Source organism: Pseudophryne corroboree, chromosome 8 (genome assembly GCF_028390025.1).
Source record: "Pseudophryne corroboree isolate aPseCor3 chromosome 8, aPseCor3.hap2, whole genome shotgun sequence".
Lineage (NCBI taxonomy): Eukaryota > Metazoa > Chordata > Amphibia > Anura > Myobatrachidae > Pseudophryne > Pseudophryne corroboree.
In genome coordinates, this window is record NC_086451.1 from 186,946,089 (window position 1) to 187,018,177 (window position 72,089).

A 72,089-nucleotide genomic window follows, 5' to 3' on the forward strand; every position below is an offset into this window, starting at 1 on the left:
AAATAAAGCTATCTATTGGGTTTCACTAAAAAGTCCATTGGAAGACTTGACTATTGTTGTTAAAAGACATAGGCATTCATATTATAGAGCCACAAACCACACTAGTAAAATAGAAACATTTATCATGTGATTCGAACTAATGACAGCCTTAATTTGATAGTGCAAACCCAACACCTTACTAACTGTGCTAACCAGACTGTGCATACCAGACACACAATTTATCAGAGATTTAAGTGAATAAGCTACAGTGTTCAAGGTACTAAACATAATATATTCTATGGGGTGTCATAAGCAAGTCATTAGAATAATTTCCTACTAAATTTATAAGGCATAAGCATTCAATATTTGAGTAAACAAAGTGAAAATAAAGCTATCTATTGGGTTTCACTAAAAAGTCCATTGGAAGACTTGACTATTGTTGTTAAAAGACATAGGCATTCATATTATAGAGCCACAAACCACACTAGTAAAATAAAAACATGATAACATGGGATTCGAACCAATGACAGTATTAATTTGGTAGTGCAAACCCAACACCTTACTTACTGTACTAACCAGACCCTGCATACCAGAAACACAATTTATCAGAGATTTAAGTGAATAAGCTACAGTGTCCAAGGTACTAAACATAATATATTCTATGGGGTGTCATAAGCAAGTCATTAGAATACTTTCCTACTAAATTTATAAGACATAAGCATTCAATATTTGAGTAAACAAAGAGAAAATAAAGCTATCTATTGGGTTTCACTAAAAAGTCAATTGGAAGACTTGACTTTTGTTGTTAAAAGACATAGGCATTCATATTATAGAGCCACAAACCACACCAGTAAAATAAAAACATGATAACATGGGATTTGAACCAATGACAGTCTTAATTTGATAGTGCAAACCCAACACCTTACTAACTGTGCTAACCAGACCCACAATTTATCAGAGATCTAAGTGAATAAGCTACAGTGTCCAAGGTACTAAACATAATATATTCTATGGGGTATCAAAAGCAAGTCATTAGAATACTTTCCTACTAAATTTATAAGACATAAGCATTCAATATTTGAGTAAACAAAGAGAAAATAAAGCTATCTATTGTGTTTCACTAAAAAGTCCATTGGAAGACTTGACTTTTGTTTTTAAAAGACATAGGCATTCATATTATAGAGCCACAAACCACACTAGTAAAATAAAAACATGATAACATGGGATTTGAACCAATGACAGTCTTAATTTGATAGTGCAAACCCAACACCTTACTAACTGTGCTAACCAGACTGTGCATACCAGGCACACAATTTATCAGAGATTTAAGTGAATAAGCTACAGTGTCCAAGGTACTAAACATAATATATTCTATGGGGTATCATAAGCAAGTCATTAGAATACTTTCCTACTAAATTTATAAGACATAAGCATTCAATATTTGAGTAAACAAAGAGAAAATAAAGCTATCTATTGGGTTTCACTAAAAAGTCCATTGGAAGACTTGACTTTTGTTGTTAAAAGACATAGGCATTCATATTATAGAGCCACAAACCACACCAGTAAAATAAAAACATGATAACATGGGATTTGAACCAATGACAGTCTTAATTTGATAGTGCAAACCCAACACCTTACTAACTGTGCTAACCAGACCCACAATTTATCAGAGATCTAAGTGAATAAGCTACAGTGTCCAAGGTACTAAACATAATATATTCTATGTGGTGTCATAAGCAAGTCATTAGAACACTTTACTATTAAAGTTATAAGACATATGCATTCAATATTTGAGTAAACAAAGAGAAAATAAAGCTATCTATTGTGTTTCACTAAAAAGTCCATTGGAAGACTTGACTTTTGTTTTTAAAAGACATAGGCATTCATATTATAGAGCCACAAACCACACTAGTAAAATAAAAACATGATAACATGGGATTTGAACCAATGACAGTCTTAATTTGATAGTGCAAACCCAACACCTTACTAACTGTGCTAACCAGACTGTGCATACCATGCACACAATTTATCAGAGATTTAAGTGAATAAGCTACAGTGTCCAAGGTACTAAACATAATATATTCTATGGGGTGTCATAAGCAAGTCATTAGAATACTTTCCTACTAAATTTATAAGACATAAGCATTCAATATTTGAGTAAACAAAGAGAAAATAAAGCTATCTATTGGGTTTCACTAAGACTCCATTGGAAGACTTGACTATTGTTGTTAAAAGACATATGCATTCATATTACAGAGCCACAAACCACAATGCAGACTAGTAAAATAGAAACATGCTTACATGGGATTCTAACCAATGGCAGTTTAAATTTGATAGTGCAAACCCAACACCTTACCAAATGTACTAACCAGCCATACATACCAGAGATGCAATTTATCAGAGATTTAAGTAAACAAACTACAGTGTCCAAGGTACTAAACATGATATATTCTATGTGGTGTCATAAGCAAGTCATTAGAACACTTTACTATTAAAGTTATAAGACATATGCATTCAATATTTGAGTAAACAAAGAGAAAATAAAGCTATCTATTGGGTTTCACTAACAAGTCCATTGGAAGACTTGACTATTGTTGTTAAAAGACATATGCATTCATATTATAGAGCCACAAACCACAATGCAGACTTGTAAAATAATTAAATACATGCTTACATGGGATTCAAACCAATGACAGTTTTAATTTGATAGTGCAAACCCAATACCTTAACTACAGTGTTAACCAGTCTGCATTCCAGTCTCACAATTTATCAGAGATTAAGTAAATAAGCTATAGTGTCCAAGGTACTAAACATGATATATTCTATGGGGTGTCATAAGCAAGTCATTACAATAATTTCCTCCTAAATTTATAAGGCATAAGCATTCAATATTTGAGTAAACAAAGAGAAAATAAAGCTATCTATTGGGTATCACTAAAAAGTCCTTTGGAAGACTTGACTTTTGTTGTTAAAAGAGATAGGCATTCATATTATAGAGCCACAAACCACACTAGTAAAAAAAACATGATAACATGGGATTCAAATCAATGACAGTCTTAATTTGATAGTGCAAACCGAACACCTTACTAACTGTGCTAACCAGACTGTGCATACCAGACTCACAATTTATCAGAGATTTAAGTGAATAAGCTACAGTGTCCATGGTACTAAACATAATATATTCTATGGGGTGTCATAAACAAGTCATTAGAATACTTTCCTACTAAATTTATAAGACATAAGCATTCAATATTTGAGTAAACAAAGAGAAAATAAAGCTATCTATTGGGTTTCACTAAAAAGTCCATTGGAAGACTTGACTATTGTTGTTAAAAGACATAGGCATTCATATTATAGAGCCACAAACCACACTAGTAAAATAGAAACATTTATCATGTGATTCGAACTAATGACAGCCTTAATTTGATAGTGCAAACCCAACACCTTACTAACTGTGCTAACCAGACTGTGCATACCAGACACACAATTTATCAGAGATTTAAGTGAATAAGCTACAGTGTTCAAGGTACTAAACATAATATATTCTATGGGGTGTCATAAGCAAGTCATTAGAATACTTTCCTACTAAATTTATAAGGCATAAGCATTCAATATTTGAGTAAACAAAGTGAAAATAAAGCTATCTATTGGGTTTCACTAAAAAGTCCATTGGAAGACTTGACTATTGTTGTTAAAAGACATAGGCATTCATATTATAGAGCCACAAACCACACTAGTAAAATAAAAACATGATAACATGGGATTCGAACCAATGACAGTATTAATTTGGTAGTGCAAACCCAACACCTTACTTACTGTACTAACCAGACCCTGCATACCAGACACACAATTTATCAGAGATTTAAGTGAATAAGCTACAGTGTCCAAGGTACTAAACATAATATATTCTATGGGGTGTCATAAGCAAGTCATTAGAATACTTTCCTACTAAATTTATAAGACATAAGCATTCAATATTTGAGTAAACAAAGAGAAAATAAAGCTATCTATTGGGTTTCACTAAAAAGTCCATTGGAAGACTTGACTTTTGTTGTTAAAAGACATAGGCATTCATATTATAGAGCCACAAACCACACCAGTAAAATAAAAACATGATAACATGGGATTTGAACCAATGACAGTCTTAATTTGATAGTGCAAACCCAACACCTTACTAACTGTGCTAATCAGACCCACAATTTATCAGAGATCTAAGTGAATAAGCTACAGTGTCCAAGGTACTAAACATAATATATTCTATGGGGTATCATAAGCAAGTCATTAGAATACTTTCCTACTAAATTTATAAGACATAAGCATTCAATATTTGAGTAAACAAAGAGAAAATAAAGCTATCTATTGGGTTTCACTAAAAAGTCCATTGGAAGACTTGACTTTTGTTGTTAAAAGACATAGGCATTCATATTATAGAGCCACAAACCACACTAGTAAAATAAAAACATGATAACATGGGATTTGAACCAATGACAGTCTTAATTTGATAGTGCAAACCCAACACCTTACTAACTGTGCTAACCAGACTGTGCATACCAGGCACACAATTTATCAGAGATTTAAGTGAATAAGCTACAGTGTCCAAGGTACTAAACATAATATATTCTATGGGGTGTCATAAGCAAGTCATTAGAATACTTTCCTACTAAATTTATAAGACATAAGCATTCAATATTTGAGTAAACAAAGAGAAAATAAAGCTATCTATTGGGTTTCACTAAGACTCCATTGGAAGACTTGACTATTGTTGTTAAAAGACATATGCATTCATATTACAGAGCCACAAACCACAATGCAGACTAGTAAAATAGAAACATGCTTACATGGGATTCTAACCAATGGCAGTTTAAATTTGATAGTGCAAACCCAACACCTTACCAAATGTACTAACCAGCCATACATACCAGAGATGCAATTTATCAGAGATTTAAGTAAACAAACTACAGTGTCCAAGGTACTAAACATGATATATTCTATGTGGTGTCATAAGCAAGTCATTAGAACACTTTACTATTAAAGTTATAAGACATATGCATTCAATATTTGAGTAAACAAAGAGAAAATAAAGCTATCTATTGGGTTTCACTAACAAGTCCATTGGAAGACTTGACTATTGTTGTTAAAAGACATATGCATTCATATTATAGAGCCACAAACCACAATGCAGACTTTTAAAATAATTAAATACATGCTTACATGGGATTCAAACCAATGACAGTTTTAATTTGATAGTGCAAACCCAATACCTTAACTACAGTGTTAACCAGTCTGCATTCCAGTCTCACAATTTATCAGAGATTAAGTAAATAAGCTATAGTGTCCAAGGTACTAAACATGATATATTCTATGGGGTGTCATAAGCAAGTCATTACAATAATTTCCTCCTAAATTTATAAGGCATAAGCATTCAATATTTGAGTAAACAAAGAGAAAATAAAGCTATCTATTGGGTATCACTAAAAAGTCCTTTGGAAGACTTGACTTTTGTTGTTAAAAGAGATAGGCATTCATATTATAGAGCCACAAACCACACTAGTAAAAAAAACATGATAACATGGGATTCAAATCAATGACAGTCTTAATTTGATAGTGCAAACCGAACACCTTACTAACTGTGCTAACCAGACTGTGCATACCAGACTCACAATTTATCAGAGATTTAAGTGAATAAGCTACAGTGTCCATGGTACTAAACATAATATATTCTATGGGGTGTCATAAACAAGTCATTAGAATACTTTCCTACTAAATTTATAAGACATAAGCATTCAATATTTGAGTAAACAAAGAGAAAATAAAGCTATCTATTGGGTTTCACTAAAAAGTCCATTGGAAGACTTGACTATTGTTGTTAAAAGACATAGGCATTCATATTATAGAGCCACAAACCACACTAGTAAAATAGAAACATTTATCATGTGATTCGAACTAATGACAGCCTTAATTTGATAGTGCAAACCCAACACCTTACTAACTGTGCTAACCAGACTGTGCATACCAGACACACAATTTATCAGAGATTTAAGTGAATAAGCTACAGTGTTCAAGGTACTAAACATAATATATTCTATGGGGTGTCATAAGCAAGTCATTAGAATACTTTCCTACTAAATTTATAAGGCATAAGCATTCAATATTTGAGTAAACAAAGTGAAAATAAAGCTATCTATTGGGTTTCACTAAAAAGTCCATTGGAAGACTTGACTATTGTTGTTAAAAGACATAGGCATTCATATTATAGAGCCACAAACCACACTAGTAAAATAAAAACATGATAACATGGGATTCGAACCAATGACAGTATTAATTTGGTAGTGCAAACCCAACACCTTACTTACTGTACTAACCAGACCCTGCATACCAGACACACAATTTATCAGAGATTTAAGTGAATAAGCTACAGTGTCCAAGGTACTAAACATAATATATTCTATGGGGTGTCATAAGCAAGTCATTAGAATACTTTCCTACTAAATTTATAAGACATAAGCATTCAATATTTGAGTAAACAAAGAGAAAATAAAGCTATCTATTGGGTTTCACTAAAAAGTCCATTGGAAGACTTGACTTTTGTTGTTAAAAGACATAGGCATTCATATTATAGAGCCACAAACCACACCAGTAAAATAAAAACATGATAACATGGGATTTGAACCAATGACAGTCTTAATTTGATAGTGCAAACCCAACACCTTACTAACTGTGCTAATCAGACCCACAATTTATCAGAGATCTAAGTGAATAAGCTACAGTGTCCAAGGTACTAAACATAATATATTCTATGGGGTATCATAAGCAAGTCATTAGAATACTTTCCTACTAAATTTATAAGACATAAGCATTCAATATTTGAGTAAACAAAGAGAAAATAAAGCTATCTATTGGGTTTCACTAAAAAGTCCATTGGAAGACTTGACTTTTGTTGTTAAAAGACATAGGCATTCATATTATAGAGCCACAAACCACACTAGTAAAATAAAAACATGATAACATGGGATTTGAACCAATGACAGTCTTAATTTGATAGTGCAAACCCAACACCTTACTAACTGTGCTAACCAGACTGTGCATACCAGGCACACAATTTATCAGAGATTTAAGTGAATAAGCTACAGTGTCCAAGGTACTAAACATAATATATTCTATGGGGTGTCATAAGCAAGTCATTAGAATACTTTCCTACTAAATTTATAAGACATAAGCATTCAATATTTGAGTAAACAAAGAGAAAATAAAGCTATCTATTGGGTTTCACTAAGACTCCATTGGAAGACTTGACTATTGTTGTTAAAAGACATATGCATTCATATTACAGAGCCACAAACCACAATGCAGACTAGTAAAATAGAAACATGCTTACATGGGATTCTAACAAATGGCAGTTTAAATTTGATAGTGCAAACCCAACACCTTACCAAATGTACTAACCAGCCATACATACCAGAGATGCAATTTATCAGAGATTTAAGTAAACAAACTACAGTGTCCAAGGTACTAAACATGATATATTCTATGTGGTGTCATAAGCAAGTCATTAGAACACTTTACTATTAAAGTTATAAGACATATGCATTCAATATTTGAGTAAACAAAGAGAAAATAAAGCTATCTATTGGGTTTCACTAACAAGTCCATTGGAAGACTTGACTATTGTTGTTAAAAGACATATGCATTCATATTATAGAGCCACAAACCACAATGCAGACTTGTAAAATAATTAAATACATGCTTACATGGGATTCAAACCAATGACAGTTTTAATTTGATAGTGCAAACCCAATACCTTAACTACAGTGTTAACCAGTCTGCATTCCAGTCTCACAATTTATCAGAGATTAAGTAAATAAGCTATAGTGTCCAAGGTACTAAACATGATATATTCTATGGGGTGTCATAAGCAAGTCATTACAATAATTTCCTCCTAAATTTATAAGGCATAAGCATTCAATATTTGAGTAAACAAAGAGAAAATAAAGCTATCTATTGGGTATCACTAAAAAGTCCTTTGGAAGACTTGACTTTTGTTGTTAAAAGAGATAGGCATTCATATTATAGAGCCACAAACCACACTAGTAAAAAAAACATGATAACATGGGATTCAAATCAATGACAGTCTTAATTTGATAGTGCAAACCGAACACCTTACTAACTGTGCTAACCAGACTGTGCATACCAGACTCACAATTTATCAGAGATTTAAGTGAATAAGCTACAGTGTCCATGGTACTAAACATAATATATTCTATGGGGTGTCATAAACAAGTCATTAGAATACTTTCCTACTAAATTTATAAGACATAAGCATTCAATATTTGAGTAAACAAAGAGAAAATAAAGCTATCTATTGGGTTTCACTAAAAAGTCCATTGGAAGACTTGACTATTGTTGTTAAAAGACATAGGCATTCATATTATAGAGCCACAAACCACACTAGTAAAATAGAAACATTTATCATGTGATTCGAACTAATGACAGCCTTAATTTGATAGTGCAAACCCAACACCTTACTAAATGTGCTAACCAGACTGTGCATACCAGACACACAATTTATCAGAGATTTAAGTGAATAAGCTACAGTGTTCAAGGTACTAAACATAATATATTCTATGGGGTGTCATAAGCAAGTCATTAGAATACTTTCCTACTAAATTTATAAGGCATAAGCATTCAATATTTGAGTAAACAAAGTGAAAATAAAGCTATCTATTGGGTTTCACTAAAAAGTCCATTGGAAGACTTGACTATTGTTGTTAAAAGACATAGGCATTCATATTATAGAGCCACAAACCACACTAGTAAAATAAAAACATGATAACATGGGATTCGAACCAATGACAGTATTAATTTGGTAGTGCAAACCCAACACCTTACTTACTGTACTAACCAGACCCTGCATACCAGACACACAATTTATCAGAGATTTAAGTGAATAAGCTACAGTGTCCAAGGTACTAAACATAATATATTCTACGGGGTGTCATAAGCAAGTCATTAGAATACTTTCCTACTAAATTTATAAGACATAAGCATTCAATATTTGAGTAAACAAAGAGAAAATAAAGCTATCTATTGGGTTTCACTAAAAAGTCCATTGGAAGACTTGACTTTTGTTGTTAAAAGACATAGGCATTCATATTATAGAGCCACAAACCACACCAGTAAAATAAAAACATGATAACATGGCATTTGAACCAATGACAGTCTTAATTTGATAGTGCAAACCCAACACCTTACTAACTGTGCTAACCAGACCCACAATTTATCAGAGATCTAAGTGAATAAGCTACAGTGTCCAAGGTACTAAACATAATATATTCTATGGGGTATCATAAGCAAGTCATTAGAATACTTTCCTACTAAATTTATAAGACATAAGCATTCAATATTTGAGTAAACAAAGAGAAAATAAAGCTATCTATTGGGTTTCACTAAAAAGTCCATTGGAAGACTTGACTTTTGTTGTTAAAAGACATAGGCATTCATATTATAGAGCCACAAACCACACTAGTAAAATAAAAACATGATAACATGGGATTTGAACCAATGACAGTCTTAATTTGATAGTGCAAACCCAACACCTTACTAACTGTGCTAACCAGACTGTGCATACCAGGCACACAATTTATCAGAGATTTAAGTGAATAAGCTACAGTGTCCAAGGTACTAAACATAATATATTCTATGGGGTATCATAAGCAAGTCATTAGAATACTTTCCTACTAAATTTATAAGACATAAGCATTCAATATTTGAGTAAACAAAGAGAAAATAAAGCTATCTATTGGGTTTCACTAAAAAGTCCATTGGAAGACTTGACTTTTGTTGTTAAAAGACATAGGCATTCATATTATAGAGCCACAAACCACACCAGTAAAATAAAACATGATAACATGGGATTTGAACCAATGACAGTCTTAATTTGATAGTGCAAACCCAACACCTTACTAACTGTGCTAACCAGACCCACAATTTATCAGAGATCTAAGTGAATAAGCTACAGTGTCCAAGGTACTAAACATAATATATTCTATGTGGTGTCATAAGCAAGTCATTAGAACACTTTACTATTAAAGTTATAAGACATATGCATTCAATATTTGAGTAAACAAAGAGAAAATAAAGCTATCTATTGTGTTTCACTAAAAAGTCCATTGGAAGACTTGACTTTTGTTTTTAAAAGACATAGGCATTCATATTATAGAGCCACAAACCACACTAGTAAAATAAAAACATGATAACATGGGATTTGAACCAATGACAGTCTTAATTTGATAGTGCAAACCCAACACCTTACTAACTGTGCTAACCAGACTGTGCATACCATGCACACAATTTATCAGAGATTTAAGTGAATAAGCTACAGTGTCCAAGGTACTAAACATAATATATTCTATGGGGTGTCATAAGCAAGTCATTAGAATACTTTCCTACTAAATTTATAAGACATAAGCATTCAATATTTGAGTAAACAAAGAGAAAATAAAGCTATCTATTGGGTTTCACTAAGACTCCATTGGAAGACTTGACTATTGTTGTTAAAAGACATATGCATTCATATTACAGAGCCACAAACCACAATGCAGACTAGTAAAATAGAAACATGCTTACATGGGATTCTAACCAATGGCAGTTTAAATTTGATAGTGCAAACCCAACACCTTACCAAATGTACTAACCAGCCATACATACCAGAGATGCAATTTATCAGAGATTTAAGTAAACAAACTACAGTGTCCAAGGTACTAAACATGATATATTCTATGTGGTGTCATAAGCAAGTCATTAGAACACTTTACTATTAAAGTTATAAGACATATGCATTCAATATTTGAGTAAACAAAGAGAAAATAAAGCTATCTATTGGGTTTCACTAACAAGTCCATTGGAAGACTTGACTATTGTTGTTAAAAGACATATGCATTCATATTATAGAGCCACAAACCACAATGCAGACTTGTAAAATAATTAAATACATGCTTACATGGGATTCAAACCAATGACAGTTTTAATTTGATAGTGCAAACCCAATACCTTAACTACAGTGTTAACCAGTCTGCATTCCAGTCTCACAATTTATCAGAGATTAAGTAAATAAGCTATAGTGTCCAAGGTACTAAACATGATATATTCTATGGGGTGTCACAAGCAAGTCATTACAATAATTTCCTCCTAAATTTATAAGGCATAAGCATTCAATATTTGAGTAAACAAAGAGAAAATAAAGCTATCTATTGGGTATCACTAAAAAGTCCTTTGGAAGACTTGACTTTTGTTGTTAAAAGAGATAGGCATTCATATTATAGAGCCACAAACCACACTAGTAAAAAAAACATGATAACATGGGATTCAAATCAATGACAGTCTTAATTTGATAGTGCAAACCGAACACCTTACTAACTGTGCTAACCAGACTGTGCATACCAGACTCACAATTTATCAGAGATTTAAGTGAATAAGCTACAGTGTCCATGGTACTAAACATAATATATTCTATGGGGTGTCATAAACAAGTCATTAGAATACTTTCCTACTAAATTTATAAGACATAAGCATTCAATATTTGAGTAAACAAAGAGAAAATAAAGCTATCTATTGGGTTTCACTAAAAAGTCCATTGGAAGACTTGACTATTGTTGTTAAAAGACATAGGCATTCATATTATAGAGCCACAAACCACACTAGTAAAATAGAAACATTTATCATGTGATTCGAACTAATGACAGCCTTAATTTGATAGTGCAAACCCAACACCTTACTAACTGTGCTAACCAGACTGTGCATACCAGACACACAATTTATCAGAGATTTAAGTGAATAAGCTACAGTGTTCAAGGTACTAAACATAATATATTCTATGGGGTGTCATAAGCAAGTCATTAGAATACTTTCCTACTAAATTTATAAGGCATAAGCATTCAATATTTGAGTAAACAAAGTGAAAATAAAGCTATCTATTGGGTTTCACTAAAAAGTCCATTGGAAGACTTGACTATTGTTGTTAAAAGACATAGGCATTCATATTATAGAGCCACAAACCACACTAGTAAAATAAAAACATGATAACATGGGATTCGAACCAATGACAGTATTAATTTGGTAGTGCAAACCCAACACCTTACTTACTGTACTAACCAGACCCTGCATACCAGACACACAATTTATCAGAGATTTAAGTGAATAAGCTACAGTGTCCAAGGTACTAAACATAATATATTCTATGGGGTGTCATAAGCAAGTCATTAGAATACTTTCCTACTAAATTTATAAGACATAAGCATTCAATATTTGAGTAAACAAAGAGAAAATAAAGCTATCTATTGGGTTTCACTAAAAAGTCCATTGGAAGACTTGACTTTTGTTGTTAAAAGACATAGGCATTCATATTATAGAGCCACAAACCACACCAGTAAAATAAAAACATGATAACATGGGATTTGAACCAATGACAGTCTTAATTTGATAGTGCAAACCCAACACCTTACTAACTGTGCTAACCAGACCCACAATTTATCAGAGATCTAAGTGAATAAGCTACAGTGTCCAAGGTACTAAACATAATATATTCTATGGGGTATCATAAGCAAGTCATTAGAATACTTTCCTACTAAATTTATAAGACATAAGCATTCAATATTTGAGTAAACAAAGAGAAAATAAAGCTATCTATTGGGTTTCACTAAAAAGTCCATTGGAAGACTTGACTTTTGTTGTTAAAAGACATAGGCATTCATATTATAGAGCCACAAACCACACTAGTAAAATAAAAACATGATAACATGGGATTTGAACCAATGACAGTCTTAATTTGATAGTGCAAACCCAACACCTTACTAACTGTGCTAACCAGACTGTGCATACCAGGCACACAATTTATCAGAGATTTAAGTGAATAAGCTACAGTGTCCAAGGTACTAAACATAATATATTCTATGGGGTGTCATAAGCAAGTCATTAGAATACTTTCCTACTAAATTTATAAGACATAAGCATTCAATATTTGAGTAAACAAAGAGAAAATAAAGCTATCTATTGGGTTTCACTAAGACTCCATTGGAAGACTTGACTATTGTTGTTAAAAGACATATGCATTCATATTACAGAGCCACAAACCACAATGCAGACTAGTAAAATAGAAACATGCTTACATGGGATTCTAACAAATGGCAGTTTAAATTTGATAGTGCAAACCCAACACCTTACCAAATGTACTAACCAGCCATACATACCAGAGATGCAATTTATCAGAGATTTAAGTAAACAAACTACAGTGTCCAAGGTACTAAACATGATATATTCTATGTGGTGTCATAAGCAAGTCATTAGAACACTTTACTATTAAAGTTATAAGACATATGCATTCAATATTTGAGTAAACAAAGAGAAAATAAAGCTATCTATTGGGTTTCACTAACAAGTCCATTGGAAGACTTGACTATTGTTGTTAAAAGACATATGCATTCATATTATAGAGCCACAAACCACAATGCAGACTTGTAAAATAATTAAATACATGCTTACATGGGATTCAAACCAATGACAGTTTTAATTTGATAGTGCAAACCCAATACCTTAACTACAGTGTTAACCAGTCTGCATTCCAGTCTCACAATTTATCAGAGATTAAGTAAATAAGCTATAGTGTCCAAGGTACTAAACATGATATATTCTATGGGGTGTCATAAGCAAGTCATTACAATAATTTCCTCCTAAATTTATAAGGCATAAGCATTCAATATTTGAGTAAACAAAGAGAAAATAAAGCTATCTATTGGGTATCACTAAAAAGTCCTTTGGAAGACTTGACTTTTGTTGTTAAAAGAGATAGGCATTCATATTATAGAGCCACAAACCACACTAGTAAAAAAAACATGATAACATGGGATTCAAATCAATGACAGTCTTAATTTGATAGTGCAAACCCAACACCTTACTAACTGTGCTAACCAGACTGTGCATACCAGACTCACAATTTATCAGAGATTTAAGTGAATAAGCTACAGTGTCCATGGTACTAAACATAATATATTCTATGGGGTGTCATAAACAAGTCATTAGAATACTTTCCTACTAAATTTATAAGACATAAGCATTCAATATTTGAGTAAACAAAGAGAAAATAAAGCTATCTATTGGGTTTCACTAAAAAGTCCATTGGAAGACTTGACTATTGTTGTTAAAAGACATAGGCATTCATATTATAGAGCCACAAACCACACTAGTAAAATAGAAACATTTATCATGTGATTCGAACTAATGACAGCCTTAATTTGATAGTGCAAACCCAACACCTTACTAACTGTGCTAACCAGACTGTGCATACCAGACACACAATTTATCAGAGATTTAAGTGAATAAGCTACAGTGTTCAAGGTACTAAACATAATATATTCTATGGGGTGTCATAAGCAAGTCATTAGAATACTTTCCTACTAAATTTATAAGGCATAAGCATTCAATATTTGAGTAAACAAAGTGAAAATAAAGCTATCTATTGGGTTTCACTAAAAAGTCCATTGGAAGACTTGACTATTGTTGTTAAAAGACATAGGCATTCATATTATAGAGCCACAAACCACACTAGTAAAATAAAAACATGATAACATGGGATTCGAACCAATGACAGTATTAATTTGGTAGTGCAAACCCAACACCTTACTTACTGTACTAACCAGACCCTGCATACCAGACACACAATTTATCAGAGATTTAAGTGAATAAGCTACAGTGTCCAAGGTACTAAACATAATATATTCTATGGGGTGTCATAAGCAAGTCATTAGAATACTTTCCTACTAAATTTATAAGACATAAGCATTCAATATTTGAGTAAACAAAGAGAAAATAAAGCTATCTATTGGGTTTCACTAAAAAGTCCATTGGAAGACTTGACTTTTGTTGTTAAAAGACATAGGCATTCATATTATAGAGCCACAAACCACACCAGTAAAATAAAAACATGATAACATGGGATTTGAACCAATGACAGTCTTAATTTGATAGTGCAAACCCAACACCTTACTAACTGTGCTAACCAGACCCACAATTTATCAGAGATCTAAGTGAATAAGCTACAGTGTCCAAGGTACTAAACATAATATATTCTATGGGGTATCATAAGCAAGTCATTAGAATACTTTCCTACTAAATTTATAAGACATAAGCATTCAATATTTGAGTAAACAAAGAGAAAATAAAGCTATCTATTGGGTTTCACTAAAAAGTCCATTGGAAGACTTGACTTTTGTTGTTAAAAGACATAGGCATTCATATTATAGAGCCACAAACCACACTAGTAAAATAAAAACATGATAACATGGGATTTGAACCAATGACAGTCTTAATTTGATAGTGCAAACCCAACACCTTACTAACTGTGCTAACCAGACTGTGCATACCAGGCACACAATTTATCAGAGATTTAAGTGAATAAGCTACAGTGTCCAAGGTACTAAACATAATATATTCTATGGGGTGTCATAAGCAAGTCATTAGAATACTTTCCTACTAAATTTATAAGACATAAGCATTCAATATTTGAGTAAACAAAGAGAAAATAAAGCTATCTATTGGGTTTCACTAAGACTCCATTGGAAGACTTGACTATTGTTGTTAAAAGACATATGCATTCATATTACAGAGCCACAAACCACAATGCAGACTAGTAAAATAGAAACATGCTTACATGGGATTCTAACCAATGGCAGTTTAAATTTGATAGTGCAAACCCAACACCTTACCAAATGTACTAACCAGCCATACATACCAGAGATGCAATTTATCAGAGATTTAAGTAAACAAACTACAGTGTCCAAGGTACTAAACATGATATATTCTATGTGGTGTCATAAGCAAGTCATTAGAACACTTTACTATTAAAGTTATAAGACATATGCATTCAATATTTGAGTAAACAAAGAGAAAATAAAGCTATCTATTGGGTTTCACTAACAAGTCCATTGGAAGACTTGACTATTGTTGTTAAAAGACATATGCATTCATATTATAGAGCCACAAACCACAATGCAGACTTGTAAAATAATTAAATACATGCTTACATGGGATTCAAACCAATGACAGTTTTAATTTGATAGTGCAAACCCAATACCTTAACTACAGTGTTAACCAGTCTGCATTCCAGTCTCACAATTTATCAGAGATTAAGTAAATAAGCTATAGTGTCCAAGGTACTAAACATGATATATTCTATGGGGTGTCATAAGCAAGTCATTACAATAATTTCCTCCTAAATTTATAAGGCATAAGCATTCAATATTTGAGTAAACAAAGAGAAAATAAAGCTATCTATTGGGTATCACTAAAAAGTCCATTGGAAGACTTGACTTTTGTTGTTAAAAGAGATAGGCATTCATATTATAGAGCCACAAACCACACTAGTAAAAAAAACATGATAACATGGGATTCAAAGCAATGACAGTCTTAATTTGATAGTGCAAACCCAACACCTTACTAACTGTGCTAACCAGACTGTGCATACTAGACTCACAATTTATCAGAGATTTAAGTGAATAAGCTACAGTGTCCAAGGTACTAAACATAATATATTCTATGGGGTGTCATAAACAAGTCATTAGAATACTTTCCTACTAAATTTATAAGACATAAGCATTCAATATTTGAGTAAACAAAGAGAAAATAAAGCTATCTATTGGGTTTCACTAAAAAGTCCATTGGAAGACTTGACTATTGTTGTTAAAAGACATAGGCATTCATATTATAGAGCCACAAACCACACTAGTAAAATAGAAACATTTATCATGTGATTCGAACCAATGACAGCCTTAATTTGATAGTGCAAACCCAACACCTTACTAACTGTGCTAACCAGACTGTGCATACCAGACACACAATTTATCAGAGATTTAAGTGAATAAGCTACAGTGTTCAAGGTACTAAACATAATATATTCTATGGGGTGTCATAAGCAAGTCATTAGAATACTTTCCTACTAAATTTATAAGGCATAAGCATTCAATATTTGAGTAAACAAAGTGAAAATAAAGCTATCTATTGGGTTTCACTAAAAAGTCCATTGGAAGACTTGACTATTGTTGTTAAAAGACATAGGCATTCATATTATAGAGCCACAAACCACACTAGTAAAATAAAAACATGATAACATGGGATTCGAACCAATGACAGTATTAATTTAGTAGTGCAATCCCAACACCTTACTTACTGTACTAACCAGACCCTGCATACCAGACACACAATTTATCAGAGATTTAAGTGAATAAGCTACAGTGTCCAAGGTACTAACCATAATATATTCTATGGGGTGTCATAAGCAAGTCATTAGAATACTTTCCTACTAAATTTATAAGACATAAGCATTCAATATTTGAGTAAACAAAGAGAAAATAAAGCTATCTATTGGGTTTCACTAAAAAGTCCATTGGAAGACTTGACTTTTGTTGTTAAAAGACATAGGCATTCATATTATAGAGCCACAAACCACACCAGTAAAATAAAAACATGATAACATGGGATTTGAACCAATGACAGTCTTAATTTGATAGTGCAAACCCAACACCTTACTAACTGTGCTAACCAGACCCACAATTTATCAGAGATCTAAGTGAATAAGCTACAGTGTCCAAGGTACTAAACATAATATATTCTATGGGGTGTCATAAGCAAGTCATTAGAATACTTTCCTACTAAATTTATAAGACATAAGCATTCAATATTTGAGTAAACAAAGAGAAAATAAAGCTATCTATTGGGTTTCACTAAAAAGTCCATTGGAAGACTTGACTTTTGTTGTTAAAAGACATAGGCATTCATATTATAGAGCCACAAACCACACCAGTAAAATAAAAACATGATAACATGGGATTTGAACCAATGACAGTCTTAATTTGATAGTGCAAACCCAACACCTTACTAACTGTGCTAACCAGACTGTGCATACCAGGCACACAATTTATCAGAGATTTAAGTGAATAAGCTACAGTGTCCAAGGTACTAAACATAATATATTCTATGGGGTGTCATAAGCAAGTCATTAGAATACTTTCCTACTAAATTTATAAGACATAAGCATTCAATATTTGAGTAAACAAAGAGAAAATAAAGCTATCTATTGGGTTTCACTAAGACTCCATTGGAAGACTTGACTATTGTTGTTAAAAGACATATGCATTCATATTACAGAGCCACAAACCACAATGCAGACTAGTAAAATAGAAACATGCTTACATGGGATTCTAACCAATGACAGTTTAAATTTGATAGTGCAAACCCAACACCTTACCAAATGTACTAACCAGCCATACATACCAGAGATGCAATTTATCAGAGATTTAAGTAAACAAACTACAGTGTCCAAGGTACTAAACATGATATATTCTATGTGGTGTCATAAGCAAGTCATTAGAACACTTTACTATTAAAGTTATAAGACATATGCATTCAATATTTGAGTAAACAAAGAGAAAATAAAGCTATCTATTGGGTTTCACTAACAAGTCCATTGGAAGACTTGACTATTGTTGTTAAAAGACATATGCATTCATATTATAGAGCCACAAACCACAATGCAGACTTGTAAAATAATTAAATACATGCTTACATGGGATTCTAACCAATGACAGTTTAAATTTGATAGTGCAAACCCAACACCTTACCAAATGTACTAACCAGCCATACATACCAGAGATGCAATTTATCAGAGATTTAAGTAAACAAACTACAGTGTCCAAGGTACTAAACATGATATATTCTATGTGGTGTCATAAGCAAGTCATTAGAACACTTTACTATTAAAGTTATAAGGCATAAGCATTCAATATTTGAGTAAACAAAGAGAAAATAAAGCTATCTATTGGGTATCACTAAAAAGTCCATTGGAAGACTTGACTTTTGTTGTTAAAAGAGATAGGCATTCATATTATAGAGCCACAAACCACACTAGTAAAAAAAACATGATAACATGGGATTCAAAGCAATGACAGTCTTAATTTGATAGTGCAAACCCAACACCTTACTAACTGTGCTAACCAGACTGTGCATACTAGACGCACAATTTATCAGAGATTTAAGTGAATAAGCTACAGTGTCCAAGGTACTAAACATAATATATTCTATGGGGTGTCATAAACAAGTCATTAGAATACTTTCCTACTAAATTTATAAGACATAAGCATTCAATATTTGAGTAAACAAAGAGAAAATAAAGCTATCTATTGGGTTTCACTAAAAAGTCCATTGGAAGACTTGACTATTGTTGTTAAAAGACATAGGCATTCATATTATAGAGCCACAAACCACACTAGTAAAATAGAAACATTTATCATGTGATTCGAACCAATGACAGCCTTAATTTGATAGTGCAAACCCAACACCTTACTAACTGTGCTAACCAGACTGTGCATACCAGACACACAATTTATCAGAGATTTAAGTGAATAAGCTACAGTGTTCAAGGTACTAAACATAATATATTCTATGGGGTGTCATAAGCAAGTCATTAGAATACTTTCCTACTAAATTTATAAGGCATAAGCATTCAATATTTGAGTAAACAAAGTGAAAATAAAGCTATCTATTGGGTTTCACTAAAAAGTCCATTGGAAGACTTGACTATTGTTGTTAAAAGACATAGGCATTCATATTATAGAGCCACAAACCACACTAGTAAAATAAAAACATGATAACATGGGATTCGAACCAATGACAGTATTAATTTAGTAGTGCAATCCCAACACCTTACTTACTGTACTAACCAGACCCTGCATACCAGACACACAATTTATCAGAGATTTAAGTGAATAAGCTACAGTGTCCAAGGTACTAACCATAATATATTCTATGGGGTGTCATAAGCAAGTCATTAGAATACTTTCCTACTAAATTTATAAGACATAAGCATTCAATATTTGAGTAAACAAAGAGAAAATAAAGCTATCTATTGGGTTTCACTAAAAAGTCCATTGGAAGACTTGACTTTTGTTGTTAAAAGACATAGGCATTCATATTATAGAGCCACAAACCACACCAGTAAAATAAAAACATGATAACATGGGATTTGAACCAATGACAGTCTTAATTTGATAGTGCAAACCCAACACCTTACTAACTGTGCTAACCAGACCCACAATTTATCAGAGATCTAAGTGAATAAGCTACAGTGTCCAAGGTACTAAACATAATATATTCTATGGGGTGTCATAAGCAAGTCATTAGAATACTTTCCTACTAAATTTATAAGACATAAGCATTCAATATTTGAGTAAACAAAGAGAAAATAAAGCTATCTATTGGGTTTCACTAAAAAGTCCATTGGAAGACTTGACTTTTGTTGTTAAAAGACATAGGCATTCATATTATAGAGCCACAAACCACACCAGTAAAATAAAAACATGATAACATGGGATTTGAACCAATGACAGTCTTAATTTGATAGTGCAAACCCAACACCTTACTAACTGTGCTAACCAGACTGTGCATACCAGGCACACAATTTATCAGAGATTTAAGTGAATAAGCTACAGTGTCCAAGGTACTAAACATAATATATTCTATGGGGTGTCATAAGCAAGTCATTAGAATACTTTCCTACTAAATTTATAAGACATAAGCATTCAATATTTGAGTAAACAAAGAGAAAATAAAGCTATCTATTGGGTTTCACTAAGACTCCATTGGAAGACTTGACTATTGTTGTTAAAAGACATATGCATTCATATTACAGAGCCACAAACCACAATGCAGACTAGTAAAATAGAAACATGCTTACATGGGATTCTAACCAATGACAGTTTAAATTTGATAGTGCAAACCCAACACCTTACCAAATGTACTAACCAGCCATACATACCAGAGATGCAATTTATCAGAGATTTAAGTAAACAAACTACAGTGTCCAAGGTACTAAACATGATATATTCTATGTGGTGTCATAAGCAAGTCATTAGAACACTTTACTATTAAAGTTATAAGACATATGCATTCAATATTTGAGTAAACAAAGAGAAAATAAAGCTATCTATTGGGTTTCACTAACAAGTCCATTGGAAGACTTGACTATTGTTGTTAAAAGACATATGCATTCATATTATAGAGCCACAAACCACAATGCAGACTTGTAAAATAATTAAATACATGCTTACATGGGATTCAAACCAATGACAGTTTTAATTTGATAGTGCAAACCCAATACCTTAACTACAGTGTTAACCAGTCTGCATTCCAGTCTCACAATTTATCAGAGATTAAGTAAATAAGCTATAGTGTCCAAGGTACTAAACATGATATATTCTATGGGGTGTCATAAGCAAGTCATTACAATAATTTCCTCCTAAATTTATAAGGCATAAGCATTCAATATTTGAGTAAACAAAGAGAAAATAAAGCTATCTATTGGGTATCACTAAAAAGTCCATTGGAAGACTTGACTTTTGTTGTTAAAAGAGATAGGCATTCATATTATAGAGCCACAAACCACACTAGTAAAAAAAACATGGTAACATGGGATTCAAATCAATGACAGTCTTAATTTGATAGTGCAAACCCAACACCTTACTAACTGTGCTAACCAGACTGTGCATACCAGACTCACAATTTATCAGAGATTTAAGTGAATAAGCTACAGTGTCCAAGGTACTAAACATAATATATTCTATGGGGTGTCATAAACAAGTCATTAGAATACTTTCCTACTAAATTTATAAGACATAAGCATTCAATATTTGAGTAAACAAAGAGAAAATAAAGCTATCTATTGGGTTTCACTAAAAAGTCCATTGGAAGACTTGACTATTGTTGTTAAAAGACATAGGCATTCATATTATAGAGCCACAAACCACACTAGTAAAATAAAAACTTGATAACATGGGATTCGAACTAATGACAGTATTAATTTGATAGTGCAAACCCAACACCTTACTTACTGTACTAACCAGACCCTGCATACCAGACACACAATTTATCAGAGATTTAAGTGAATAAGCTACAGTGTCCAAGGTACTAAACATAATATATTCTATGGGGTGTCATAAACAAGTCATTAGAATACTTTCCTACTAAATTTATAAGACATAAGCATTCAATATTTGAGTAAACAAAGAGAAAATAAAGCTATCTATTGGGTTTCACTAAAAAGTCCATTGGAAGACTTGACTATTGTTGTTAAAAGACATAGGCATTCATATTATAGAGCCACAAACCACACTAGTAAAATAAAAACATGATAACATGGGATTCGAACTAATGACAGTATTAATTTGATAGTGCAAACCCAACACCTTACTTACTGTACTAACCAGACCCTGCATACCAGACACACAATTTATCAGAGATTTAAGTGAATAAGCTACAGTGTCCAAGGTACTAAACATAATATATTCTATGGGGTGTCATAAGCAAGTCATTAGAATACTTTCCTACTAAATTTATAAGACATAAGCATTCAATATTTGAGTAAACAAAGAGAAAATAAAGCTATCTATTGGGTTTCACTAAAAAGTCCATTGGAAGACTTGACTATTGTTGTTAAAAGACATAGGCATTCATATTATAGAGCCACAAACCACACTAGTAAAATAGAAACATTTATCATGTGATTCGAACCAATGACAGCCTTAATTTGATAGTGCAAACCCAACACATTACTAACTGTGCTAACCAGACTGTGCATACCAGACACACAATTTATCAGAGATTTAAGTGAATAAGCTACAGTGTTCAAGGTACTAAACATAATATATTCTATGGGGTGTCATAAACAAGTCATTAGAATACTTTCCTACTAAATTTATAAGACATAAGCATTCAATATTTGAGTAAACAAAGAGAAAATAAAGCTATCTATTGGGTTTCACTAAAAAGTCCATTGGAAGACTTGACTATTGTTGTTAAAAGACATAGGCATTCATATTATAGAGCCACAAACCACACTAGTAAAATAAAAACATGATAACATGGGATTCGAACTAATGACAGTATTAATTTGATAGTGCAAACCCAACACCTTACTTACTGTACTAACCAGACCCTGCATACCAGACACACAATTTATCAGAGATTTAAGTGAATAAGCTACAGTGTCCAAGGTACTAAACATAATATATTCTATGGGGTGTCATAAGCAAGTCATTAGAATACTTTCCTACTAAATTTATAAAACATAAGCATTCAATATTTGAGTAAACAAAGAGAAAATAAAGCTATCTATTGGGTTTCACTAAAAAGTCCATTGGAAGACTTGACTTTTGTTGTTAAAAGACATAGGCATTCATATTATAGAGCCACAAACCACACTAGTAAAATAAAAACATGATAACATGGGATTTGAACCAATGACAGTCTTAATTTGATAGTGCAAACCCAACACCTTACTAACTGTGCTAACCAGACTGTGCATAGCAGGAACACAATTTATCAGAGATTTAAGTGAATAAGCTACAGTGTCCAAGGTACAAAACATAATATATTCTATGGGGTGTCATAAGCAAGTCATTAGAATACTTTCCTACTAAATTTATAAGACATAAGCATTCAATATTTGAGTAAACAAAGAGAAAATAAAGCTATCTATTGGGTTTCACTAAGACTCCATTGGAAGACTTGACTATTGTTGTTAAAAGACATATGCATTCATATTACAGAGCCACAAACCACAATGCAGACTAGTAAAATAGAAACATGCTTACATGGGATTCTAACCAATGACAGTTTAAATTTGATAGTGCAAACCCAACACCTTACCAAATGTACTAACCAGCCATACATACCAGGGATGCAATTTATCAGAGATTTAAGTAAACAAACTACAGTGTCCAAGGTACTAAACATGATATATTCTATGTGGTGTCATAAGCGAATCATTAGAACACTTTACTATTAAAGTTATAAGACATATGCATTCAATATTTGAGTAAACAAAGAGAAAATAAAGCTATCTATTGGGTTTCACTAACAAGTCCATTGGAAGACTTGACTATTGTTGTTAAAAGACATATGCATTCATATTATAGAGCCACAAACCACAATGCAGACTTGTAAAATAATTAAATACATGCTTACATGGGATTCAAACCAATGACAGTTTTAATTTGATAGTGCAAACCCAATACCTTAACTACAGTGTTAACCAGTCTGCATTCCAGTCTCACAATTTTTCAGAGATTAAGTAAATAAGCTATAGTGTCCAAGGTACTAAACATGATATATTCTATGGGGTGTCATAAGCAAGTCATTACAATAATTTCCTCCTAAATTTATAAGGCATAAGCATTCAATATTTGAGCAAACAAAGAGAAAATAAAGCTATCTATTGGGTATCACTAAAAAGTCCATTGGAAGACTTGACTTTTGTTGTTAAAAGAGATAGGCATTCATATTATAGAGCCACAAACCACACTAGTAAAAAAAACATGATAACATGGGATTCAAATCAATGACAGTCTTAATTTGATAGTGCAAACCCAACACCTTACTAACTGTGCTAACCAGACTGTGCATACCAGACACACAATTTATCAGAGATTTAGGTGAATAAGCTACAGTGTTCAAGGTACTAAACATAATATATTCTATGGGGTGTCATAAGCAAGTCATTAGAATACTTTCCTACTAAATTTATAAGGCATAAGCATTCAATATTTGAGTAAACAAAGTGAAAATAAAGCTATCTATTGGGTTTCACTAAAAAGTCCATTGAAAGACTTGACTATTGTTGTTAAAAGACATAGGCATTCATATTATAGAGCCACAAACCACACTAGTAAAATAAAAACATGATAACATGGGATTTGAACCAATGACAGTCTGAATTTGATAGTGCAAACACAACACCTTACTAACTGTGCTAAGCAGACTGTGCATACCAGGCACGCAATTTATCAGAGATTTAAGTGAAAAAGCTACAGTGTCCAAGGTACTAAACATAATATATTCTATGGGGTGTCATAAGCAAGTCATTAGAATACTTTCCTACTAAATTTATAAGACAGAAGCATTGAATATTTGAGTAAACAAAGAGAAAATAAAGCTATCTATTGGGTTTCACTAAAAAGTCCATTGGAAGACTTGACTATTGTTGTTAAAAGACATAGGCATTCATATTATAGAGCCACAAACCACACTAGTAAAATAGAAACATTTATCATGTGATTCGAACCAATGACAGCCTTAATTTGATAGTGCAAACCCAACACCTTACTTACTGTGCTAACCAGACCCTGCATACCAGACCCACAATTTATCAGAGATTTAAGTGAATAAGCTACAGTGTCCAAGGTACTAAACATAATATATTCTATGGGGTGTCATAAGCAAGTCATTAGAATACTTTCCTACTAAATTTATAAGACATAAGCATTCAATATTTGAGTAAACAAAGAGAAAATAAAGCTATCTATTGGGTTTCACTAAAAAGTCCATTGGAAGACTTGACTTTTGTTGTTAAAAAACATAGGCATTCATATTATAGAGCCACAAACCACACTAGTAAAATAAAAACATGATAACACGGGATTTGAACCAATGACAGTCTGAATTTGATAGTGCAAACCCAACACCTTACTAACTGTGCTAACCAGACTGTGAATACCAGGCACACAATTTATCAGAGATTTAAGTGAATAAGCTACAGTGTCCAAGGTACTAAACATAATATATTCTATGGGGTGTTATAAGCAAGTCATTAGAATACTTTCCTACTAAATTTATAAGACATAAGCATTGAATATTTGAGTAAACAAAGAGAAAATAAAGCTATCTATTGGGTTTCACTAAAAAGTCCATTGGAAGACTTGACTATTGTTGTTAAAAGACATAGGCATTCATATTATAGAGCCACAAACCACACTAGTAAAATAAAAACATGATAACATGGGATTCGAACCAATGACAGTATTAATTTGATAGTACAAACCCAACACCTTACTTACTGTGCTAACCAGACCCTGCATACCAGACCCACAATTTATCAGAGATTTAAGTGAATAAGCTACAGTGTCCAAGGTACTAAACATAATATATTCTATGGGGTGTCATAAGCAAGTCATTAGAATACTTTCCTACTAAATTTATAAGACATAAGCATTCAATATTTGAGTAAACAAAGAGAAAATAAAGCTATCTATTGGGTTTCACTAAAAAGTCCATTGGAAGACTTGACTTTTGTTGTTAAAAGACATAGGCATTCATATTATAGAGCCACAAACCACACTAGTAAAATAAAAACATGATAACATGGGATTCGAACCAATGACAGTGTGAATTTGATAGTGCAAACCCAACACCTTACTAACTGTGCTAACCAGACTGTGCATACCAGGCACACAATTTATCAGAGATTTAGGTGAATAAGCTACAGTGTCCAAGGTACTAAACATAATATATTCTATGGGGTGTCATAAGCAAGTCATTAGAATACTTTCCTACTAAATTTATAAGACATAAGCATTGAATATTTGAGTAAACAAAGAGAAAATAAAGCTATCTATTGGGTTTCACTAAAAAGTCCATTGGAAGACTTGACTATTGTTGTTAAAAGACATAGGCATTCATATTATAGAGCCACAAACCACACTAGTAAAATAAAAACATGATAACATGGGATTCGAACCAATGACAGTATTAATTTGATAGTGCAAACCCAACACCTTACTTACTGTGCTAACCGGACCCTGCATACCAAACCCACAATTTATCAGAGATTTAAGTGAATAAGCTACAGTGTCCAAGGTACTAAACATAATATATTCTATGGGGTGTCATAAGCAAGTCATTAGAATACTTTCCTACTAAATTTATAAGACATAAGCATTCAATATTTGAGTAAACAAAGAGAAAATAAAGCTATCTATTTGGTTTCACTAAAAAGTCCATTGGAAGACTTGACTTTTGTTGTTAAAAGACATAGGCATTCATATTATAGAGCCACAAACCACACTAGTAAAATAAAAACATGATAACATGGGATTCAAACCAATGACAGTCTGAATTTGATAGTGCAAACCCAACACCTTACTAACTGTGCTAACCAGACTGTGAATACCAGGCCCACAATTTATCAGAGATTTAGGTGAATAAGCTACAGTGTCCAAGGTACTAAACATAATATATTCTATGGGGTGTCATAAGCAAGTCATTAGAATACTTTCCTACTAAATTTATAAGACATAAGCATTGAATATTTGAGTAAACAAAGAGAAAATAAAGCTATCTATTGGGTTTCACTAAAAAGTCCATTGGAAGACTTGACTATTGTTGTTAAAAGACATAGGCATTCATATTATAGAGCCACAAACCACACTAGTAAAATAGAAACATTTATCATGTGATATGAACCAATGACAGCCTTAATTTGATAGTGCAAACCCAACACCTTACTAACTGTGCTAACCAGACTGTGCATACCAGACACACAATTTATCAGAGATTTAAGTGAATAAGCTACAGTGTTCAAGGTACTAAACATAATATATTCTATGGGGTGTCATAAGCAAGTCATTAGAATACTTTCCTACTAAATTTATAAGGCATAAGCATTCAATATTTGAGTAAACAAAGAGAAAATAAAGCTATCAATTGGGTTTCACTAAAAAGTCCAATGGAAGACTTGACTATTGTTGTTAAAAGACATAGGCATTCATATTATAGAGCCACAAACCACACTAGCAAAACAGAAACATTTATCATGTGATTCGAACCAATGACAGCCTTAATTTGATAGTGCAAACCCAACACATTACTAACTGTGCTAACCAGACTGTGCATACCAGACACACAATTTATCAGAGATTTAAGTGAATAAGCTACAGTGTTCAAGGTACTAAACATAATATATTCTATGGGGTGTCATAAGCAAGTCATTAGAATACTTTCCTACTAAATTTATAAGGCATAAGCATTCAATATTTGAGTAAACAAAGTGAAAATAAAGCTATCTATTGGGTTTCACTAAAAAGTCAATTGGAAGACTTGACTATTGTTGTTAAAAGACATAGGCATTCATATTATAGAGCCACAAACCACACTAGTAAAATAAAAACATGATAACATGAGATTTGAACCAATGACAGTCTTAATTTGATAGTGCAAACCCAACACCTTACTAACTGTGCTAACCAGACTGTGCATACCAGGCCCACAATTTATCAGAGATTTAAGTGAATAAGCTATAGTGTCCAAGGTACTAAACATAATATATTCTATGGGGTGTCATAAGCAAGTCATTAGAATACTTTCCTACTAAATTTATAAGACATAAGCATTCAATATTTGAGTAAACAAAGAGAAAATAAAGCTATCTATTGGGTTTCACTAAGACTCCATTGGAAGACTTGACTATTGTTGTTAAAAGACATATGCATTCATATTACAGAGCCACAAACCACAATGCAGACTAGTAAAATAGAAACATGCTTAAATGGGATTCTAACCAATGACAGTTTAAATTTGATAGTGCAAACCCAACACCTTACCAAATGTACTAACCAGCCATAAATACCAGAGATGCAATTTATCAGAGATTTAATTAAACAAACTACAGTGTCCAAGGTACTAAACATGATATATTCTATGTGGTGTCATAAGCAAGTCATTAGAACACTTTACTATTAAAGTTATAAGACATATGCATTCAATATTTGAGTAAACAAAGAGAAAATAAAGCTATCTATTGGGTTTCACTAACAAGTCCATTGGAAGACTTGACTATTGTTGTTAAAAGACATATGCATTCATATTATAGAGCCACAAACCACAATGCAGACTTGTAAAATAATTAAATACATGCTTACATGGGATTCAAACCAATGACAGTTTTAATTTGATAGTGCAAACCCAATACCTTAACTACAGTGTTAACCAGTCTGCATTCCAGTCTCACAATTTATCAGAGATTAAGTAAATAAGCTACAGTGTCCAAGGTACTAAACATGATATATTCTATGGGGTGTCATAAGCAAGTCATTAGAATACTTTCCTACTAAATTTAAAAGACATAAGCATTCAATATTTGAGTAAACAAAGAGAAAATAAAGCTATCTATTGGGTTTCACTAAAAAGTCCATTGGAAGACTTGACTTTTGTTGTTAAAAAACATAGGCATTCATATTATAGAGCCACAAACCACACTAGTAAAATAAAAACATGATAACATGGGATTTGAACCAATGACAGTCTGAATTTGATAGTGCAAACCCAGCACCTTACTAACTGTGCTAACCAGACTGTGAATACCAGGCACACAATTTATCAGAGATTTAAGTGAATAAGCTACAGTGTCCAAGGTACTAAACATAATATATTCTATGGGGTGTTATAAGCAAGTCATTAGAATACTTTCCTACTAAATTTATAAGACATAAGCATTGAATATTTGAGTAAACAAAGAGAAAATAAAGCTATCTATTGGGTTTCACTAAAAAGTCCATTGGAAGACTTGACTATTGTTGTTAAAAGACATAGGCATTCATATTATAGAGCCACAAACCACACTAGTAAAATAAAAACATGATAACATGGGATTCGAACCAATGACAGTATTAATTTGATAGTGCAAACCCAACACCTTACTTACTGTGCTAACCAGACCCTGCATACCAGACCAACAATTTATCAGAGATTTAAGTGAATAAGCTACAGTGTCGAAGGTACTAAACATAATATATTCTATGGGGTGTCATAAGCAAGTCATTAGAATACTTTCCTACTAAATTTATAAGACATAAGCATTCAATATTTGAGTAAACAAAGAGAAAATAAAGCTATCTATTGGGTTTCACTAAAAAGTCCATTGGAAGACTTGACTTTTGTTGTTAAAAGACATAGGCATTCATATTATAGAGCCACAAACCACACTAGTAAAATAAAAACATGATAACATGGGATTCGAACCAATGACAGTGTGAATTTGATAGTGCAAACCCAACACCTTACTAACTGTGCTAACCAGACTGTGCATACCAGGCACACAATTTATCAGAGATTTAGGTGAATAAGCTACAGTGTCCAAGGTACTAAACATAATATATTCTATGGGGTGTCATAAGCAAGTCATTAGAATACTTTCCTACTAAATTTATAAGACATAAGCATTGAATATTTGAGTAAACAAAGAGAAAATAAAGCTATCTATTGGGTTTCACTAAAAAGTCCATTGGAAGACTTGACTATTGTTGTTAAAAGACATAGGCATTCATATTATAGAGCCACAAACCACACTAGTAAAATAGAAACATTTATCATGTGATTCGAACCAATGACAGCCTTAATTTGATAGTGCAAACCCAACACCTTACTAACTGTGCTAACCAGACTGTGCATACCAGACACACAATTTATCAGAGATTTAAGTGAATAAGCTACAGTGTTCAAGGTACTAAACATAATATATTCTATGGGGTGTCATAAGCAAGTCATTAGAATACTTTCCTACTAAATTTATAAGACATAAGCATTGAATATTTGAGTAAACAAAGAGAAAATAAAGCTATCTATTGGGTTTCACTAAAAAGTCCATTGGAAGACTTGACTATTGTTGTTAAAAGACATAGGCATTCATATTATAGAGCCACAAACCACACTAGTAAAATAGAAACATTTATCATGTGATATGAACCAATGACAGCCTTAATTTGATAGTGCAAACCCAACACCTTACTAACTGTGCTAACCAGACTGTGCATACCAGACACACAATTTATCAGAGATTTAAGTGAATAAGCTACAGTGTTCAAGGTACTAAACATAATATATTCTATGGGGTGTCATAAGCAAGTCATTAGAATACTTTCCTACTAAATTTATAAGGCATAAGCATTCAATATTTGAGTAAACAAAGAGAAAATAAAGCTATCAATTGGGTTTCACTAAAAAGTCCATTGGAAGACTTGACTATTGTTGTTAAAAGACATAGGCATTCATATTATAGAGCCACAAACCACACTAGCAAAACAGAAACATTTATCATGTGATTCGAACCAATGACAGCCTTAATTTGATAGTGCAAACCCAACACCTTACTAACTGTGCTAACCAGACTGTGCATACCAGACACACAATTTATCAGAGATTTAAGTGAATAAGCTACAGTGTTCAAGGTACTAAACATAATATATTCTATGGGGTGTCATAAGCAAGTCATTAGAATACTTTCCTACTAAATTTATAAGGCATAAGCATTCAATATTTGAGTAAACAAAGTGAAAATAAAGCTATCTATTGGGTTTCACTAAAAAGTCAATTGGAAGACTTGACTATTGTTGTTAAAAGACATAGGCATTCATATTATAGAGCCACAAACCACACTAGTAAAATAAAAACATGATAACATGGGATTTGAACCAATGACAGTCTTAATTTGATAGTGCAAACCCAACACCTTACTAACTGTGCTAACCAGACTGTGCATACCAGGCCCACAATTTATCAGAGATTTAAGTGAATAAGCTACAGTGTCCAAGGTACTAAACATAATATATTCTATGGGGTGTCATAAGCAAGTCATTAGAATACTTTCCTACTAAATTTATAAGACATAAGCATTCAATATTTGAGTAAACAAAGAGAAAATAAAGCTATCTATTGGGTTTCACTAAGACTCCATTGGAAGACTTGACTATTGTTGTTAAAAGACATATGCATTCATATTACAGAGCCACAAACCACAATGCAGACTAGTAAAATAGAAACATGCTTAAATGGGATTCTAACCAATGACAGTTTAAATTTGATAGTGCAAACCCAACACCTTACCAAATGTACTAACCAGCCATAAATACCAGAGATGCAATTTATCAGAGATTTAAGTAAACAAACTACAGTGTCCAAGGTACTAAACATGATATATTCTATGTGGTGTCATAAGCAAGTCATTAGAACACTTTACTATTAAAGTTATAAGACATATGCATTCAATATTTGAGTAAACAAAGAGAAAATAAAGCTATCTATTGGGTTTCACTAACAAGTCTATTGGAAGACTTGACTATTGTTGTTAAAAGACATATGCATTCATATTATAGAGCCACAAACCACAATGCAGACTTGTAAAATAATTAAATACATGCTTACATGGGATTCAAACCAATGACAGTTTTAATTTGATAGTGCAAACCCAATACCTTAACTACAGTGTTAACCAGTCTGCATTCCAGTCTCACAATTTATCAGAGATTAAGTAAATAAGCTACAGTGTCCAAGGTACTAAACATGATATATTCTATGGGGTGTCATAAGCAAGTCATTACAATAATTTCCTCCTAAATTTTTAAGGCATAAGCATTCAATATTTGAGTAATCAAAGAGAAAATAAAGCTATCTATTGGGTATCACTAAAAAGTCCATTGGAAGACTTGACTTTTGTTGTTAAAAGAGATAGGCATTCATATTATAGAGCCACAAACCACACTAGTAAAAAAAACATGATAACATGGGATTCAAATCAATGACAGTCTTAATTTGATAGTGCAAACCCAACACCTTACTAACTGTGCTAACCAGACTGTGCATACCAGACACACAATTTATCAGAAATGTAAGTGAATAAGCTACAGTGTCCAAGGTACTAAACATAATATATTCTGTGGGGTGTCATAAGCAAGTCAGAATACTTTCCTACTAAATTTATAAGGCATAAGCATTCAATATTTGAGTAAACAAAGTGAAAATAAAGCTATCTATTGGGTTTCACTAAAAAGTCCATTGGAAGACTTGACTATTGTTGTTAAAAGACATAGGCATTCATATTATAGAGCCACAAACCACACTAGTAAAATAAAAACATGATAACATGGGATTCGAACCAATGACAGTCTTAATTTGATAGCGCAATCCCAACACCTTACTAACTGTGCTAACCAGACTGTGCATACCAGACACACAATTTATTAGAGATTTAAGTGAATAAGCTACAGTGTCCAAGGTACTAAACATAATATATTCTATGGGGTGTCATAAGCAAGTCATTAGAATACTTTCCTACAAAATTTATAAAACATAAGCATTCAATATTTGAGTAAACAAAGAGAAAATAAAGCTATCTATTGGGTTTCACTAAAAAGTCCTTTGGAAGACTTGACTATTGTTGTTAAAAGACATAGGCATTCATATTATAGAGCCACAAACCACACTAGTAAAATAGAAACATTTATCATGTGATTCGAACCAATGACAGCCTTAATTTGATAGTGCAAACCCAACACCTTACTAACTGTGCTAACCAGACTGTGCATACCAGAAACACAATTTATCAGAGATTTAAGTGAATAAGCTACAGTGTCCAAGGTACTAAACATAATATATTCTATGGGGTGTCATAAGCAAGTCATTAGAATACTTTCCTACAAAATTTATAAGACATAAGCATTCAATATTTGAGTAAACAAAGAGAAAATAAAGCTATCTATTGGGTTTCACTAAAAAGTCCATTGGAAGACTTGACTATTGTTGTTAAAAGACATAGGCATTCATATTATAGAGCCACAAACCACACTAATAAAATAGAAACATTTATCATGTGATTCAAACCATTGACAGCCTTAATTTGATAGTGCAAACCCAACACCTTACTAACTGTGCTAACCAGACTGTGCATACCAGACACACAATTTATCAGAGATTTAAGTGAACAAGCTACAGTGTCCAAGGTACTAAACATAATATATTCTATGGGGTGTCATAAACAAGTCATTAGAATACTTTCCTACTAAATTTATAAGACATAAGCATTCAATATTTGAGTAAACAAAGAGAAAATAAAGCTATCTATTGGGTTTCACTAAAAAGTCCATTGGAAGACTTGACTATTGTTGTTAAAAGACATAGGCATTCATATTATAGAGCCACAAACCACACTAGCAAAACAGAAACATTTATCATGTGATTCGAACCAATGACAGCCTTAATTTGATAGTGCAAACCCAACACCTTACTAACTGTGCTAACCAGACTGTGCATACCAGACACACAATTTATCAGATATTTAAGTGAATAAGCTACAGTGTCCAAGGTACTAAACATAATATATTCTATGGGGTGTCATAAGCAAGTCATTAGAATAATTTCCTACTAAATTTACAAGACATAAGCATTCAATATTTGAGTAAACAAAGAGAAAATAAAGCTATCTATTGAGTTTCACTAAAAAGTCCATTGGAAGACTTGACTATTGTTGTTAAAAGACATAGGCATTCATATTATAGAGCCACAAACCACACTAGTAAAAAAAAACATGATAACATGGGATTCGAACCAATGACAGTCTTAATTTGATAATGCAAACCCAACACCTTACTAACTGTGCTAACCAGACTGTGCATACCAGACACACAATTTATCAGAAATGTAAGTGAATAAGCTACAGTGTCCAAGGTACTAAACATAATATATTCTGTGGGGTGTCATAAGCAAGTCAGAATACTTTCCTACTAAATTTATAAGGCATAAGCATTCAATATTTGAGTAAACAAAGTGAAAATAAAGCTATCTATTGGGTTTCACTAAAAAGTCCATTGGAAGACTTGACTATTGTTGTTAAAAGACATAGGCATTCATATTATAGAGCCACAAACCACACTAGTAAAATAAAAACATGATAACATGGGATTCGAACCAATGACAGTCTTAATTTGATAGCGCAATCCCAACACCTTACTAACTGTGCTAACCAGACTGTGCATACCAGACACACAATTTATTAGAGATTTAAGTGAATAAGCTACAGTGTCCAAGGTACTAAACATAATATATTCTATGGGGTGTCATAAGCAAGTCATTAGAATACTTTCCTACAAAATTTATAAAACATAAGCATTCAATATTTGAGTAAACAAAGAGAAAATAAAGCTATCTATTGGGTTTCACTAAAAAGTCCTTTGGAAGACTTGACTATTGTTGTTAAAAGACATAGGCATTCATATTATAGAGCCACAAACCACACTAGTAAAATAGAAACATTTATCATGTGATTCGAACCAATGACAGCCTTAATTTGATAGTGCAAACCCAACACCTTACTAACTGTGCTAACCAGACTGTGCATACCAGAAACACAATTTATCAGAGATTTAAGTGAATAAGCTACAGTGTCCAAGGTACTAAACATAATATATTCTATGGGGTGTCATAAGCAAGTCATTAGAATACTTTCCTACAAAATTTATAAGACATAAGCATTCAATATTTGAGTAAACAAAGAGAAAATAAAGCTATCTATTGGGTTTCACTAAAAAGTCCATTGGAAGACTTGACTATTGTTGTTAAAAGACATAGGCATTCATATTATAGAGCCACAAACCACACTAATAAAATAGAAACATTTATCATGTGATTCGAACCATTGACAGCCTTAATTTGATAGTGCAAACCCAACACCTTACTAACTGTGCTAACCAGACTGTGCATACCAGACACACAATTTATCAGAGATTTAAGTGAACAAGCTACAGTGTCCAAGGTACTAAACATAATATATTCTATGGGGTGTCATAAACAAGTCATTAGAATACTTTCCTACTAAATTTATAAGACATAAGCATTCAATATTTGAGTAAACAAAGAGAAAATAAAGCTATCTATTGGGTTTCACTAAAAAGTCCATTGGAAGACTTGACTATTGTTGTTAAAAGACATAGGCATTCATATTATAGAGCCACAAACCACACTAGCAAAACAGAAACATTTATCATGTGATTCGAACCAATGACAGCCTTAATTTGATAGTGCAAACCCAACACCTTACTAACTGTGCTAACCAGACTGTGCATACCAGACACACAATTTATCAGAGATTTAAGTGAATAAGCTACAGTGTTCAAGGTACTAAACATAATATATTCTATGGGGTGTCATAAGCAAGTCATTAGAATACTTTCCTACTAAATTTATAAGGCATAAGCATTCAATATTTGAGTAAACAAAGTGAAAATAAAGCTATCTATTGGGTTTCACTAAAAAGTCAATTGGAAGACTTGACTATTGTTGTTAAAAGACATAGGCATTCATATTATAGAGCCACAAACCACACTAGTAAAATAAAAACATAATAACATGGGATTCCAACCAATGACAGTATTAATTTGATAGTGCAAACCCAACACCTTACTTACTGTGCTAACCGGACCCTGGATACCAAACCCACAATTTATCAGAGATTTAAGTGAATAAGCTACAGTGTCCAAGGTACTAAACATAATATATTCTATGGGGTGTCATAAGCAAGTCATTAGAATACTTTCCTACTAAATTTATAAGACATAAGCATTCAATATTTGAGTAAACAAAGAGAAAATAAAGCTATCTATTGGGTTTCACTAAAAAGTCCATTGGAAGATTTGACTTTTGTTGTTAAAAGACATAGGCATTCATATTATAGAGCCACAAACCACACTAGTAAAATAAAAACATGATAACATGGGATTCGAACCAATGACAGTCTGAATTTGATAGTGCACACCCAACACCTTACTAACTGTGCTAACCAGACTGTGAATACCAGGCACACAATTTATCAGAGATTTAGGTGAATAAGCTACAGTGTCCAAGGTACTAAACATAATATATTCTATGGGGTGTCATAAGCAAGTCATTAGAATACTTTCCTACTAAATTTATAAGACATAAGCATTGAATATTTGAGTAAACAAAGAGAAAATAAAGCTATCTATTGGGTTTCACTAAAAAGTCCATTGGAAGACTTGACTATTGTTGTTAAAAGACATAGGCATTCATATTATAGAGCCACAAACCACACTAGTAAAAGAGAAACATTTATCATGTGATATGAACCAATGACAGCCTTAATTTGATAGTGCAAACCCAACACCTTACTAACTGTGCTAACCAGACTGTGCATACCAGACACACAATTTATCAGAGATTTAAGTGAATAAGCTACAGTGTTTAAGGTACTAAACATAATATATTCTATGGGGTGTCATAAGCAAGTCATTAGAATACTTTCCTACTAAATTTATAAGGCATAAGCATTCAATATTTGAGTAAACAAAGAGAAAATAAAGCTATCAATTGGGTTTCACTAAAAAGTCCATTGGAATACTTGACTATTGTTGTTAAAAGACATAGGCATTCATATTATAGAGCCACAAACCACACTAGCAAAACAGAAACATTTATCATGTGATTCGAACCAATGACAGCCTTAATTTGATAGTGCAAACCCAACACCTTACTAACTGTGCTAACCAGACTGTGCATACCAGACACACAATTTATCAGAGATTTAAGTGAATAAGCTACAGTGTCCAAGGTACTAAACATAATATATTCTATGGGGTGTCATAAGCAAGTCATTAGAATACTTTCCTACTAAATTTATAAGACATAAGCATTCAATATTTGAGTAAACAAAGAGAAAATAAAGCTATCTATTGGGTTTCACTAAGACTCCATTGGAAGACTTGACTATTGTTGTTAAAAGACATATGCATTCATATTACAGAGCCACAAACCACAATGCAGACTAGTAAAATAGAAACATGCTTAAATGGGATTCTAACCAATGACAGTTTAAATTTGATAGTGCAAACCCAACACCTTACCAAATGTACTAACCAGCCATAAATACCAGAGATGCAATTTATCAGAGATTTAAGTAAACAAACTACAGTGTCCAAGGTACTAAACATGATATATTCTATGTGGTGTCATAAGCAAGTCATTAGAACACTTTACTATTAAAGTTATAAGACATATGCATTCAATATTTGAGTAAACAAAGAGAAAATAAAGCTATCTATTGGGTTTCACTAACAAGTCCATTGGAAGACTTGACTATTGTTGTTAAAAGACATATGCATTCATATTATAGAGCCACAAACCACAATGCAGACTTGTAAAATAATTAAATACATGCTTACATGGGATTCAAACCAATGACAGTTTTAATTTGATAGTGCAAACCCAATACCTTAACTACAGTGTTAACCAGTCTGCATTCCAGTCTCACAATTTATCAGAGATTAAGTAAATAAGCTACAGTGTCCAAGGTACTAAACATGATATATTCTATGGGGTGTCATAAGCAAGTCATTACAATAATTTCCTCCTAAATTTATAAGGCATAAGCATTCAATATTTGAGTAATCAAAGAGAAAATAAAGCTATCTATTGGGTATCACTAAAAAGTCCATTGGAAGACTTGACTTTTGTTGTTAAAAGAGATAGGCATTCATATTATAGAGCCACAAACCACACTAGTAAAAAAAACATGATAACATGGGATTCAAATCAATGACAGTCTTAATTTGATAATGCAAACCCAACACCTTACTAACTGTGCTAACCAGACTGTGCATACCAGACACACAATTTATCAGAAATGTAAGTGAATAAGCTACAGTGTCCAAGGTACTAAACATAATATATTCTGTGGGGTGTCATAAGCAAGTCAGAATACTTTCCTACTAAATTTATAAGGCATAAGCATTCAATGTTTGAGTAAACAAAGTGAAAATAAAGCTATCTATTGGGTTTCACAAAAAAGTCCATTGGAAGACTTGACTATTGTTGTTAAAAGACATAGGCATTCATATTATAGAGCCACAAACCACACTAGTAAAATAAAAACATGATAACATGGGATTCGAACCAATGACAGTCTTAATTTGATAGCGCAATCCCAACACCTTACTAACTGTGCTAACCAGACTGTGCATACCAGACACACAATTTATTAGAGATTTAAGTGAATAAGCTACAGTGTCCAAGGTACTAAACATAATATATTCTATGGGGTGTCATAAGCAAGTCATTAGAATAATTTCCTACTAAATTTACAAGACATAAGCATTCAATATTTGAGTAAACAAAGAGAAAATAAAGCTATCTATTGAGTTTCACTAAAAAGTCCATTGGAAGACTTGACTATTGTTGTTAAAAGACATAGGCATTCATATTATAGAGCCACAAACCACACTAGTAAAAAAAAACATGATAACATGGGATTCGAACCAATGACAGTCTTAATTTGATAATGCAAACCCAACACCTTACTAACTGTGCTAACCAGACTGTGCATACCAGACACACAATTTATCAGAAATGTAAGTGAATAAGCTACAGTGTCCAAGGTACTAAACATAATATATTCTGTGGGGTGTCATAAGCAAGTCAGAATACTTTCCTACTAAATTTATAAGGCATAAGCATTCAATGTTTGAGTAAACAAAGTGAAAATAAAGCTATCTATTGGGTTTCACAAAAAAGTCCATTGGAAGACTTGACTATTGTTGTTAAAAGACATAGGCATTCATATTATAGAGCCACAAACCACACTAGTAAAATAAAAACATGATAACATGGGATTCGAACCAATGACAGTCTTAATTTGATAGCGCAATCCCAACACCTTACTAACTGTGCTAACCAGACTGTGCATACCAGACGCACAATTTATTAGAGATTTAAGTGAATAAGCTACAGTGTCCAAGGTACTAAACATAATATATTCTATGGGGTGTCATAAGCAAGTCATTAGAATACTTTCCTACAAAATTTATAAAACATAAGCATTCAATATTTGAGAAAACAAAGAGAAAATAAAGCTATCTATTGGGTTTCACTAAAAAGTCCTTTGGAAGACTTGACTATTGTTGTTAAAAGACATAGGCATTCATATTATAGAGCCACAAACCACACTAGTAAAATAGAAACATTTATCATGTGATTCGAACCAATGACAGCCTTAATTTGATAGTGCAAACCCAACACCTTACTAACTGTGCTAACCAGACTGTGCATACCAGAAACACAATTTATCAGAGATTTAAGTGAATAAGCTACAGTGTCCAAGGTACTAAACATAATATATTCTATGGGGTGTCATAAGCAAGTCATTAGAATACTTTCCTACAAAATTTATAAGACATAAGCATTCAATATTTGAGTAAACAAAGAGAAAATAAAGCTATCTATTGGGTTTCACTAAAAAGTCCATTGGAAGACTTGACTATTGTTGTTAAAAGACATAGGCATTCATATTATAGAGCCACAAACCACACTAATAAAATAGAAACATTTATCATGTGATTCGAACCATTGACAGCCTTAATTTGATAGTGCAAACCCAACACCTTACTAACTGTGCTAACCAGACTGTGCATACCAGACACACAATTTATCAGAGATTTAAGTGAACAAGCTACAGTGTCCAAGGTACTAAACATAATATATTCTATGGGGTGTCATAAACAAGTCATTAGAATACTTTCCTACTAAATTTATAAGACATAAGCATTCAATATTTGAGTAAACAAAGAGAAAATAAAGCTATCTATTGGGTTTCACTAAAAAGTCCATTGGAAGACTTGACTATTGTTGTTAAAAGACATAGGCATTCATATTATAGAGCCACAAACCACACTAGCAAAACAGAAACATTTATCATGTGATTCGAACCAATGACAGCCTTAATTTGATAGTGCAAACCCAACACCTTACTAACTGTGCTAACCAGACTGTGCATACCAGACACACAATTTATCAGAGATTTAAGTGAATAAGCTACAGTGTTCAAGGTACTAAACATAATATATTCTATGGGGTGTCATAAGCAAGTCATTAGAATACTTTCCTACTAAATTTATAAGGCATAAGCATTCAATATTTGAGTAAACAAAGTGAAAATAAAGCTATCTATTGGGTTTCACTAAAAAGTCAATTGGAAGACTTGACTATTGTTGTTAAAAGACATAGGCATTCATATTATAGAGCCACAAACCACACTAGTAAAATAAAAACATAATAACATGGGATTCGAACCAATGACAGTATTAATTTGATAGTGCAAACCCAACACCTTACTTACTGTGCTAACCGGACCCTGCATACCAAACCCACAATTTATCAGAGATTTAAGTGAATAAGCTACAGTGTCCAAGGTACTAAACATAATATATTCTATGGGGTGTCATAAGCAAGTCATTAGAATACTTTCCTACTAAATTTATAAGACATAAGCATTCAATATTTGAGTAAACAAAGAGAAAATAAAGCTATCTATTGGGTTTCACTAAAAAGTCCATTGGAAGACTTGACTTTTGTTGTTAAAAGACATAGGCATTCATATTATAGAGCCACAAACCCCACTAGTAAAATAAAAACATGATAACATGGGATTCGAACCAATGACAGTCTGAATTTGATAGTGCAAACCCAACACCTTACTAACTGTGCTAACCAGACTGTGAATACCAGGCACACAATTTATCAGAGATTTAGGTGAATAAGCTACAGTGTCCAAGGTACTAAACATAATATATTCTATGGGGTGTCATAAGCAAGTCATTAGAATACTTTCCTACTAAATTTATAAGACATAAGCATTGAATATTTGAGTAAACAAAGAGAAAATAAAGCTATCTATTGGGTTTCACTAAAAAGTCCATTGGAAGACTTGACTATTGTTGTTAAAAGACATAGGCATTCATATTATAGAGCCACAAACCACACTAGTAAAAGAGAAACATTTATCATGTGATATGAACCAATGACAGCCTTAATTTGATAGTGCAAACCCAACACCTTACTAACTGTGCTAACCAGACTGTGCATACCAGACACACAATTTATCAGAGATTTAAGTGAATAAGCTACAGTGTTCAAGGTACTAAACATAATATATTCTATGGGGTGTCATAAGCAAGTCATTAGAATACTTTCCTACTAAATTTATAAGGCATAAGCATTCAATATTTGAGTAAACAAAGAGAAAATAAAGCTATCAATTGGGTTTCACTAAAAAGTCCATTGGAAGACTTGACTATTGTTGTTAAAAGACATAGGCATTCATATTATAGAGCCACAAACCACACTAGCAAAACAGAAACATTTATCATGTGATTCGAACCAATGACAGCCTTAATTTGATAGTGCAAACCCAACGCCTTACTAACTGTGCTAACCAGACTGTGCATACCAGACACACAATGTATCAGAGATTTAAGTGAATAAGCTACAGTGTTCAAGGTACTAAACATAATATATTCTATGGGGTGTCATAAGCAAGTCATTAGAATACTTTCCTACTAAATTTATAAGGCATAAGCATTCAATATTTGAGTAAACAAAGTGAAAATAAAGCTATCTATTGGGTTTCACTAAAAAGTCAATTGGAAGACTTGACTATTGTTGTTAAAAGACATAGGCATTCATATTATAGAGCCACAAACCACACTAGTAAAATAAAAACATGATAACATGGGATTTGAACCAATGACAGTCTTAATTTGATAGTGCAAACCCAACACCTTACTAACTGTGCTAACCAGACTGTGCATACCAGGCCCACAATTTATCAGAGATTTAAGTGAATAAGCTACAGTGTCCAAGGTACTAAACATAATATATTCTATGGGGTGTCATAAGCAAGTCATTAGAATACTTTCCTACTAAATTTATAAGACATAAGCATTCAATATTTGAGTAAACAAAGAGAAAATAAAGCTATCTATTGGGTTTCACTAAGACTCCATTGGAAGACTTGACTATTGTTGTTAAAAGACATATGCATTCATATTACAGAGCCACAAACCACAATGCAGACTAGTAAAATAGAAACATGCTTAAATGGGATTCTAACCAATGACAGTTTAAATTTGATAGTGCAAACCCAACACCTTACCAAATGTACTAACCAGCCATAAATACCAGAGATGCAATTTATCAGAGATTTAAGTAAACAAACTACAGTGTCCAAGGTACTAAACATGATATATTCTATGTGGTGTCATAAGCAAGTCATTAGAACACTTTACTATTAAAGTTATAAGACATATGCATTCAATATTTGAGTAAACAAAGAGAAAATAAAGCTATCTATTGGGTTTCACTAACAAGTCCATTGGAAGACTTGACTATTGTTGTTAAAAGACATATGCATTCATATTATAGAGCCACAAACCACAATGCAGACTTGTAAAATAATTAAATACATGCTTACATGGGATTCAAACCAATGACAGTTTTAATTTGATAGTGCAAACCCAATACCTTAACTACAGTGTTAACCAGTCTGCATTCCAGTCTCACAATTTATCAGAGATTAAGTAAATAAGCTACAGTGTCCAAGGTACTAAACATGATATATTCTATGGGGTGTCATAAGCAAGTCATTACAATAATTTCCTCCTAAATTTATAAGGCATAAGCATTCAATATTTGAGTAAACAAAGTGAAAATAAAGCTATCTATTGGGTTTCACTAAAAAGTCCATTGGAAGACTTGACTATTGTTGTTAAAAGACATAGGCATTCATATTATAGAGCCACAAACCACACTAGTAAAAAAAACATGATAACATGGGATTCAAATCAATGACAGTCTTAATTTGATAGTGCAAACCCAACACCTTACTAACTGTGCTAACCAGACTGTGCATACCAGACACACAATTTATCAGAAATGTAAGTGAATAAGCTACAGTGTCCAAGGTACTAAACATAATATATTCTGTGGGGTGTCATAAGCAAGTCAGAATACTTTCCTACTAAATTTATAAGGCATAAGCATTCAATATTTGAGTAAACAAAGTGAAAATAAAGCTATCTATTGGGTTTCACTAAAAAGTCCATTGGAAGACTTGACTATTGTTGTTAAAAGACATAGGCATTCATATTATAGAGCCACAAACCACACTAGTAAAAAAAAACATGATAACATGGGATTCGAACCAATGACAGTCTTAATTTGATAATGCAAACCCAACACCTTACTAACTGTGCTAACCAGACTGTGCATACCAGACACACAATTTATCAGAAATGTAAGTGAATAAGCTACAGTGTCCAAGGTACTAAACATAATATATTCTGTGGGGTGTCATAAGCAAGTCAGAATACTTTCCTACTAAATTTATAAGGCATAAGCATTCAATATTTGAGTAAACAAAGTGAAAATAAAGCTATCTATTGGGTTTCACTAAAAAGTCCATTGGAAGACTTGACTATTGTTGTTAAAAGACATAGGCATTCATATTATAGAGCCACAAACCACACTAGTAAAATAAAAACATGATAACATGGGATTCGAACCAATGACAGTCTTAATTTGATAGCGCAATCCCAACACCTTACTAACTGTGCTAACCAGACTGTGCATACCAGACACACAATTTATTAGAGATTTAAGTGAATAAGCTACAGTGTCCAAGGTACTAAACATAATATATTCTATGGGGTGTCATAAGCAAGTCATTAGAATACTTTCCTACAAAATTTATAAAACATAAGCATTCAATATTTGAGTAAACAAAGAGAAAATAAAGCTATCTATTGGGTTTCACTAAAAAGTCCTTTGGAAGACTTGACTATTGTTGTTAAAAGACATAGGCATTCATATTATAGAGCCACAAACCACACTAGTAAAATAGAAACATTTATCATGTGATTCGAACCAATGACAGCCTTAATTTGATAGTGCAAACCCAACACCTTACTAACTGTGCTAACCAGACTGTGCATACCAGAAACACAATTTATCAGAGATTTAAGTGAATAAGCTACAGTGTCCAAGGTACTAAACATAATATATTCTATGGGGTGTCATAAGCAAGTCATTAGAATACTTTCCTACAAAATTTATAAGACATAAGCATTCAATATTTGAGTAAACAAAGAGAAAATAAAGCTATCTATTGGGTTTCACTAAAAAGTCCATTGGAAGACTTGACTATTGTTGTTAAAAGACATAGGCATTCATATTATAGAGCCACAAACCACACTAATAAAATAGAAACATTTATCATGTGATTCGAACCATCGACAGCCTTAATTTGATAGTGCAAACCCAACACCTTACTAACTGTGCTAACCAGACTGTGCATACCAGACACACAATTTATCAGAGATTTAAGTGAACAAGCTACAGTGTCCAAGGTACTAAACATAATATATTCTATGGGGTGTCATAAACAAGTCATTAGAATACTTTCCTACTAAATTTATAAGACATAAGCATTCAATATTTGAGTAAACAAAGAGAAAATAAAGCTATCTATTGGGTTTCACTAAAAAGTCCTTTGGAAGACTTGACTATTGTTGTTAAAAGACATAGGCATTCATATTATAGAGCCACAAACCACACTAGCAAAACAGAAACATTTATCATGTGATTCGAACCAATGACAGCCTTAATTTGATAGTGCAAACCCAACACCTTACTAACTGTGCTAACCAGACTGTGCATACCAGACACACAATTTATCAGAGATTTAAGTGAATAAGCTACAGTGTTCAAGGTACTAAACATAATATATTCTATGGGGTGTCATAAGCAAGTCATTAGAATACTTTCCTACTAAATTTATAAGGCATAAGCATTCAATATTTGAGTAAACAAAGTGAAAATAAAGCTATCTATTGGGTTTCACTAAAAAGTCAATTGGAAGACTTGACTATTGTTGTTAAAAGACATAGGCATTCATATTATAGAGCCACAAACCACACTAGTAAAATAAAAACATGATAACATGGGATTTGAACCAATGACAGTCTTAATTTGATAGTGCAAACCCAACACCTTACTAACTGTGCTAACCAGACTGTGCATACCAGGCCCACAATTTATCAGAGATTTAAGTGAATAAGCTACAGTGTCCAAGGTACTAAACATAATATATTCTATGGGGTGTCATAAGCAAGTCATTAGAATACTTTCCTACTAAATTTATAAGACATAAGCATTCAATATTTGAGTAAACAAAGAGAAAATAAAGCTATCTATTGGGTTTCACTAAGACTCCATTGGAAGACTTGACTATTGTTGTTAAAAGACATATGCATTCATATTACAGAGCCACAAACCACAATGCAGACTAGTAAAATAGAAACATGCTTAAATGGGATTCTAACCAATGACAGTTTAAATTTGATAGTGCAAACCCAACACCTTACCAAATGTACTAACCAGCCATAAATACCAGAGATGCAATTTATCAGAGATTTAAGTAAACAAACTACAGTGTCCAAGGTACTAAACATGATATATTCTATGTGGTGTCATAAGCAAGTCATTAGAACACTTTACTATTAAAGTTATAAGACATATGCATTCAATATTTGAGTAAACAAAGAGAAAATAAAGCTATCTATTGGGTTTCACTAACAAGTCTATTGGAAGACTTGACTATTGTTGTTAAAAGACATATGCATTCATATTATAGAGCCACAAACCACAATGCAGACTTGTAAAATAATTAAATACATGCTTACATGGGATTCAAACCAATGACAGTTTTAATTTGATAGTGCAAACCCAATACCTTAACTACAGTGTTAACCAGTCTGCATTCCAGTCTCACAATTTATCAGAGATTAAGTAAATAAGCTACAGTGTCCAAGGTACTAAACATGATATATTCTATGGGGTGTCATAAGCAAGTCATTACAATAATTTCCTCCTAAATTTATAAGACATAAGCATTCAATATTTGAGTAAACAAAGAGAAAATAAAGCTATCTATTGAGTTTCACTAAAAAGTCCATTGGAAGACTTGACTATTGTTGTTAAAAGACATAGGCATTCATATTATAGAGCCACAAACCACACTAGTAAAAAAAAACATGATAACATGGGATTCGAACCAATGACAGTCTTAATTTGATAATGCAAACCCAACACCTTACTAACTGTGCTAACCAGACTGTGCATACCAGACACACAATTTATCAGAAATGTAAGTGAATAAGCTACAGTGTCCAAGGTACTAAACATAATATATTCTGTGGGGTGTCATAAGCAAGTCAGAATACTTTCCCACTAAATTTATAAGGCATAAGCATTCAATATTTGAGTAAACAAAGTGAAAATAAAGCTATCTATTGGGTTTCACTAAAAAGTCCATTGGAAGACTTGACTATTGTTGTTAAAAGACATAGGCATTCATATTATAGAGCCACAAACCACACTAGTAAAATAGAAACATTTATCATGTGATTCGAACCAATGACAGCCTTAATTTGATAGTGCAAACCCAACACCTTACTAACTGTGCTAACCAGACTGTGCATACCAGAAACACAATTTATCAGAGATTTAAGTGAATAAGCTACAGTGTCCAAGGTACTAAACATAATATATTCTATGAGGTGTCATAAGCAAGTCATTAGAATACTTTCCTACAAAATTTATAAGACATAAGCATTCAATATTTGAGTAAACAAAGAGAAAATAAAGCTATCTATTGGGTTTCACTAAAAAGTCCATTGGAAGACTTGACTATTGTTGTTAAAAGACATAGGCATTCATATTATAGAGCCACAAACCACACTAATAAAATAGAAACATTTATCATGTGATTCAAACCATTGACAGCCTTAATTTGATAGTGCAAACCCAACACCTTACTAACTGTGCTAACCAGACTGTGCATACCAAACACACAATTTATCAGAGATTTAAGTGAACAAGCTACAGTGTCCAAGGTACTAAACATAATATATTCTATGGGGTGTCATAAACAAGTCATTAGAATACTTTCCTACTAAATTTATAAGACATAAGCAATCAATATTTGAGTAAACAAAGAGAAAATAAAGCTATCTATTGGGTTTCACTAAAAAGTCCATTGGAAGACTTGACTATTGTTGTTAAAAGACATAGGCATTCATATTATAGAGCCACAAACCACACCAGAAACATTTATCATGTGATTCGAACCAATGACAGCCTTAATTTGATAGTGCAAACCCAACACCTTACTAACTGTGCTAACCAGACTGTGCATACCAGACACACAATTTATCAGAGATTTAAGTGAATAAGCTACAGTGTTCAAGGTACTAAACATAATATATTCTATGGGGTGTCATAAGCAAGTCATTAGAATACTTTCCTACTAAATTTATAAGGCATAAGCATTCAATATTTGAGTAAACAAAGTGAAAATAAAGCTATCTATTGGGTTTCACTAAAAAGTCAATTGGAAGACTTGACTATTGTTGTTAAAAGACATAGGCATTCATATTATAGAGCCACAAACCACACTAGTAAAATAAAAACATAATAACATGGGATTCAAACCAATGACAGTATTAATTTGATAGTGCAAACCCAACACCTTACTTACTGTGCTAACCGGACCCTGCATACCAAACCCACAATTTATCAGAGATTTAAGTGAATAAGCTACAGTGTCCAAGGTACTAAACATAATATATTCTATGGGGTGTCATAAGCAAGTCATTAGAATACTTTCCTACTAAATTTATAAGACATAAGCATTCAATATTTGAGTAAACAAAGAGAAAATAAAGCTATCTATTGGGTTTCACTAAAAAGTCCATTGGAAGACTTGACTTTTGTTGTTAAAAGACATAGGCATTCATATTATAGAGCCACAAACCACACTAGTAAAATAAAAACATGATAACATGGGATTCGAACCAATGACAGTCTGAATTTGATAGTGCAAACCCAACACCTTACTAACTGTGCTAACCAGACTGTGAATACCAGGCACACAATTTATCAGAGATTTAGGTGAATAAGCTACAGTGTCCAAGGTACTAAACATAATATATTCTATGGGGTGTCATAAGCAAGTCATTAGAATACTTTCCTACTAAATTTATAAGACATAAGCATTGAATATTTGAGTAAACAAAGAGAAAATAAAGCTATCTATTGGGTTTCACTAAAAAGTCCATTGGAAGACTTGACTATTGTTGTTAAAAGACATAGGCATTCATATTATAGAGCCACAAACCACACTAGTAAAAGAGAAACATTTATCATGTGATATGAACCAATGACAGCCTTAATTTGATAGTGCAAACCCAACACCTTACTAACTGTGCTAACCAGACTGTGCATACCAGACACACAATTTATCAGAGATTTAAGTGAATAAGCTACAGTGTTCAAGGTACTAAACATAATATATTCTATGGGGTGTCATAAGCAAGTCATTAGAATACTTTCCTACTAAATTTATAAGGCATAAGCATTCAATATTTGAGTAAACAAAGAGAAAATAAAGCTATCAATTGGGTTTCACTAAAAAGTCAATTGGAAGACTTGACTATTGTTGTTAAAAGACATAGGCATTCATATTATAGAGCCACAAACCACACTAGTAAAATAAAAACATGATAACATGGGATTTGAACCAATGACAGTCTTAATTTGATAGTGCAAACCCAACACCTTACTAACTGTGCTAACCAGACTGTGCATACCAGGCCCACAATTTATCAGAGATTTAAGTGAATAAGCTACAGTGTCCAAGGTACTAAACATAATATATTCTATGGGGTGTCATAAGCAAGTCATTAGAATACTTTCCTACTAAATTTATAAGACATAAGCATTCAATATTTGAGTAAACAAAGAGAAAATAAAGCTATCTATTGGGTTTCACTAAGACTCCATTGGAAGACTTGACTATTGTTGTTAAAAGACATATGCATTCATATTACAGAGCCACAAACCACAATGCAGACTAGTAAAATAGAAACATGCTTAAATGGGATTCTAACCAATGACAGTTTAAATTTGATAGTGCAAACCCAACACCTTACCAAATGTACTAACCAGCCATAAATACCAGAGATGCGATTTATCAGAGATTTAAGTAAACAAACTACAGTGTCCAAGGTACTAAACATGATATATTCTATGTGGTGTCATAAGCAAGTCATTAGAACACTTTACTATTAAAGTTATAAGACATATGCATTCAATATTTGAGTAAACAAAGAGAAAATAAAGCTATCTATTGGGTTTCACTAACAAGTCCATTGGAAGACTTGACTATTGTTGTTAAAAGACATATGCATTCATATTATAGAGCCACAAACCACAATGCAGACTTGTAAAATAATTAAATACATGCTTACATGGGATTCAAACCAATGACAGTTTTAATTTGATAGTGCAAACCCAATACCTTAACTACAGTGTTAACCAGTCTGCATTCCAGTCTCACAATTTATCAGAGATTAAGTAAATAAGCTACAGTGTCCAAGGTACTAAACATGATATATTCTATGGGGTGTCATAAGCAAGTCATTACAATAATTTCCTCCTAAATTTATAAGGCATAAGCATTCAATATTTGAGTAATCAAAGAGAAAATAAAGCTATCTATTGGGTATCACTAAAAAGTCCATTGGAAGACTTGACTTTTGTTGTTAAAAGAGATAGGCATTCATATTATAGAGCCACAAACCACACTAGTAAAAAAAACATGATAACATGGGATTCAAATCAATGACAGTCTTAATTTGATAGTGCAAACCCAACACCTTACTAACTGTGCTAACCAGACTGTGCATACCAGGCACACAATTTATCAGATATTTAAGTAAATAAGCTACAGTGTCCAAGGTACTAAACATAATATATTCTATGGGGTGTCATAAGCAAGTCATTAGAATAATTTCCTACTAAATTTACAAGACATAAGCATTCAATATTTGAGTAAACAAAGAGAAAATAAAGCTATCTATTGAGTTTCACTAAAAAGTCCATTGGAAGACTTGACTATTGTTGTTAAAAGACATAGGCATTCATATTATAGAGCCACAAACCACACTAGTAAAAAAAAACATGATAACATGGGATTCGAACCAATGACAGTCTTAATTTGATAATGCAAACCCAACACCTTACTAACTGTGCTAACCAGACTGTGCATACCAGACACACAATTTATCAGAAATGTAAGTGAATAAGCTACAGTGTCCAAGGTACTAAACATAATATATTCTGTGGGGTGTCATAAGCAAGTCAGAATACTTTCCTACTAAATTTATAAGGCATAAGCATTCAATATTTGAGTAAACAAAGTGAAAATAAAGCTATCTATTGGGTTTCACTAAAAAGTCCATTGGAAGACTTGACTATTGTTGTTAAAAGACATAGGCATTCATATTATAGAGCCACAAACCACACTAGTAAAATAAAAACATGATAACATGGGATTCGAACCAATGACAGTCTTAATTTGATAGCGCAATCCCAACACCTTACTAACTGTGCTAACCAGACTGTGCATACCAGACACACAATTTATTAGAGATTTAAGTGAATAAGCTACAGTGTCCAAGGTACTAAACATAATATATTCTATGGGGTGTCATAAGCAAGTCATTAGAATACTTTCCTACAAAATTTATAAAACATAAGCATTCAATATTTGAGTAAACAAAGAGAAAATAAAGCTATCTATTGGGTTTCACTAAAAAGTCCTTTGGAAGACTTGACTATTGTTGTTAAAAGACATAGGCATTCATATTATAGAGCCACAAACCACACTAGTAAAATAGAAACATTTATCATGTGATTCGAACCAATGACAGCCTTAATTTGATAGTGCAAACCCAACACCTTACTAACTGTGCTAACCAGACTGTGCATACCAGAAACACAATTTATCAGAGATTTAAGTGAATAAGCTACAGTGTCCAAGGTACTAAACATAATATATTCTATGGGGTGTCATAAGCAAGTCATTAGAATACTTTCCTACTAAATTTATAAGACATAAGCATTCAATATTTGAGTAAACAAAGAGAAGATAAAGCTATCTATTGGGTTTCACTAAAAAGTCCATTGGAAGACTTGACTATTGTTGTTAAAAGACATAGGCATTCATATTATAGAGCCACAAACCACACTAATAAAATAGAAACATTTATCATGTGATTCGAACCATCGACAGCCTTAATTTGATAGTGCAAACCCAACACCTTACTAACTGTGCTAACCAGACTGTGCATACCAGACACACAATTTATCAGAGATTTAAGTGAACAAGCTACAGTGTCCAAGGTACTAAACATAATATATTCTATGGGGTGTCATAAACAAGTCATTAGAATACTTTCCTACTAAATTTATAAGACATAAGCATTCAATATTTGAGTAAACAAAGAGAAAATAAAGCTATCTATTGGGTTTCACTAAAAAGTCCTTTGGAAGACTTGACTATTGTTGTTAAAAGACATAGGCATTCATATTATAGAGCCACAAACCACACTAGCAAAACAGAAACATTTATCATGTGATTTGAACCAATGACAGCCTTAATTTGATAGTGCAAACCCAACACCTTACTAACTGTGCTAACCAGACTGTGCATACCAGACACACAATTTATCAGAGATTTAAGTGAATAAGCTACAGTGTTCAAAGTACTAAACATAATATATTCTATGGGGTGTCATAAGCAAGTCATTAGAATACTTTCCTACTAAATTTATAAGACATAAGCATTCAATATTTGAGTAAACAAAGAGAAAATAAAGCTATCTATTGGGTTTCACTAAAAAGTCCATTGGAAGACTTGACTTTTGTTGTTAAAAGACATAGGCATTCATATTATAGAGCCACAAACCACACTAGTAAAATAAAAACATGATAACATGGGATTCGAACCAATGACAGTCTGAATTTGATAGTGCAAACCCAACACCTTACTAACTGTGCTAACCAGACTGTGAATACCAGGCACACAATTTATCAGAGATTTAGGTGAATAAGCTACAGTGTCCAAGGTACTAAACATAATATATTCTATGGGGTGTCATAAGCAAGTCATTAGAATACTTTCCTACTAAATTTATAAGACATAAGCATTGAATATTTGAGTAAACAAAGAGAAAATAAAGCTATCTATTGGGTTTCACTAAAAAGTCCATTGGAAGACTTGACTATTGTTGTTAAAAGACATAGGCATTCATATTATAGAGCCACAAACCACACTAGTAAAAGAGAAACATTTATCATGTGATATGAACCAATGACAGCCTTAATTTGATAGTGCAAACCCAACACCTTACTAACTGTGCTAACCAGACTGTGCATACCAGACACACAATTTATCAGAGATTTAAGTGAATAAGCTACAGTGTTCAAGGTACTAAACATAATATATTCTATGGGGTGTCATAAGCAAGTCATTAGAATACTTTCCTACTAAATTTATAAGGCATAAGCATTCAATATTTGAGTAAACAAAGAGAAAATAAAGCTATCAATTGGGTTTCACTAAAAAGTCAATTGGAAGACTTGACTATTGTTGTTAAAAGACATAGGCATTCATATTATAGAGCCACAAACCACACTAGTAAAATAAAAACATGATAACATGGGATTTGAACCAATGACAGTCTTAATTTGATAGTGCAAACCCAACACCTTACTAACTGTGCTAACCAGACTGTGCATACCAGGCCCACAATTTATCAGAGATTTAAGTGAATAAGCTACAGTGTCCAAGGTACTAAACATAATATATTCTATGGGGTGTCATAAGCAAGTCATTAGAATACTTTCCTACTAAATTTATAAGACATAAGCATTCAATATTTGAGTAAACAAAGAGAAAATAAAGCTATCTATTGGGTTTCACTAAGACTCCATTGGAAGACTTGACTATTGTTGTTAAAAGACATATGCATTCATATTACAGAGCCACAAACCACAATGCAGACTAGTAAAATAGAAACATGCTTAAATGGGATTCTAACCAATGACAGTTTAAATTTGATAGTGCAAACCCAACACCTTACCAAATGTACTAACCAGCCATAAATACCAGAGATGCGATTTATCAGAGATTTAAGTAAACAAACTACAGTGTCCAAGGTACTAAACATGATATATTCTATGTGGTGTCATAAGCAAGTCATTAGAACACTTTACTATTAAAGTTATAAGACATATGCATTCAATATTTGAGTAAACAAAGAGAAAATAAAGCTATCTATTGGGTTTCACTAACAAGTCCATTGGAAGACTTGACTATTGTTGTTAAAAGACATATGCATTCATATTATAGAGCCACAAACCACAATGCAGACTTGTAAAATAATTAAATACATGCTTACATGGGATTCAAACCAATGACAGTTTTAATTTGATAGTGCAAACCCAATACCTTAACTACAGTGTTAACCAGTCTGCATTCCAGTCTCACAATTTATCAGAGATTAAGTAAATAAGCTACAGTGTCCAAGGTACTAAACATGATATATTCTATGGGGTGTCATAAGCAAGTCATTACAATAATTTCCTCCTAAATTTATAAGGCATAAGCATTCAATATTTGAGTAATCAAAGAGAAAATAAAGCTATCTATTGGGTATCACTAAAAAGTCCATTGGAAGACTTGACTTTTGTTGTTAAAAGAGATAGGCATTCATATTATAGAGCCACAAACCACACTAGTAAAAAAAACATGATAACATGGGATTCAAATCAATGACAGTCTTAATTTGATAGTGCAAACCCAACACCTTACTAACTGTGCTAACCAGACTGTGCATACCAGGCACACAATTTATCAGATATTTAAGTAAATAAGCTACAGTGTCCAAGGTACTAAACATAATATATTCTATGGGGTGTCATAAGCAAGTCATTAGAATAATTTCCTACTAAATTTACAAGACATAAGCATTCAATATTTGAGTAAACAAAGAGAAAATAAAGCTATCTATTGAGTTTCACTAAAAAGTCCATTGGAAGACTTGACTATTGTTGTTAAAAGACATAGGCATTCATATTATAGAGCCACAAACCACACTAGTAAAAAAAAACATGATAACATGGGATTCGAACCAATGACAGTCTTAATTTGATAATGCAAACCCAACACCTTACTAACTGTGCTAACCAGACTGTGCATACCAGACACACAATTTATCAGAAATGTAAGTGAATAAGCTACAGTGTCCAAGGTACTAAACATAATATATTCTGTGGGGTGTCATAAGCAAGTCAGAATACTTTCCTACTAAATTTATAAGGCATAAGCATTCAATATTTGAGTAAACAAAGTGAAAATAAAGCTATCTATTGGGTTTCACTAAAAAGTCCATTGGAAGACTTGACTATTGTTGTTAAAAGACATAGGCATTCATATTATAGAGCCACAAACCACACTAGTAAAATAAAAACATGATAACATGGGATTCGAACCAATGACAGTCTTAATTTGATAGCGCAATCCCAACACCTTACTAACTGTGCTAACCAGACTGTGCATACCAGACACACAATTTATTAGAGATTTAAGTGAATAAGCTACAGTGTCCAAGGTACTAAACATAATATATTCTATGGGGTGTCATAAGCAAGTCATTAGAATACTTTCCTACAAAATTTATAAAACATAAGCATTCAATATTTGAGTAAACAAAGAGAAAATAAAGCTATCTATTGGGTTTCACTAAAAAGTCCTTTGGAAGACTTGACTATTGTTGTTAAAAGACATAGGCATTCATATTATAGAGCCACAAACCACACTAGTAAAATAGAAACATTTATCATGTGATTCGAACCAATGACAGCCTTAATTTGATAGTGCAAACCCAACACCTTACTAACTGTGCTAACCAGACTGTGCATACCAGAAACACAATTTATCAGAGATTTAAGTGAATAAGCTACAGTGTCCAAGGTACTAAACATAATATATTCTATGGGGTGTCATAAGCAAGTCATTAGAATACTTTCCTACTAAATTTATAAGACATAAGCATTCAATATTTGAGTAAACAAAGAGAAGATAAAGCTATCTATTGGGTTTCACTAAAAAGTCCATTGGAAGACTTGACTATTGTTGTTAAAAGACATAGGCATTCATATTATAGAGCCACAAACCACACTAATAAAATAGAAACATTTATCATGTGATTCGAACCATCGACAGCCTTAATTTGATAGTGCAAACCCAACACCTTACTAACTGTGCTAACCAGACTGTGCATACCAGACACACAATTTATCAGAGATTTAAGTGAACAAGCTACAGTGTCCAAGGTACTAAACATAATATATTCTATGGGGTGTCATAAACAAGTCATTAGAATACTTTCCTACTAAATTTATAAGACATAAGCATTCAATATTTGAGTAAACAAAGAGAAAATAAAGCTATCTATTGGGTTTCACTAAAAAGTCCTTTGGAAGACTTGACTATTGTTGTTAAAAGACATAGGCATTCATATTATAGAGCCACAAACCACACTAGCAAAACAGAAACATTTATCATGTGATTTGAACCAATGACAGCCTTAATTTGATAGTGCAAACCCAACACCTTACTAACTGTGCTAACCAGACTGTGCATACCAGACACACAATTTATCAGAGATTTAAGTGAATAAGCTACAGTGTTCAAAGTACTAAACATAATATATTCTATGGGGTGTCATAAGCAAGTCATTAGAATACTTTCCTACTAAATTTATAAGGCATAAGCATTCAATATTTGAGTAAACAAAGTGAAAATAAGGCTATCTATTGGGTTTCACTAAAAAGTCAATTGGAAGACTTGACTATTGTTGTTAAAAGACATAGGCATTCATATTATAGAGCCACAAACCACACTAGTAAAATAAAAACATGATAACATGGGATTTGAACCAATGACAGTCTTAATTTGATAGTGCAAACCCAACACCTTACTAACTGTGCTAACCAGACTGTGCATACCAGGCCCACAATTTATCAGAGATTTAAGTGAATAAGCTACAGTGTCCAAGGTACTAAACATAATATATTCTATGGGGTGTCATAAGCAAGTCATTAGAATACTTTCCTACTAAATTTATAAGACATAAGCATTCAATATTTGAGTAAACAAAGAGAAAATAAAGCTATCTATTGGGTTTCACTAAGACTCCATTGGAAGACTTGACTATTGTTGTTAAAAGACATATGCATTCATATTACAGAGCCACAAACCACAATGCAGACTAGTAAAATAGAAACATGCTTAAATGGGATTCTAACCAATGACAGTTTAAATTTGATAGTGCAAACCCAACACCTTACCAAATGTACTAACCAGCCATAAATACCAGAGATGCAATTTATCAGAGATTTAAGTAAACAAACTACAGTGTCCAAGGTACTAAACATGATATATTCTATGTGGTGTCATAAGCAAGTCATTAGAACACTTTACTATTAAAGTTATAAGACATATGCATTCAATATTTGAGTAAACAAAGAGAAAATAAAGCTATCTATTGGGTTTCACTAACAAGTCTATTGGAAGACTTGACTATTGTTGTTAAAAGACATATGCATTCATATTATAGAGCCACAAACCACAATGCAGACTTGTAAAATAATTAAATACATGCTTACATGGGATTCAAACCAATGACAGTTTTAATTTGATAGTGCAAACCCAATACCTTAACTACAGTGTTAACCAGTCTGCATTCCAGTCTCACAATTTATCAGAGATTAAGTAAATAAGCTACAGTGTCCAAGGTACTAAACATGATATATTCTATGGGGTGTCATAAGCAAGTCATTACAATAATTTCCTCCTAAATTTATAAGGCACAAGCATTCAATATTTGAGTAATCAAAGAGAAAATAAAGCTATCTATTGGGTATCACTAAAAAGTCCATTGGAAGACTTGACTTTTGTTGTTAAAAGAGATAGGCATTCATATTATAGAGCCACAAACCACACTAGTAAAAAAAACATGATAACATGGGATTCAAATCAATGACAGTCTTAATTTGATAGTGCAAACCCAACACCTTACTAACTGTGCTAACCAGACTGTGCATACCAGGCACACAATTTATCAGATATTTAAGTGAATAAGCTACAGTGTCCAAGGTACTAAACATAATATATTCTATGGGGTGTCATAAGCAAGTCATTAGAATAATTTCCTACTAAATTTACAAGACATAAGCATTCAATATTTGAGTAAACAAAGAGAAAATAAAGCTATCTATTGAGTTTCACTAAAAAGTCCATTGGAAGACTTGACTATTGTTGTTAAAAGACATAGGCATTCATATTATAGAGCCACAAACCACACTAGTAAAAAAAAACATGATAACATGGGATTCAAACCAATGACAGTCTTAATTTGATAGTGCAAACCCAACACCTTACTAACTGTGCTAACCAGACTGTGCATACCAGACACACAATTTATCAGAAATGTAAGTGAATAAGCTACAGTGTCCAAGGTACTAAACATAATATATTCTGTGGGGTGTCATAAGCAAGTCAGAATACTTTCCTACTAAATTTATAAGGCATAAGCATTCAATATTTGAGTAAACAAAGTGAAAATAAAGCTATCTATTGGGTTTCACTAAAAAGTCCATTGGAAGACTTGACTATTGTTGTTAAAAGACATAGGCATTCATATTATAGAGCCACAAACCACACTAGTAAAATAAAAACATGATAACATGGGATTCGAACCAATGACAGTCTTAATTTGATAGCGCAATCCCAACACCTTACTAACTGTGCTAACCAGACTGTGCATACCAGACACACAATTTATTAGAGATTTAAGTGAATAAGCTACAGTGTCCAAGGTACTAAACATAATATATTCTATGGGGTGTCATAAGCAAGTCATTAGAATACTTTCCTACAAAATTTATAAAACATAAGCATTCAATATTTGAGTAAACAAAGAGAAAATAAAGCTATCTATTGGGTTTCACTAAAAAGTCCTTTGGAAGACTTGACTATTGTTGTTAAAAGACATAGGCATTCATATTATAGAGCCACAAACCACACTAGCAAAACAGAAACATTTATCATGTGATTCGAACCAATGACAGCCTTAATTTGATAGTGCAAACCCAACACCTTACTAACTGTGCTAACCAGACTGTGCATACCAGACACACAATTTATCAGAGATTTAAGTGAATAAGCTACAGTGTTAAAGGTACTAAACATAATATATTCTATGGGGTGTCATAAGCAAGTCATTAGAATACTTTCCTACTAAATTTATAAGGCATAAGCATTCAATATTTGAGTAAACAAAGTGAAAATAAAGCTATCTATTGGGTTTCACTAAACAGTCAATTGGAAGACTTGACTATTGTTGTTAAAAGACATAGGCATTCATATTATAGAGCCACAAACCACACTAGTAAAATAAAAACATGATAACATGGGATTTGAACCAATGACAGTCTTAATTTGATAGTGCAAACCCAACACCTTACTAACTGTGCTAACCAGACTGTGCATACCAGGCCCACAATTTATCAGAGATTTAAGTGAATAAGCTACAGTGTCCAAGGTACTAAACATAATATATTCTATGGGGTGTCATAAGCAAGTCATTAGAATACTTTCCTACTAAATTTATAAGACATAAGCATTCAATATTTGAGTAAACAAAGAGAAAATAAAGCTATCTATTGGGTTTCACTAAGACTCCATTGGAAGACTTGACTATTGTTGTTAAAAGACATATGCATTCATATTACAGAGCCACAAACCACAATGCAGACTAGTAAAATAGAAACATGCTTAAATGGGATTCTAACCAATGACAGTTTAAATTTGATAGTGCAAACCCAACACCTTACCAAATGTACTAACCAGCCATAAATACCAGAGATGCAATTTATCAGAGATTTAAGTTAACAAACTACAGTGTCCAAGGTACTAAACATGATATATTCTATGTGGTGTCATAAGCAAGTCATTAGAACACTTTACTATTAAAGTTATAAGACATATGCATTCAATATTTGAGTAAACAAAGAGAAAATAAAGCTATCTATTGGGTTTCACTAACAAGTCCATTGGAAGACTTGACTATTGTTGTTAAAAGACATATGCATTCATATTATAGAGCCACAAACCACAATGCAGACTTGTAAAATAATTAAATACATGCTTACATGGGATTCAAACCAATGACAGTTTTAATTTGATAGTGCAAACCCAATACCTTAACTACAGTGTTAACCAGTGTGCATTCCAGTCTCACAATTTATCAGAGATTAAGTAAATAAGCTACAGTGTCCAAGGTACTAAACATGATATATTCTATGGGGTGTCATAAGCAAGTCATTACAATAATTTCCTCCTAAATTTATAAGGCATAAGCATTCAATATTTGAGTAATCAAAGAGAAAATAAAGCTATCTATTGGGTATCACTAAAAAGTCCATTGGAAGACTTGACTTTTGTTGTTAAAAGAGATAGGCATTCATATTATAGAGCCACAAACCACACTAGTAAAAAAAACATGATAACATGGGATTCAAATCAATGACAGTCTTAATTTGATAGTGCAAACCCAACACCTTACTAACTGTGCTAACCAGACTGTGCATACCAGGCACACAATTTATCAGAGATTTAAGTGAATAAGCTACAGTGTCCAAGGTACTAAACATAATATATTCTATGGGGTGTCATAAGCAAGTCATTAGAATACTTTCCTACAAAATTTATAAGACATAAGCATTCAATATTTGAGTAAACAAAGAGAAAATAAAGCTATCTATTGGGTTTCACTAAAAAGTCCATTGGAAGACTTGACTATTGTTGTTAAAAGACATATGCATTCATATTATAGAGCCACAAACCACACTAATAAAATAGAAACATTTATCATGTGATTCGAACCATCGACAGCCTTAATTTGATAGTGCAAACCCAACACCTTACTAACTGTGCTAACCAGACTGTGCATACCAGACACACAATTTATCAGAGATTTAAGTGAACAAGCTACAGTGTCCAAGGTACTAAACATAATATATTCTATGGGGTGTCATAAACAAGTCATTAGAATACTTTCCTACTAAATTTATAAGACATAAGCATTCAATATTTGAGTAAACAAAGAGAAAATAAAGCTATCTATTGGGTTTCACTAAAAAGTCCTTTGGAAGACTTGACTATTGTTGTTAAAAGACATAGGCATTCATATTATAGAGCCACAAACCACACTAGCAAAACAGAAACATTTATCATGTGATTCGAACCAATGACAGCCTTAATTTGATAGTGCAAACCCAACACCTTACTAACTGTGCTAACCAGACTGTGCATACCAGACACACAATTTATCAGAGATTTAAGTGAATAAGCTACAGTGTTCAAGGTACTAAACATAATATATTCTATGGGGTGTCATAAGCAAGTCATTAGAATACTTTCCTACTAAATTTATAAGGCATAAGCATTCAATATTTGAGTAAACAAAGTGAAAATAAAGCTATCTATTGGGTTTCACTAAAAAGTCAATTGGAAGACTTGACTATTGTTGTTAAAAGACATAGGCATTCATATTATAGAGCCACAAACCACACTAGTAAAATAAAAACATGATAACATGGGATTTGAACCAATGACAGTCTTAATTTGATAGTGCAAACCCAACACCTTACTAACTGTGCTAACCAGACTGTGCATACCAGGCCCACAATTTATCAGAGATTTAAGTGAATAAGCTACAGTGTCCAAGGTACTAAACATAATATATTCTATGGGGTGTCATAAGCAAGTCATTAGAATACTTTCCTACTAAATTTATAAGACATAAGCATTCAATATTTGAGTAAACAAAGAGAAAATAAAGCTATCTATTGGGTTTCACTAAGACTCCATTGGAAGACTTGACTATTGTTGTTAAAAGACATATGCATTCATATTACAGAGCCACAAACCACAATGCAGACTAGTAAAATAGAAACATGCTTAAATGGGATTCTAACCAATGACAGTTTAAATTTGATAGTGCAAACCCAACACCTTACCAAATGTACTAACCAGCCATAAATACCAGAGATGCAATTTATCAGAGATTTAAGTAAACAAACTACAGTGTCCAAGGTACTAAACATGATATATTCTATGTGGTGTCATAAGCAAGTCATTAGAACACTTTACTATTAAAGTTATAAGACATATGCATTCAATATTTGAGTAAACAAAGAGAAAATAAAGCTATCTATTGGGTTTCACTAACAAGTCTATTGGAAGACTTGACTATTGTTGTTAAAAGACATATGCATTCATATTATAGAGCCACAAACCACAATGCAGACTTGTAAAATAATTAAATACATGCTTACATGGGATTCAAACCAATGACAGTTTTAATTTGATAGTGCAAACCCAATACCTTAACTACAGTGTTAACCAGTCTGCATTCCAGTCTCACAATTTATCAGAGATTAAGTAAATAAGCTACAGTGTCCAAGGTACTAAACATGATATATTCTATGGGGTGTCATAAGCAAGTCATTACAATAATTTCCTCCTAAATTTATAAGGCATAAGCATTCAATATTTGAGTAATCAAAGAGAAAATAAAGCTATCTATTGGGTATCACTAAAAAGTCCATTGGAAGACTTGACTTTTGTTGTTAAAAGAGATAGGCATTCATATTATAGAGCCACAAACCACACTAGTAAAAAAAACATGATAACATGGGATTCAAATCAATGACAGTCTTAATTTGATAGTGCAAACCCAACACCTTACTAACTGTGCTAACCAGACTGTGCATACCAGGCACACAATTTATCAGATATTTAAGTGAATAAGCTACAGTGTCCAAGGTACTAAACATAATATATTCTATGGGGTGTCATAAGCAAGTCATTAGAATAATTTCCTACTAAATTTACAAGACATAAGCATTCAATATTTGAGTAAACAAAGAGAAAATAAAGCTATCTATTGAGTTTCACTAAAAAGTCCATTGGAAGACTTGACTATTGTTGTTAAAAGACATAGGCATTCATATTATAGAGCCACAAACCACACTAGTAAAAAAAAACATGATAACATGGGATTCGAACCAATGACAGTCTTAATTTGATAAAGCAAACCCAACACCTTACTAACTGTGCTAACCAGACTGTGCATAACAGACACACAATTTATCAGAAATGTAAGTGAATAAGCTACAGTGTCCAAGGTACTAAACATAATATATTCTGTGGGGTGTCATAAGCAAGTCAGAATACTTTCCTACTAAATTTATAAGGCATAAGCATTCAATATTTGAGTAAACAAAGTGAAAATAAAGCTATCTATTGGGTTTCACTAAAAAGTCCATTGGAAGACTTGACTATTGTTGTTAAAAGACATAGGCATTCATATTATAGAGCCACAAACCACACTAGTAAAATAAAAACATGATAACATGGGATTCGAACCAATGACAGTCTTAATTTGATAGCGCAATCCCATCACCTTACTAACTGTGCTAACCAGACTGTGCATACCAGACACACAATTTATTAGAGATTTAAGTGAATAAGCTACAGTGTCCAAGGTACTAAACATAATATATTCTATGGGGTGTCATAAGCAAGTCATTAGAATACTTTCCTACAAAATTTATAAAACATAAGCATTCAATATTTGAGTAAACAAAGAGAAAATAAAGCTATCTATTGGGTTTCACTAAAAAGTCCTTTGGAAGACTTGACTATTGTTGTTAAAAGACATAGGCATTCATATTATAGAGCCACAAACCACACTAGTAAAATAGAAACATTTATCATGTGATTCGAACCAATGACAGCCTTAATTTGATAGTGCAAACCCAACACCTTACTAACTGTGCTAACCAGACTGTGCATACCAGAAACACAATTTATCAGAGATTTAAGTGAATAAGCTACAGTGTCCAAGGTACTAAACATAATATATTCTATGGGGTGTCATAAGCAAGTCATTAGAATACTTTCCTACAAAATTTATAAGACATAAGCATTCAATATTTGAGTAAACAAAGAGAAAATAAAGCTATCTATTGGGTTTCACTAAAAAGTCCATTGGAAGACTTGACTATTGTTGTTAAAAGACATAGGCATTCATATTATAGAGCCACAAACCACACTAATAAAATAGAAACATTTATCATGTGATTCGAACCATCGACAGCCTTAATTTGATAGTGCAAACCCAACACCTTACTAACTGTGCTAACCAGACTGTGCATACCAGACACACAATTTATCAGAGATTTAAGTGAACAAGCTACAGTGTCCAAGGTACTAAACATAATATATTCTATGGGGTGTCATAAACAAGTCATTAGAATACTTTCCTACTAAATTTATAAGACATAAGCATTCAATATTTGAGTAAACAAAGAGAAAATAAAGCTATCTATTGGGTTTCACTAAAAAGTCCTTTGGAAGACTTGACTATTGTTGTTAAAAGACATAGGCATTCATATTATAGAGCCACAAACCACACTAGCAAAACAGAAACATTTATCACGTGATTCGAACCAATGACAGCCTTAATTTGATAGTGCAAACCCAACACCTTACTAACTGTGCTAACCAGACTGTGCATACCAGACACACAATTTATCAGAGATTTAAGTGAATAAGCTACAGTGTTCAAGGTACTAAACATAATATATTCTATGGGGTGTCATAAGCAAGTCATTAGAATACTTTCCTACTAAATTTATAAGGCATAAGCATTCAATATTTGAGTAAACAAAGTGAAAATAAAGCTATCTATTGGGTTTCACTAAAAAGTCAATTGGAAGACTTGACTATTGTTGTTAAAAGACATAGGCATTCATATTATAGAGCCACAAACCACACTAGTAAAATAAAAACATGATAACATGGGATTTGAACCAATGACAGTCTTAATTTGATAGTGCAAACCCAACACCTTACTAACTGTGCTAACCAGACTGTGCATACCAGGCCCACAATTTATCAGAGATTTAAGTGAATAAGCTACAGTGTCCAAGGTACTAAACATAATATATTCTATGGGGTGTCATAAGCAAGTCATTAGAATACTTTCCTACTAAATTTATAAGACATAAGCATTCAATATTTGAGTAAACAAAGAGAAAATAAAGCTATCTATTGGGTTTCACTAAGACTCCATTGGAAGACTTGACTATTGTTGTTAAAAGACATATGCATTCATATTACAGAGCCACAAACCACAATGCAGACTAGTAAAATAGAAACATGCTTAAATGGGATTCTAACCAATGACAGTTTAAATTTGATAGTGCAAACCCAACACCTTACCAAATGTACTAACCAGCCATAAATACCAGAGATGCAATTTATCAGAGATTTAAGTAAACAAACTACAGTGTCCAAGGTACTAAACATGATATATTCTATGTGGTGTCATAAGCAAGTCATTAGAACACTTTACTATTAAAGTTATAAGACATATGCATTCAATATTTGAGTAAACAAAGAGAAAATAAAGCTATCTATTGGGTTTCACTAACAAGTCCATTGGAAGACTTGACTATTGTTGTTAAAAGACATATGCATTCATATTATAGAGCCACAAACCACAATGCAGACTTGTAAAATAATTAAATACATGCTTACATGGGATTCAAACCAATGACAGTTTTAATTTGATAGTGCAAACCCAATACCTTAACTACAGTGTTAACCAGTCTGCATTCCAGTCTCACAATTTATCAGAGATTAAGTAAATAAGCTACAGTGTCCAAGGTACTAAACATGATATATTCTATGGGGTGTCATAAGCAAGTCATTACAATAATTTCCTCCTAAATTTATAAGGCATAAGCATTCAATATTTGAGTAATCAAAGAGAAAATAAAGCTATCTATTGGGTATCACTAAAAAGTCCATTGGAAGACTTGACTTTTGTTGTTAAAAGAGATAGGCATTCATATTATAGAGCCACAAACCACACTAGTAAAAAAAACATGATAACATGGGATTCAAATCAATGACAGTCTTAATTTGATAGTGCAAACCCAACACCTTACTAACTGTGCTAACCAGACTGTGCATACCAGGCACACAATTTATCAGATATTTAAGTGAATAAGCTACAGTGTCCAAGGTACTAAACATAATATATTCTATGGGGTGTCATAAGCAAGTCATTAGAATAATTTCCTACTAAATTTACAAGACATAAGCATTCAATATTTGAGTAAACAAAGAGAAAATAAAGCTATCTATTGAGTTTCACTAAAAAGTCCATTGGAAGACTTGACTATTGTTGTTAAAAGACATAGGCATTCATATTATAGAGCCACAAACCACACTAGTAAAAAAAAACATGATAACATGGGATTCGAACCAATGACAGTCTTAATTTGATAATGCAAACCCAACACCTTACTAACTGTGCTAACCAGACTGTGCATACCAGACACACAATTTATCAGAAATGTAAGTGAATAAGCTACAGTGTCCAAGGTACTAAACATAATATATTCTGTGGGGTGTCATAAGCAAGTCAGAATACTTTCCTACTAAATTTATAAGGCATAAGCATTCAATATTTGAGTAAACAAAGTGAAAATAAAGCTATCTATTGGGTTTCACTAAAAAGTCCATTGGAAGACTTGACTATTGTTGTTAAAAGACATAGGCATTCATATTATAGAGCCACAAACCACACTAGTAAAATAAAAACATGATAACATGGGATTCGAACCAATGACAGTCTTAATTTGATAGCGCAATCCCAACACCTTACTAACTGTGCTAACCAGACTGTGCATACCAGACACACAATTTATTAGAGATTTAAGTGAATAAGCTACAGTGTCCAAGGTACTAAACATAATATATTCTATGGGGTGTCATAAGCAAGTCATTAGAATACTTTCCTACAAAATTTATAAAACATAAGCATTCAATATTTGAGTAAACAAAGAGAAAATAAAGCTATCTATTGGGTTTCACTAAAAAGTCCTTTGGAAGACTTGACTATTGTTGTTAAAAGACATAGGCATTCATATTATAGAGCCACAAACCACACTAGTAAAATAGAAACATTTATCATGTGATTCGAACCAATGACAGCCTTAATTTGATAGTGCAAACCCAACACCTTACTAACTGTGCTAACCAGACTGTGCATACCAGAAACACAATTTATCAGAGATTTAAGTGAATAAGCTACAGTGTCCAAGGTACTAAACATAATATATTCTATGGGGTGTCATAAGCAAGTCATTAGAATACTTTCCTACAAAATTTATAAGACATAAGCATTCAATATTTGAGTAAACAAAGAGAAAATAAAGCTATCTATTGGGTTTCACTAAAAAGTCCATTGGAAGACTTGACTATTGTTGTTAAAAGACATAGGCATTCATATTATAGAGCCACAAACCACACTAATAAAATAGAAACATTTATCATGTGATTCGAACCATTGACAGCCTTAATTTGATAGTGCAAACCCAACACCTTACTAACTGTGCTAACCAGACTGTGCATACCAGACACACAATTTATCAGAGATTTAAGTGAACAAGCTACAGTGTCCAAGGTACTAAACATAATATATTCTATGGGGTGTCATAAACAAGTCATTAGAATACTTTCCTACTAAATTTATAAGACATAAGCATTCAATATTTGAGTAAACAAAGAGAAAATAAAGCTATCTATTGGGTTTCACTAAAAAGTCCATTGGAAGACTTGACTATTGTTGTTAAAAGACATAGGCATTCATATTATAGAGCCACAAACCACACTAGCAAAACAGAAACATTTATCATGTGATTCGAACCAATGACAGCCTTAATTTGATAGTGCAAACCCAACACCTTACTAACTGTGCTAACCAGACTGTGCATACCAGACACACAATTTATCAGAGATTTAAGTGAATAAGCTACAGTGTTCAAGGTACTAAACATAATATATTCTATGGGGTGTCATAAGCAAGTCATTAGAATACTTTCCTACTAAATTTATAAGGCATAAGCATTCAATATTTGAGTAAACAAAGTGAAAATAAAGCTATCTATTGGGTTTCACTAAAAAGTCAATTGGAAGACTTGACTATTGTTGTTAAAAGACATAGGCATTCATATTATAGAGCCACAAACCACACTAATAAAATAGAAACATTTATCATGTGATTCGAACCATCGACAGCCTTAATTTGATAGTGCAAACCCAACACCTTACTAACTGTGCTAACCAGACTGTGCATACCAGACACACAATTTATCAGAGATTTAAGTGAACAAGCTACAGTGTCCAAGGTACTAAACATAATATATTCTATGGGGTGTCATAAACAAGTCATTAGAATACTTTCCTACTAAATTTATAAGACATAAGCATTCAATATTTGAGTAAACAAAGAGAAAATAAAGCTATCTATTGGGTTTCACTAAAAAGTCCTTTGGAAGACTTGACTATTGTTGTTAAAAGACATAGGCATTCATATTATAGAGCCACAAACCACACTAGCAAAACAGAAACATTTATCACGTGATTCGAACCAATGACAGCCTTAATTTGATAGTGCAAACCCAACACCTTACTAACTGTGCTAACCAGACTGTGCATACCAGACACACAATTTATCAGAGATTTAAGTGAATAAGCTACAGTGTTCAAGGTACTAAACATAATATATTCTATGGGGTGTCATAAGCAAGTCATTAGAATACTTTCCTACTAAATTTATAAGGCATAAGCATTCAATATTTGAGTAAACAAAGTGAAAATAAAGCTATCTATTGGGTTTCACTAAAAAGTCAATTGGAAGACTTGACTATTGTTGTTAAAAGACATAGGCATTCATATTATAGAGCCACAAACCACACTAGTAAAATAAAAACATGATAACATGGGATTTGAACCAATGACAGTCTTAATTTGATAGTGCAAACCCAACACCTTACTAACTGTGCTAACCAGACTGTGCATACCAGGCCCACAATTTATCAGAGATTTAAGTGAATAAGCTACAGTGTCCAAGGTACTAAACATAATATATTCTATGGGGTGTCATAAGCAAGTCATTAGAATACTTTCCTACTAAATTTATAAGACATAAGCATTCAATATTTGAGTAAACAAAGAGAAAATAAAGCTATCTATTGGGTTTCACTAAGACTCCATTGGAAGACTTGACTATTGTTGTTAAAAGACATATGCATTCATATTACAGAGCCACAAACCACAATGCAGACTAGTAAAATAGAAACATGCTTAAATGGGATTCTAACCAATGACAGTTTAAATTTGATAGTGCAAACCCAACACCTTACCAAATGTACTAACCAGCCATAAATACCAGAGATGCAATTTATCAGAGATTTAAGTAAACAAACTACAGTGTCCAAGGTACTAAACATGATATATTCTATGTGGTGTCATAAGCAAGTCATTAGAACACTTTACTATTAAAGTTATAAGACATATGCATTCAATATTTGAGTAAACAAAGAGAAAATAAAGCTATCTATTGGGTTTCACTAACAAGTCCATTGGAAGACTTGACTATTGTTGTTAAAAGACATATGCATTCATATTATAGAGCCACAAACCACAATGCAGACTTGTAAAATAATTAAATACATGCTTACATGGGATTCAAACCAATGACAGTTTTAATTTGATAGTGCAAACCCAATACCTTAACTACAGTGTTAACCAGTCTGCATTCCAGTCTCACAATTTATCAGAGATTAAGTAAATAAGCTACAGTGTCCAAGGTACTAAACATGATATATTCTATGGGGTGTCATAAGCAAGTCATTACAATAATTTCCTCCTAAATTTATAAGGCATAAGCATTCAATATTTGAGTAATCAAAGAGAAAATAAAGCTATCTATTGGGTATCACTAAAAAGTCCATTGGAAGACTTGACTTTTGTTGTTAAAAGAGATAGGCATTCATATTATAGAGCCACAAACCACACTAGTAAAAAAAACATGATAACATGGGATTCAAATCAATGACAGTCTTAATTTGATAGTGCAAACCCAACACCTTACTAACTGTGCTAACCAGACTGTGCATACCAGGCACACAATTTATCAGATATTTAAGTGAATAAGCTACAGTGTCCAAGGTACTAAACATAATATATTCTATGGGGTGTCATAAGCAAGTCATTAGAATAATTTCCTACTAAATTTACAAGACATAAGCATTCAATATTTGAGTAAACAAAGAGAAAATAAAGCTATCTATTGAGTTTCACTAAAAAGTCCATTGGAAGACTTGACTATTGTTGTTAAAAGACATAGGCATTCATATTATAGAGCCACAAACCACACTAGTAAAAAAAAACATGATAACATGGGATTCGAACCAATGACAGTCTTAATTTGATAATGCAAACCCAACACCTTACTAACTGTGCTAACCAGACTGTGCATACCAGACACACAATTTATCAGAAATGTAAGTGAATAAGCTACAGTGTCCAAGGTACTAAACATAATATATTCTGTGGGGTGTCATAAGCAAGTCAGAATACTTTCCTACTAAATTTATAAGGCATAAGCATTCAATATTTGAGTAAACAAAGTGAAAATAAAGCTATCTATTGGGTTTCACTAAAAAGTCCATTGGAAGACTTGACTATTGTTGTTAAAAGACATAGGCATTCATATTATAGAGCCACAAACCACACTAGTAAAATAAAAACATGATAACATGGGATTCGAACCAATGACAGTCTTAATTTGATAGCGCAATCCCAACACCTTACTAACTGTGCTAACCAGACTGTGCATACCAGACACACAATTTATTAGAGATTTAAGTGAATAAGCTACAGTGTCCAAGGTACTAAACATAATATATTCTATGGGGTGTCATAAGCAAGTCATTAGAATACTTTCCTACAAAATTTATAAAACATAAGCATTCAATATTTGAGTAAACAAAGAGAAAATAAAGCTATCTATTGGGTTTCACTAAAAAGTCCTTTGGAAGACTTGACTATTGTTGTTAAAAGACATAGGCATTCATATTATAGAGCCACAAACCACACTAGTAAAATAGAAACATTTATCATGTGATTCGAACCAATGACAGCCTTAATTTGATAGTGCAAACCCAACACCTTACTAACTGTGCTAACCAGACTGTGCATACCAGAAACACAATTTATCAGAGATTTAAGTGAATAAGCTACAGTGTCCAAGGTACTAAACATAATATATTCTATGGGGTGTCATAAGCAAGTCATTAGAATACTTTCCTACAAAATTTATAAGACATAAGCATTCAATATTTGAGTAAACAAAGAGAAAATAAAGCTATCTATTGGGTTTCACTAAAAAGTCCATTGGAAGACTTGACTATTGTTGTTAAAAGACATAGGCATTCATATTATAGAGCCACAAACCACACTAATAAAATAGAAACATTTATCATGTGATTCGAACCATTGACAGCCTTAATTTGATAGTGCAAACCCAACACCTTACTAACTGTGCTAACCAGACTGTGCATACCAGACACACAATTTATCAGAGATTTAAGTGAACAAGCTACAGTGTCCAAGGTACTAAACATAATATATTCTATGGGGTGTCATAAACAAGTCATTAGAATACTTTCCTACTAAATTTATAAGACATAAGCATTCAATATTTGAGTAAACAAAGAGAAAATAAAGCTATCTATTGGGTTTCACTAAAAAGTCCATTGGAAGACTTGACTATTGTTGTTAAAAGACATAGGCATTCATATTATAGAGCCACAAACCACACTAGCAAAACAGAAACATTTATCATGTGATTCGAACCAATGACAGCCTTAATTTGATAGTGCAAACCCAACACCTTACTAACTGTGCTAACCAGACTGTGCATACCAGACACACAATTTATCAGAGATTTAAGTGAATAAGCTACAGTGTTCAAGGTACTAAACATAATATATTCTATGGGGTGTCATAAGCAAGTCATTAGAATACTTTCCTACTAAATTTATAAGGCATAAGCATTCAATATTTGAGTAAACAAAGTGAAAATAAAGCTATCTATTGGGTTTCACTAAAAAGTCAATTGGAAGACTTGACTATTGTTGTTAAAAGACATAGGCATTCATATTATAGAGCCACAAACCACACTAGTAAAATAAAAACATAATAACATGGGATTCGAACCAATGACAGTATTAATTTGATAGTGCAAACCCAACACCTTACTTACTGTGCTAACCGGACCCTGCATACCAAACCCACAATTTATCAGAGATTTAAGTGAATAAGCTACAGTGTCCAAGGTACTAAACATAATATATTCTATGGGGTGTCATAAGCAAGTCATTAGAATACTTTCCTACTAAATTTATAAGACATAAGCATTCAATATTTGAGTAAACAAAGAGAAAATAAAGCTATCTATTGGGTTTCACTAAAAAGTCCATTGGAAGACTTGACTTTTGTTGTTAAAAGACATAGGCATTCATATTATAGAGCCACAAACCACACTAGTAAAATAAAAACATGATAACATGGGATTCGAACCAATGACAGTCTGAATTTGATAGTGCAAACCCAACACCTTACTAACTGTGCTAACCAGACTGTGAATACCAGGCACACAATTTATCAGAGATTT